General features: G+C 37.4%; 1 protein-coding gene across 1 annotated transcript; it reads right to left on the minus strand.

Annotated features, from left to right (window-relative positions):
• Positions 1-15561: 15561 nt before the first annotated feature.
• LOC141607610 (transmembrane emp24 domain-containing protein p24delta9-like) lies at positions 15562-51609 on the minus strand. Its single transcript, XM_074426975.1, has 4 exons — positions 51290-51609; positions 50157-50366; positions 15803-15879; positions 15562-15706 (listed from the first exon to the last, which is right to left on the minus strand). The coding sequence occupies exons 1-4, from the start codon at positions 51515-51517 to the stop codon at positions 15562-15564; spliced, it is 660 nt and encodes a 219-aa protein (XP_074283076.1). The 5' UTR covers positions 51518-51609.
• Positions 51610-72089: the final 20480 nt, after the last annotated feature.

A 72089-nucleotide genomic window follows, 5' to 3' on the forward strand; every position in this document is an offset into this window, starting at 1 on the left:
AATCAGTGTTGTTATAGTAACATAAGTACTATATTTTTTGTTAACTTAAATCAATGTTGTTATAGTAACATAATTATTGTTCCATTGTTACTTTAATGAGCAAATGATGTTATAGTAACACCGTTACTTTAAATATGTTTAAAATTAATCTTTACCATTACATTTCAGAACTACATTATACACCACCGTCATATAATTTACGAAATAAATAATACTCGCTTCAATAACATTAATGAATCAATATGTTTACAGTAACACTGTTATAGTAATATTGGTGCACCTTTTATGTATTAAATAATGAAACAAGATGTTACAGTAACACTGTATTACTCTGATAAATGATTGATGTTACTCTAACACTATTACTGTAACGTGACAATATAAAGATTGATTGTATCAGAAATAAGAGAAACGCACAAAGTTCTCTAATAAACTAAAGCAATAAAATGGCGTTCACCATTTAAATAAACAACATTTGACTATATGCCATGTTTGAAAAGATGACAATACAATCTTAAAGTAACTAGAAAGGCTATATGGGATTCGAACCCATACCTTTATGCAAACTTTGCACATTGCTCTCCCATTTGAGCTAATAGCCTTTAAACTAACAATTGGATTATAAAGGAACCAAACTAGAATATAATACATACAAAACAAGAATACTTGGAGAAAACATGATAAACATTGACAATACCAACTACATTATGTCATGTAGTAACAATAATACAGTAACATTGTTATAGTAACAATAATACAAGAACAATTATTACAAGAATAACAATATCTGATAACATTATTACAAAACATGTGCCGAGAATTTACAAAAGCTAATTTAATCGTCTCCCGTTTATCCCCAATTTTCATGAAAACAAATCAAGTTATGAATTTCTCAATATCATAACCCTAAATTTTTGACAAATAATATAAATACATAAGATCGACAACGAACAGTATAAAAATGATATTATAACACGATTTAACAACTCATAAAATTGCACTATGAACACCAAAGAACATGCAAATTAAACATAATTTTTTGCCGAAAAATCAATTACTTAGTTTGAGCAAAACATTAACCCTAATTTTTTTGTTGAAAACGAAAACCTAAATTAAACAGAAATTAATTAACAAGAACAACCACAAGAACAAGCGATAACATCAATCACAACTAAAATTAAAAGAAAGACATGAATGCAAAAACTAATTAGGCGCATCAAATCTGAGATTCTCGCATAACAACAACACACACAAAATACTTCAAAAGTATGCGTTAGAAATTGTAAATTAATATCAATTGAGTAAGAAATTCGAAGGACTAGAATTGAATAACAAATGCGAGAAGCAAACGAAAATCACCTGGAAAATCGACAGAAAGTATGCGATGAATTGAATCTGACGAAATTCAAAAATCAACTGAAAATCGACTGAAGGTTAGCGATTAATTGAATAATATGACACGACTTTGATTGAATTGTTCAATTAATTGATTCCTGAATTGTTAGGTTTGTATAATTGCAAAGTGGAATTAGGTTTTGTGACGGGAGGAGAATGAATAGATGTAGCAGAGTGAAATTAATCTAGAGGGAGAGTGATTGAAGAGAGAGAAAGTCAACACAAATTATGAACGTGATTGTGAATGACATAGCTTATATACTTGATTCCACATTTAATCTCAGCCGTGTATCAATCACAAAATCTAATGGTTGAGATTCGCGGGACGGACTCACCTAAGATACCTAGACTCACTTGATGCAATTTCTATATATATATATATATATATATATATATATATATATTGCAGGACGACTTGTCAGACCTGAGTTTGAGGGTTTAAAGGAGTAGGAAGTTGGTAGGGTGTTTGTACGGTAGGAGACTTTTGTGGTGAGGTAGGTGATTATATAATCAAGGATAAAGGTTGGATAGTTGTTGAGGTAAATTTTGTTGATGGATTTAATGTTCGTTATTTGGGGTGATAATCAGGAGAGGAAATAAATTGTTATATTTAGAGGTGATGGTAAGAGAGTAGTGACATGAAAGATGGTGGCGTCGTAGTGTTGTCACTAGTGGTTAAGAGTGATATTAAATAGGGAAGTTAATTGTTCTAAAGAGATTGATTTTGTGGGGGCCTGATTAGTATGTATGGATGTGAGGGAGTATAAGATGTGGGTATAGGAGCTGTTCGCTCGTAGTTGGGTACTGATGATATGGTTACGTTCGTCGGATGGTGATAATTGTGTGTATGGGAGGATATGTTATGAAGGGCGTCTAAGTTATGTTCGGATGAGAGATATTCATTATCAAGTGGTAACTTACGTGATCAAGATTGGCTAGTTAGATTTGTTTATGGGTCCATGATATGTGTAAATGTTTGTGTGAGGTTCTGACCTCACGAATAATGGTATGGTGTGATAGTTATAAGTCGTTATATGTTATTCCGTGTAATATGTTGCGTTGAGATTTAGCAAAGCGGTTTTAAGAAAGTCTTCTGGTCAAGGAAGTTATATTGAGTCGGTGTTATGGGATTGTAAAAGTTGCGATGACTATCGATATGGTTGTTGTGCCTCGAGTTGCGATCTGGGCACGGTTATATAGATTGTTGTTTATTTACTGATGAGACGAACTTTCGAAAGTATATATCAGTTATATAGATTGTTGTTTGTTTACTGCTGTTTGCTGCCAGTGTCGGTCTGGGCATATAAAGTGTTGTTTTGTTTATGAATATTCCTTACCAGTTTCGGATTGGGAGTGAGGGTAGAGTAGGATATGGAAGAAAGTTGTGTATGTTTCCGTTGTTGTCATGGTATAGTGATATTCTGTTATTGGGACATAGTTGTGGCAAGAGTTTTGTGGAATAGATGTGTGCTGAGCTGGAAGCGGCAAGCGGTTCGTTATCTTTATTGGGACAATGAGTATAGGATGTTGGGAACTAGTATTATGTGGAGTTATGGATGAGTTTTACGGCAATAAACAAGAGAACTTGAGGATATAGTGTGAGTGTGTATAACAATCGTAGATCGTGAGTTATGATTGTGGAAATAAGTGCATGTATAAAGAAGTATGTCATTTGGCGGTAATGTTGAAGAGATGGAGTAGTGGTTATACTGAGAATTTTATGATATAGGTTACATGGAGTGCAGAATAATTGGAGGCACGAGAACTGTTAGAGAAAGAGAGCCCTTGATATAGGAATGGTTGTAGGCGTTGAGGTTATATTGAGTTATCGTTGACATGCAGTGGTAATGAGGATTATGGGAGGTATAGCAAAGAACCTAGTATTAGTGAGTTATGAGGACGTAACATTTATCTTAAGAGGAGTCAGATGCGACAAAGAGAGTTTGATGGTCATACAGGTTGCAATTGGAAGTATGAGTGTTAGTTAAGAATAAGGATGGATTTGTGTGATGGTCGATTTTTGTTACAGGTAATGGCAGTGCTTGTAGTAGTATGATGTTTAGGAGTGTGAGTAAACTTCGATAGTGTTAACGGATTGGGTGATGATGTCAATGTTGTGGGGTAATATCCGTATAATACCCTTAAATTATAGGACTATAACGTAAATTTAATATGCAATTTATAGTCATAAACGAAAAACAATGAAAAACGATAAAGCACAAGAATTAACCTTCGGTCCTAGTGCAATTCGGCAATGAGAGATCAAAGTAGATCTCCTCCTAATTGTTGCACCCAAGATCGTCTGAGAATATGCCCTTGTGCTAGAAATGAATTCTCTAATTGCCTTCCAATATTGAGAGAACTTGATGTGAGTTTTCTTTAGATGTGAGATCTGAATTTTGAGAGGAAATTTTCTCAAAACCCTAAATTCTTTTTCACAAATGAATGATTAGGGCAAAAGGAGAGAAAGCTCTCCTTTTGTTGCTTGGTTCGGCCGTGAGCCTCAATAGGGGAGAGTGGGCTTTCCACTTTCTCTTATTTATAACTCGTGGTCCGGTTCATAAAATGCTAAATGTATATGAGACGGTTTTATTATAAATCGTCATCGGTTATCGGCTATTAATATATCGTCTAGCAACAAGGATTAGCCGACATATTAATACATGTCCGACAAAGACAATATTGTATAATTAATTCAATATACATTAATTAAATATAACCGTTTATATTTAATTTACGAATAAACTGATTAATTCGCCTTAGCCCATTTTATTTAATCCGTATTAAATAAAATATCTCAACATCGCATTTTGACTAATTACTAGTCAAATGACTCGGACTAACTGCTTAGTCAATTTTGGCATCTACATGACTGTATTTTCATACCGTCACATCTCTCAAACGTATCCTATAGGTGTGACTTTTAGGGACCAGTTGATCACCGCCATCCGTATGACAATAACGTCAAACTTATCTAGCAAGCCAATCGTTATTGATAAACGTGGACCAACCGATTATAATACAAAAGTATACCCTTTGATCCTTTTAGAGATTTATAAGTCCTTGCACTAATCAAAGGACACCAGCCCCAACAAGCTCCCACTTGTCCGTACAAGTGTATGTGCAATGACGTTATCCGCACTAACTGGAGGACACCAGCTCAACAAACTCCCACTTGTCCGTACAAGTGTATGTGCGATAACCGATTCTCATATTCATTTAAAATTTCTCCCACTCAATGTAAAACAATTTGCGGATCCGGATCCGCAAAGGTCGTATTTTACAATCGATCCAGTATCAAGAGTGGTTTCCCGACTAGAGAGTAACTCAACCGATGAAACGAATCAGTATTCGAGCATGGCCATGCATTTTAGTTCTGACTCCTCGAGTGGCCCCGAGAAATATCGAGTACCTGATAAAGGCTGAATATTTCCTTCAACTCGACTCCTTCCGATCTAAGCACGGCATGAAATGACCCAGAAAAAATCTACTTGGCCCCCTCTTACGGATGACCGTGAGAAAGAAACCAAAGTCACCCAAAATCTGCCTTAGTCTCAAGAGACAATCGATAGTCAAAAGAATCGACTCTTAGGATCACCATGGAGGTCCTATCCACGACCGGCACCGAATGTTATAAAACATTTAGGACTCCACGTCGATGTCACAATTGTGTCCTACGAAATATCCGTATAAATCGCCTCTCGTGATTGGTCACAACCTTTTGACTTATGGCTCGTTGAACCCACCATCAACCAACGTCACAAAATAATTACCTTGAGTTATTAGCTCACGTGGGCAATTAAGGACCAAAAATATAATGTTTGTTCAGTTCACTTTGTGGTGTTCAAAATTTGTCGTACAAATCCACATGAAAAACAAAATATATAAATATTAAAACGATGATGTTGTATAGAGTACAAAAGAGAATGAATCTAATCCATAAAAGAGTACTACAACTTAGGAACACGTTTAATTCCCATGGAATTAACGTGCCCTTCATGCTTATCTTGTCGTAATGGTTTAGTGAGAGGATCTCTATGTTATCATCTCAGCAATCTTTTCTATCACTACTTCCTTTTGCTCCACGTAATCTCGGATTAGATGAACTTTCCGTTGTACATGTCTAGACTTGTTGCTAGACTTAGGCTCCTTAGCTTGGAAGATGGCACCACTATTGTCGCAATAGATGGTTATCGGGTCATTCGAACTAGGCACTACGGATAGTCCATGTAAGAATTGACGCATCCATATCGCTTCCTTTGTAGCTTCCAGACGCGGCATAGTACTCGGACTCGACCGTAGAATCTGCTTTATACTTTGTTTGGAACTCTTCCACCGATCGCAGCGCCATTAAGAGTAAAAACGAATCCAGACTGAGATTTCGAGTCATCTCGATCCGTTTGGAAGCTAGCATCTGCGTAACCGGTTGCGCATAGCTTTTGAGGGCCTCCATAAGTCAATGCCCAATCTTTAGTCCTCCGCAGTACTTAAGAATGTTCTTGACGCCACCAATGTGATTCACCTGGATGCTGTTGGAATCGACTTGTCATACTCAATGCATATGCCACGTCCGGACGTGTGCATATCATGGCATACATGATTGATCCTATAGCCGAGGCATAAGGAATCCGTGTCATGCGCTCTTTCTCTTCCGGTGTCTCTGGTGCCTGAGACTTGCTCAAATGCACCCCTGGAGCCATAGGAAGAAACCCCTTTTTGGAGTTAGTCATGCTGAATCTCTCTAGGATTTTGTCTATGTAAGACTCCTGACTGAGAGATAACATCCGTCGTGATCTATCTCGATAGATACGGATGCCCAGAATTCTTTGTGCCTCACCCACATCTTTCATCTGGAAATGATTTTTCAACCATACTTTCACCGAAGTTAAGAGAGGTATGTCATTCCCAATAAGGAGTATGTCGTCAACATACAATATTAGGAAGACAATCTTGCTCCCACTCGACTTGATATATAGACATGGTTCCTCGACCGATCGAGTAAATCCATTGTCTTTTATCACTTGGTCGAAGCGATGATTCCAACTCCGAGATGCTTGCTTAAGTCCATAAATGGACCGCTTAAGCTTGCATACTTTCTTAGGATGTTCAGGATCGATGAAACCTTCGGGTTGTACCATCTACAACTCTTCCTCCAAATAACCGTTTAAGAAGGCGGTTTTCACATCCATCTGCGAAATTTCATAGTCATGAAAAGCGGCAATCGCTAAGATAATCCGAATGGAACGCAGCATGACTACGGGTGCAAAAATTTCATCGTAGTGCAAACCTGGCACTTGGGTGAAACCTTTAGCAACTAGTCGTGCTTTATAGATATCTTGTTGACCTTCCACAGAATGCTTTATCTTGTAAAGCCATTTGCATTGAAGGGGACGAGCCTTAGCAGGTAAGTCAACAAGATCCCATACGTTGTTCTCATACATGGAGTCCATCTCGGATTGCATGGCCTCAAGCCATAGCTTTGAGTCAGAACTGGTCATGGCACCTTTATAGGTTGCGGGTTCACTACTCGTTAAGAGTAGAATGTCATCTATGTCATGTTCCTCGACCATACCAATGTATCTGTCCGGAGGAATAGAGACTCTACCCGACCTCCTAGGTTCCTCAAGAATATTTACATGGCAGCCGGGATTGAAGGAATAGGTTCCTCCAATAGTTGCTCGGTATTTGGTTCTGGAATCTCCGACAGGTCGAAGGTTCTATCACTCTTTGCATTCTCGAGAAATTCCTTCTCTAAGAATGTCGCACTAGCCGCAACAAAAACACGTTGTTCGGTTGGCGAATAGAAGTAATGACCAAGTGTTCCTTTAGGATAACCTATAAAGTATGTCTTGACCGATCGCGGGCCGAGCTTATCCTCGTGTCTCCACTTGACATAAGCCTCGCAGCCCCAAACCCGTATAAAGGACAAGTTAGGGACCGATCCCTTCCATAGTTCATATGGAGTCTTGTCAACAGCTTTAGACGGACTTCGGTTAAGTATTAGAGCAGCTGACAGAAGAGCATAACCCCACAATGAGTCAGGTAACACGGTGTGACTCATCATGGATCGAACCATATCAAGTAGTGTTCGATTTCTCCGTTCGGACACACCATTCAATTGAGGTGTTCCAGGTGGAGTTAAGCGTAAGGCAATCCCACAATCTTTGAGGTGTTGATCAAACTCGTGAGAAAGATACTCGCCACCACGATCCGAACGTAGTGTTTTAATCTTTCTACCCAAAGAGGTTCTGTACCCTATTCTGGTATTCCTTGAATTTCTCAAAGGATTCACTTTTATGCTTCATTAAGTAGACATAACCATATCTGCTTAAATCGTCCGTGAAAGTGATGAAATACCTATAGCCTTCTCGTGCGGTGATTGACATAGGTCCACATACATCCGTGTGTATGAGTCCTAATAGGTCGGCGCCGCGCATTCCAACACCTTTGAAGGAAATACGAGTCATCTTACCGATGAGACATGATTCACACGTGCCAAATGATTGAAAATCAAAGGCCGAGATAGCTCCATTTTTGATGAGCTGTTTTACGCGTTTCTCATTAATGTGTCCCATACGGCAGTGCCATAGATACGTTTGATCTTTGTCACCAACCTTTAACTTTTTATTCATTACGTGTAATATTTCGGTGGTCTGATCTAAAACATAAATTCCGTTCATGGAGACTGCCTTGCCATAAATCATATCGTGTAATGAGAAAATGCAAGAATTATTCTCTATTACAAATGAAAAACCAAGTTTGTCAAGTGCGAAACCGAAATAATGTTTTTAGAAAGACTGGTACATAATAGCGATTATATAAAGATAACTCAAATCCGCTAGGAAGCTGGATCACATATGTTCCCCTCGAGACGGCAGCCACTCGTGCTCCATTCCCGACACGCAGTCCACCTCACCCTTTACGAGGGGTTCGATGTTTCGAGCCCCGCACATGATTACACAGATGAGAACCACAACCAGTATCTAGTACCCAAGTTCCGTAACTTGCGTGGTTAATCTCAATCATATGAATAAAAGTAGAAGGAGAAGATATACCAACAGGTTTAACGCGACCTGCTTTTATGTCCTCATGATAAACAGGACATGTACGCCTCCAATGCCCAGTCTTGTGGCAATGATGGCATTCCATGTTTTCGGTCTTGCTCTTTGTCGCGCCTGATGAGTTACTTGCCTCACCAGGCCCACTCTTACCTGATCCCGACTTCTTAAACTTCGGTTTACCTACTGCTAGGCCTGGCTGAACTTTGCCCTTACCCTTGCCCTTGTTTGTCACAACGAGAACATCCTGTTTAAGGCTCCCACTAAACTTCATGTCCTTCTCGGTCTGTACGAGAAGGGAGTGTAGTGCGTGAGGACTTTTCTTCAAATCATTCATATAGTAATTGGCTCTAAAGAGCGCAAATCCATCGTGGAGTGAATGAAGCATGCGGACAATCACAATGTTCTCGCTGATTTTACAATCAAGCGTCTCCAGTTTCTCGACATTCTCAATCATGCTGAGAATGTGTGGGCTAACCGGTTGGCCCTTCTGGAGTTTCGCCTCAAAGAAGCGACTGGTAAGCTCATAGGTCACGATTCTCGGTGCTTTCGAGAATTCCTTAGTGAGCGTAGTGAAAATCTTGTTTGCACTTTGGGCTATGAAGCGTTTCTGCAAATTGGATTCCATTGCAAAAATAAGTACGTTCTTTACCGCACCCGCTTCCATGGCGAAATCGTTATACTTGTCGATCTCGTTTATTTCAGCCGTGGGGCCTGGGTTTGGTGGGATGGGCTCAATAAGATATTTGAGCTTCCCATCAGCAATGACAGCATTCCGTAATGCCGCCTCCCAGTCCGTGAAGTTTGATCCATCATTCTTCAGTCGAGTAGACTGATTCATCTGATCCATAAAGATCCGAAGCCAGGACTCACGGTCCAATGTGACACTTGGCATTGGGTCGTCATCACGGCCAGCCATTATGTTATTAGCAGTTTAAATGATCGTGTTCTACACTGAAAAAGGAAGAAAAACAAAAACAAAATAAGCAACTCATCGAGGTGATTTAAGTCTATTTAAAATTCATTTTAACGTGTAGACTCATTGCACTTGCATAATTGATCTCCCTCAAGAATAATACAAGTGATCCCAAGACTCAAATTCCGTAAATTGATAAGCCAACTGTTTAGCTAATTCTTCCGTAAGAACTCTTGGTCGATAGATTTCCGTAAATCCTATCTATAGTCCACCATGATCACAGGATCGTACGAGTGACCATAGCGTTGAGATAAAATAGGTCAATCGGTTCCAACTTACCCGACGTAGAAGGGGTCATATTATGCCTACCGACGAGGAAGGGACTCATTGGAGTTTGACCTATAAAGACTGTTCTCAATTTTTGTTTATACGAGGAAGATCCCATCAACTTAGTTTTAATTCATTTTAAGTGAACGAAAAATCTAGCAACTGCGTGAATGAATTAATTTAGGTGATGGCTTAAAATGATCGTGTGACATAATAATGTCAAATAAAACTAACGCATGACCTCTATATGAGTCAGTTTTCATGCAATTATTAGGTGGTTTGGTTTTTAGGCGGAATATGATGCAATCTATCGTTACGATAAAAAATGAAAGAATGCAAAACGTAAATAAAAATTCCTAGTGTGGCCTATCCTAGTAAAAAGAACAAAATACAACTTTGGAATCCACCGTTGGACCCACGAAGCTTGTCTTGATGTTCCATCTTTGTCCATGTAGCGGGAGTGAGCATCTGATCTCCATCTTTGGTCTTCTCAAAATTACAATTAAAATTTACAAAATATAAACCTATTTACATTCTAAAAAAAACTGTAATTACAATGAAAAACCAAAACGGAGATACAAGATCTCAAAATACAACCAAGACCGTGTTCCATCATTACGGTAACACGTTCTACTAAGGCCACACTAAGTTACAACTGTTTGTAAAAATAAATAAATACGTAATAAAAGCATTCAAAACATACAAAATAACGATAAATAAAATGCATCAACTAAATTAAATTTATTCGTGACATAATTCCGTAATTATGTTAAATTTATCCAAACCACCAAAGATAATTAAAATCATGTGATAAAACCGCTTCTATCAGTTTAATTTTAATTCATCATAATCCGTTACTTTAAATGCTTTAAAATAACTAAATGGTACGTGAGTGAACCGTTTCACTATCAAGCGAATGCACAAAATCCGTATTGTACACATTTTGGCCGAAAAAAAAATTTAGAACAAAAAAAAAAAAAATTCCAGCCGTGGCCAAAAGAAGGAAAAACACGAATTTTTTTTTTTATTTTCCAGCGGGTTTTGCCGAGAGCAAAGAGAGCAAAAAAGAAAAAATTTTCAGCGGCTCAAATTTACATAGCTCGGCCAAAACCAAACAAAATCGATTTGACAAAAAACCCAATTGCAATTTAAACCTAATCCGTATAGAAGTAAATCTACAATTGTCAAAACTTTAACATATTGCAATAATAACCGTTTATAATAAAAATATGCAAAATCAAATCGAAAACAAAGACAATCGATCGAGACACTGCAGTCCTCGATCGACTGAACAGTTCGGCCGACTGTTTACAACAGAAACAGACGAGAAAACACGGGAAAAAAAAGGAAACAGCCGTGTACAGCAGCATGTCACGGTTTTCAAGGAAAAAAAAAGAAAAACAGCCGTGAGCATATCAGTTCGGCCGAACGGTATTCAAGGCAAAAAAATTATCGATTCAAATCGTTTTATGAAAATCACATAGAAAAATTTACGTGGCCTCGCTCTGATACCACTTGTGGGGTAATATCCGTATAATACCCTTAAATTATAGGACTATAACGTAAATTTAATATGCAATTTATAGTCATAAACGAAAAACAATGAAAAACGATAAAGCACAAGAATTAACCTTCGGTCCTAGTGCAATTCGGCAATGAGAGATCAAAGTAGATCTCCTCCTAATTGTTGCACCCAAGATCGTCTGAGAATATGCCCTTGTGCTAGAAATGAATTCTCTAATTGCCTTGCAATATTGAGAGAACTTGATGTGAGTTTTCTTTAGATGTGATATCTGAATTTTGAGAGGAAATTTTCTCAAAACCCTAAATTCTTTTTCACAAATGAATGATTAGGGCAAAAGGAGAGAAAGCTCTCCTTTTGTTGCTTGGTTCGGCCGTGAGCCTCAATAGGGGAGAGTGGGCTTTCCACTTTCTCTTATTTTTAACTCGTGGTCCGGTTCATAAAATGCTAAATGTATATGAGACGGTTTTATTATAAATCGTCATCGGTTATCGGCTATCAATATATCGTCTAGCAACAAGGATTAGCCGACATATTAATACATGTCCGACAAAGACAATATTGTATAATTAATTCAATATACATTAATTAAATATAACCGTTTATATTTAATTTACGAATAAACTGATTAATTCGCCTTAGCCCATTTTATTTAATCCGTATTAAATAAAATATCTCAACATCGCATTTTGACTAATTACTAGTCAAATGACTCGGACTAACTGCTTAGTCAATTTTGGCATCTACATGACTGTATTTTCATACCGTCACATCTCTCAAACGTATCCTATAGGTGTGACTTTTAGGGACCAGTTGATCACCGCCATCCGTATGACAATAACGTCAAACTTATCTAGCAAGCCAATCGTTATTGATAAACGTGGACCAACTGATTATAATACAAAAGTATACCCTTTGATCCTTTTAGAGATTTATAAGTCCTTGCACTAACTGTAAAGGACACCAGCCCCAACAAATGTGTGTGTGAGTAAACTTCGAGGACGAAGTTCGTTTTAAGCTTGGTAGAATGTAACATTCCGTTTTGGGTTCTTGGTAGTCGTACTCGCTCGCTTGACAGATTGTGTTGGTATTAGAATTGTTAGTGAGTTGGTGGCTGTCGTGTGTTGGCATTCGATGGTATTATGAAGTTAGAGAGGCTATTCTACGGTTGATGCTAGTTTGAGTGGCATTGTTGAGGTAGGCCTTGTTGGGTGATTTAGTGTCAAGGTTGGAGGATGAGTGCTGAGTGGTGTTGGTTGGTAAAGTAGTATGTGTGCATGCTTTGTAGGTATGGGTGTGAACTTCGGGGACAAAATTCATTTTTAAGGAGGGAAGACTGTAATACAACAGGTTTCGGAATAGGGGTTACTCGACCGAGTGGGCCTTACTCGGTCGAGTAAGGTGTTGGGTGTTATGAGTTTGGGTTCTGGTGAGTCACTACTCGATCGAGCATGAAGATACTCGGTCGAGTTGGGCGTACTCGATCGAGTACCCCACGATCGAGTACCCGGTCAGTTACGGGTAAATTTCGGAGATTCGATTAAAAGAGTTGAGGGGTATTTATTATATTTCGTCAGTTTCTAAATCATTTTACAATCCCTAAAAGTTTACTACGACTCTCTCTCAACTCTCTTAATCATTATCCAAGCAAAGATCAAGCCTTTGTGATTCCGGATTCATCGAGCGTTGCATCTATCGTTGTTGTAAGTCTCTAGTTCTTCTAGTTTGGATTAGATTGAGTTATGGTAAACCTTAGTTTGGGTTAATTTGGGGGTTTAGGGTTTGGTCATCATATGTGTGTTGATTGTTGATTATCATTGTTGTAAGTGACGATGTGGTATTCGTTATGCATTTGTATGATTGATTGCAGCGTAGCGGATTACGAAAAGGTAGGGTTTCCCTACCCGGTTTACTGTTTAATTATTGTGAGATTATGTGGTAATTGTTGTACGATTGATTATCTGCTGATCGTTGTTGGTGTGTTGGAGTTGGTGTTGGTGTTGTGATGGTTGATGGTGATGTTCGTGAGGTGCGTCATCGGCTGAGTGGAGTCACTTGCGGGAGTGGCTTCACGCCCTAGTTTCGCCCTATGTGGAACCCGCCACGGAAGGGGATTTGCACATTACTGAATAGGGTTATCGCTCGTTGAAGAGCGGGGCTTAGGTGGGGATTGGCTGCGGTCCCCTACTGGCGGTGAGGATTATCTGTTGCGATGGGTAATCTGGCAGGGCTACACACTTTAGTGTGTAGTAAGTTACTATGTGAGATCGGGAGTTGGAGGTGGATGATGATCAGGAGTTTGCCTTTTGTACTCGTCTTATTTTGATTATACAGTAACTGACCCCGTTGTTGTTTTGTAAAATCTGTGGTGATCCATTCGGGGATGGTGAGCAGATTGTGACAGGTGATGATGTTCACTAGCTATGGGGTCGTCGCGGGGAGTCATCACACGAGTCTAGCTTTCGCTATCGAGAGTTTTAGCTTTCAGTCTTAGTTGTTGAACACTAGTAGCAGTACTTTGGTTTTTGGATTTTGGAACATGTAAATTTTAATTAATTATACTTTAATAATTGTGTTTTGGATTGGTAACTTTGATATACTAACCTCGGGCAACCGAGATGGTTACGGTCTCTCATGCTAGGGTGGTCCTGGTAAGGCACCTTGGTATGTAGGGGTGTCACATGTAGTCTTCGATTTTATTTTATTACTACTATTTTTGTTGTTCGTTTTTTGAAAGTTTATAATGGGATTCGCCCGGAATTAAAATAAATAAAAGGTTGGTTTTTATTAAAATCCCCAATTTCTGCATTCAAAATATTTCGTTTTTGTTTTTTGTTGTGTCGGTTGTACTCTCGTGAAGAGTTGCCTATGTATCCTGTTATCAATAGAATCAAACCGAGCTCCTAGTTCCACAAACTTCATTTCTTTTGTTATTTAAAAAATGCGATGCAACTTTCAGTACACAACGCGGCTTAGAGCGCGGTAAATTGTCAACGGCCTAGACTATCTAAACATTAAAAATTCAAAATTTTATGACAATGTGAATGAGTTCTAAAAATAGTTGATGCGGTCATAATTTACGCATTTTTTATCCCATAATCGACCTTATTTTACATGCTATTTGTGACAACTATGGTCATTTTCCTAGTCTTTACTTTCCTATTTGTATTTCTATGCTATTTTATGCCTTTAGTGAAAAGGAAGCAAAAATGGCGGAAATAAAGCATTTAAGGAGTATTTAGGAGCTAAATTGACGATTTCCATGACCAAGCTAAGAATGAAGCGATGGCCAAGCAAGAGGACCCATAGACCAATAAAATAAGATCTTAGGTGATGTAGGATTTAGCCCCCACAACCCAAGGGTAGCCCCCACGGTTTGGAGGTCAGATTTGGCGAAGAAAGAGCTTTTACTAAAGGGCTCGCTCAAGCCTACATGCAGCTCGTTCAAGTTGAGTCCTGGCTCGCCCGAGCCGCGCTACATCTTCCGCATTTCCGCATTCTTCTCTCTTCCCACTTAACCCTAATCTTGTAACCTTTAAAAATACCCAACTTTTTAATAATTTGAAGGCTATGCCTTTTTAGCGGAGTCTACATCTCCCTAGTTTAGATGAAAATCCTTTAGAATAGATTAGTCTTTAATCATTACTCAATTTAGATTAATGTTTCAATAATCAATCTTTCAATGCTTTTTAATTAGTTTAGTCTTAGATCTCTTGGGTTTTTCTTTGAAGATTAGTGACAAGTCTTCATTTTTATTTAAGGATTTCTCTTTATTATTGTTCTTCCTTTTCTTAATTAGATTTTTGAATGATAAAAATGGAAATGGCTCAAGAAGTTAGTTTCACCTCTTACAATTACTAATGGGTAAAATTAATTACTCACTAATTGTAATTCATTAGTATTACTTATTGTCAAAAATTCAAGGTGGTAATTGTATAATGTCAAATTAGTTTATTCCCCGTACAATACATAAGACTAAACCCATGAATAAATGGAAAAACACTGAAATAAGGGACGGAAAAACGGATTTCACCAAAAGGGAGACTATTATTGAATAGAAGCTAGATTTGCATACTATTGGTTGAAAAATAAAATAATTTTGGGGCTTACCATCGATTGATGATCGATGGAAACCCCCATATAATTGATGGAGGCTAGGATTTTTAGAAAGGCGTTAACTTTATTTTTGACTAAAACTAAGGAGGTTAATTACTGCAAATAAAATCTACAAAACTTAATTTCACAAGTCAATGAAGCTAAGAACGTAATCACTACTTTTACTTCATTAACAATAGTATAGAAGATCACTATTTCTAGAATTGTTTATACAATAGAAGTAAAAATTATAAGACTTTTTTCCTTATAAAATACTCTTTGAGATAACAAAGTTGCAATGCAGCTACAAATACGACAATTAAGATTGAAAATAAGCTAAAAATTGCCATATTTGATTTAGTTGAACGATTTAATTTTTGCATCTCTGCTTCCCTGAAATAATTGCAGAAAACAAATTCAAGTCAATATATTTTTAATTATAAAGTTGAAACCTTTAAATTAACGAAGTAATTATCTTTAATATCTCACCTTTCACGTAGGTAGAACATCTCATCATGAATGGATTTCACTTTATCATACAATCTTCTGAGCTCAATGTCCAAGAGCTAGAATGGCAAACAAACAATAAGGCTTACGTTAAAAATGAGAAAATTCATAGCTCTATCCTCTACATTTCTAAGTCTAAAAACAAAAATTTCATATATCATCGTCATAATAATATTTGAAGGCGCATCAATAAATATTATTAAAAAGTTAGACATTAAACGCCACGTAGACAAATGTGACATGACAACAATTAATTGTGACGTGACAAAATATAGTCCACGTGGAAATACTAGCATACTAGTACACATGAAAAAAAAATTATCAATTCCACATTTAAAAGTTACTCTCATAATTAATGGTAAAAAACTAAATTTAGATAATTTTAATTTCATAGGATAATTTTTAAATCACTCTCATGCAAACTGGATTTAATAATAATAATAATCTATAAATATAATTAAAAAGTAAGCCAAACTATCAACCATCAACTATATGTCTTATTTTAGTTTCATAAGATAATTTATAAACCACTCTCATGCAAACCTTTTACCTTACATTTCTCCTTGCTCCATATTTATGTATGTAAAATCAATAATTCTATAATCTAAATACAAAGTCTATATATCTAACGTAAAGGCGTGCTAAATTACCTATCATAATCTACATGTCATATCTATACAATAATATAAAAAAGGCTACCTTAAGCATATGTATAAGACATGCGACAACGTAGAATCACTAAGAAACTTTCATTTGATAATATGTGACTAATTAATAATATTCATTCATAGAATTAAGATAGAATACTTATTATCACGTTTATGACCCCTTATTCATCTCTAACTCTTCATTTTCTCTTTAACTCTTCCTTTTCCTTTTTGATGATTCATTTCTCCCCCTAAAATTTAACTCCTTATTTGATGCTAAGTTAATATAAGTAAAGTCTTTAAAATAAGCACTTTTAGTTTTCACCCTCTTTTTCTAACCTTTTGGCATATTCATATGTTATTGAAACTTTCCATTGCATATAATTTTTATTAATCATTTGCATTTGTGAAAAAAATAAAGTTATATCATACATAAGATTTGTGTTTTATTTGGTATTGTTTAAATAACTTTTATTAATGTCAATTTGTATTTCTCACCTTGATTTATTTTTGCAGATGGAATGGTACAATTTTCTTATTATTGCAAAGTTGGATTGTGCAGTTAATTACGTTATACATAAGGTATGTTCTACGAGTTTTGTTTGTGTAATTTATATAAGCTTATTGTAAATGCACAGTTTTTTGTAATTTATTCACCAATATCGCTTTGTGGTAGATTTATTTTATACTATCTTTATGTAAACCCTCTTATAAGATTAATTGAATTATCGTTAAATGTATGTTTGTTTCTTATTCTATTTTGTAGGTGATGCTTCCTTTGTCTTCTCATAATATTAACATAGTGTGTTAAAAAAAAAAAAAACTACATGGGAAATATGCAGGCAACAGAAGGATTTAGTTGAACAAAAACTTGATATCCGTCCTTGAACCATGTTCTAATGATATTAAAACTTATTTGGTACGTAATTGTCTCACTTGATATAAAAACAAAATATTTTTAGTTTTTAATTCGAATTTAGAGGATCTTAGTAAATTGTTTTTTTTTATAACTCTGTTTTTGTAAAAAAAAAAATACAATATAGTTAAAAGGCTACTTAAAACATCTAATTTTAATTCACTTATCATTTTTATATTGGTTAATATTAAGGCTACATCAGACTTATTTATTAAAATTCTTCATAAGATTTACTAATATTTTTTTATGGAAATCATAATACCGATCATGATTTAAATTATAAAAATTAATTAACAATTTACTCTCATCATTTAAATCGTACAATTTATCCATCTAACTCTTCATTAACCATAGAGATAGTAGTTAAAAGGTCTTATATGTAGTAAATAAAAAGTCTAATAATTTGGATGATAAAGCTACTAATAATATTTTTTAGTGGAAACCATAAGATCATGTACTAAATTACAAAAATAAATTAAGAATTTACTCTCATTATTTAAAATTTAAATCGTAAAATTTATCCATATAATTCCTCATTAGTAATAAAGATAGTAGCTAAAAGGTCTTATATGTGGTAAATGAAAAATCCAATAACTTGGATTATAAAGCTTCTCAATTTCTCATATTGTTAATTTTGATTTATTTTAAAACCATCTTAAATATTGTAATTAGCACACTTGCGAAAAAGTGAAAAATAAGGTGTATATGTGCATGTAATTCAAGCGTTCCCAGTCTTCTTAAAAGTACTCCATATTTCTAACTTTTAAGATTTTAAAATTTTAAACGTTTAATAAGTTGTATAGTTAGTTTTGTAATTAAGATGATGCTTATTTAATTTTAATTTTATTTTAATTTTAACTATCTCAATTTGCAGATTATTGATTGTGAGGAGGCTATTAAAAAGTGGAGATAACATGTTTGGATCTAAATGTGAAAAACGAAAACATATTTTTTACTCTTTTAGTTGGCTTACAAAGCATCACCATTCATCATCAGCGAGATTCTCTATTTTACATGTATATTTTTGATAAAAAATATAGATTTTGAGGAAAAGTTAAATTAATAGTATCTATTTAACTTTCTTAAAAAAACCTATCAGATATGTAACCGCGATCTTGGAGTGCTTTGTTTATCGACCTAACGACGCAACCGTTTTTAGCTTAATTATTTATGACGTACATCATAAATACATAAAAATAACAAATTTGTAAAAAACTTTAAACAAACATTTATAGTTATAAAATTAGCTACATTAAATTGTTGACTACAAAATATTCATGAATAATATTAACATGTATTAAAATATATGGAAATAAAATTCAAATTAAAACTTTTACCTATATTACTATGATCATGAAAAATAATGTAAAAGAAGTAAATATTTACAAATGTTTGGTTTATAGCTTATTCGCGATAAAAAAAATATTTTGTATTTTAGTTAAAGATGGACGTCAACAAAAGCAAATAAATAGGATAAATAGAACAAATCCGCGATTTTCGCGGGTACAAAACTAGTTAAAACTTATAAACATACAATATCTTTCACAATTAATTCCCTACACAGTACACATTTTGTTAAATCACATATTGTTTATATTGAAAACTTACTAAATAACCATTACCGTGCAGTTATCAACACTCAAAAGAATGTCACATATTTGTGGTTTTAAAAGCTACGACCGGAATAACAAAGCGTCTCATTATAGAAGGGAATATCTGTTTATAACTATAAATGGGCTAATTATCCATCCATTTTAAGCAAAACGGGCTCACCACCTTAATGCCAAATATCACAAGTACCATTTCCATGTGATAAACTACCTGTTGTAGCTAGGAAATGACACTGGTAACATTTGGCGTTAAAGTGGTGACATTTTGTCCGTTTTGCTTAAAGTGGGTGGATATTTGACCCGTCTATAACTATAGACGGATATGCACCGTCTATAATGAGAATTTGTACGGGAACAAAGGGAGTATTATTTAAGTTATATACAGTTTTAACACATTATTTTACATAAACAATAGTAATTTATTGGAAAATTCACGTGGTACCCCTGAACTTTGCCATTTTGCACGTGGTACCCAACTTTTCAAGTTTGGCACATGGTACCCTTGAGATTTGATTTTCAAGCACCTGCTCTTTTTATCGTTCTTAAAATTTTCAATTGAGCATAACTCGTAAACCATAAATCAAAATTGGTTATTTTTCTAAAAATTGATTTTAACTTTTCGAGATCTATAATTTGATAAAAATTAAATTGGTCATTTGGAAATTTAAGATCGAAGTTATGTTTGATTTGAGATTTTCGAAGAAAAAAAAACCTTAAAAAACGCGATTCCACAATTTGTTTTTTATCAAATCGTAGATTATGAAGAGATGATTATTTTAAAAAAAATTGGTCGATTCTGATTTCTGGTCTAGGAGTAATGCTCAATAGAATTTTTTTTTAGCGATAAAAATGGCATGTTGTGCATGAAAATACAACATGAAAGGTGTTATGTACACAAACATAAAATATTGGGTACCATATCCAAAGTGGTAAAGTTCATAGATACCAGGTGAATTTTACGATAATTTATTAATTATTATCAAACTTTATTGCATATATGATTTTCAAATGAATAATATCACATATGACTTAATTAGTACAGTCAATCTTAAATTTAATAGTTTCTCTTAACACAATGAACAAGCTTTAGCATTTGTTAAAGCTGTATTTTCCAAAGCAATGTTATTACAGTTGTACTTTTCAATACTTCCTCTAAGTAGCATTTTGGAAATTTTAATAGTGGGATACTAAAAAAAAAGATCTTAATTAATTTAAGAGCGAATTTAATTCAGGACAATTAAGTTGAATTTATTTTAATTGAGTTCTGTATAGACACTTTTAGTCCCAAAAAAACAGAGCCAAAAGTTAACTTAATTTAAATTTAATTAAATTAAATTAACTAATTTTAACTTAATTAAGAATAAATTAAATGAATTAACTTAAACTTTAAACTTAATTAAAATTAACTAAATCTAAATTAACTCAAATTAAATTTCCAACCTCTTATATCGCAATGTTACAATACCGGGTTTTTTCGCTTGTGTTAGATCAAGAGTTTTATCATACCATTTTAGAGAAGGATATTCACCTGCCTCCTCCTGTTGTGGAACATAGTTCCAGTCCGCAACATAATAAGAGGAAAGATTTTGCTAAACCGAAAGATCAGACCAAGATGGTATGCTCTGTTACCATTGGGAGTTCAGACATGGGCTGGCCTCTTCCCCAGCCCAATGATAGCTTTCGGGCGATGGATTTCTCATGGGCTCTATCTGCTTCTCTTAATGTGTGATCTCCTTGGCTCCTTGAGCACGTAAAACTTCAGCAACATCAGGATCACAAGGACTCCGCTCCAACCATAAATGAGGCCCCTTAGGGATGGACACTCCTCTTGTAATACCCGCCATGTTTAGGGATCCCTTGACTGACCTATTGATCAAAGGAGAACCTTAGCAAGGGATACGAGAGAGATTAGTAGTCCAACGTAACTCGTTACTCAACCTAGCTAGAGCCACTCGGCCGAGTAGTTAAGATACTCGACCGAGTGTGGCGTACTCGACCGAGTACCTTGTCAGTCCACGTGTTATTATAAAACGTGGAATCGTAAACCCAATTATTTTTTCGACGGTTCCTTTCTCTTTCTAACCCTAATCTCTCTCTCCCAACCTTCTCTTATCACCTCATTCTTCTCACATGACCTTGATACTAAACCAAGAAGGGAGATGGTTTACGCATGAAGTCATCGAGTCGCGTTGTCGCCGTTGTCAGCATCGGTCTGCATCTCAAGGTGACTTTGTGTTTGGTTGTTATCTTTCAGTAGATCTTGAATAGTCTAGTAATAGGATATGGTCGCTACTTGTAGGATTCATCATGGAGTCCTGCTTGGCTTGTTTGTTGGACGCACTTTCATGGAATAGCGTAAAGGTAGGGTTTCCCTACCCAGTTGCCTGTTTAATTGATTTAAGATGGATTATTGTGGTATTGGCATGATTAGTATCGTTGTTGGCATTGTCTTTCTTGGTTGTTGGAATTGTTGTTGTTTGTCTATGTTTGCGAGGTGCGTCCTCGGCTGAGTGGAGTCATTTTCGGGAATGGCTTCTTGATTCGCCCCTTGTGGTTCCCGTCACAAAGGGGAATGTGCACATTAATGGACATGGGTTATGGCTCGTTGCAATGAGCAGGGCTTAGGTGGGCAAGGCTACGGTCCCACACTAGCGGTGAGGATTATCTGTTGCGATGGGTAATCTGGCAGAGCTACACACTCTGGTGTGTAGTCGGTTAATGGAAACGGATGGAGTTGGGAGAGTGGTTATACAGTTGGTTTGAATTGTGTTAGCTGTGTTTATACCATACTTATCTTAATTACTCAGTTAACTGACCCCGTGTTGTGTTTTCAAAATTGTGGTGATCCATTCGGGGATGGTGAGCAGTTGGTTTAGCAGGTGTTGTTTGTCATGATGCTTGCGGGACATGGAAGGGATCGAGTCATCACGCTATCGAACTAGATGTCGCTGTCACTCATGTGTAGTAGTTCTTCCAGTTGTATATGTTGTAATCTTTCTCACATTGGTTTATGTTGTAAAGGATAGAGTTTATTAATAAATGTTCTGTTATTGTTTATTTGATCTAATTACCTCGGGCAACCGAGATGGTAGCACCTTTATATGCCGGGGTGGTCCTTGGTAAGGCATTTTTGTATGTAGGGATATTACAAAGTGGTATCAGAGCGAAGATTTTGGAACCTGAACCAATTGAATGTAGGGTGTCAAGTTAAAATGAACCTGGTGTATATGTGTTGGGAGCCCTCTTATGTCGGTTTTGGGTGAGAAGGCGACCTCTTCTCAGAATCCCGGCCCCATCATGCTTAAGCCAGCCACAACGAGGGGGTAAACATATAAGGGTATATCTATGCAAGTGTGTGTGTGTGTGTGTGTGTGTGTGTGTGTGTGTGTGTGTGTGTGTGTGTGTGTGTGTGTGTGTGTGTGTGTGTGTGTGTGTGTGTGTGTGTGCGCGCGCGCGCGCATGTGTGCGTGTGTGTGGGGGGTGGAATTTGTGTTTCCCTGAGTGCGTGTCAATGGTTGAAATAGATGGACTGCAAGTATAAGAATGACGTGTGTATGCATGTATGGATGAGCCGAGTAGTGGGTCTAAAATTTTATGACTAGTGGTACATGACGGAAGAGGTGATGAAAGACGGTAATGTTATAGCATGAAAAAAACGACAAGGAGTGTGAATGGTTGGGTCAATGGTGTGTGCTTAGATGGAGTATATGCTTGTAGAGTTAGTGTGTATGTATGCTCGGAGATGGAGTAAAAATAGTGTATGCTTATGTCCTATCGGTAATATAATCAAGTTGAGTGCGATATATGTTCTTGTGACATGAATCGTTCTGCTAAAAGGTTTAAGTGAAGTATAACATGTGTTGTGTAAGTGAATTTTTATGAGTACATAACTGGAAGTTGCCTGGTGTATGTTATAGGTAAGGTCTGAGCGTGTCGAGCTCCGATTAAGTGGGACTCCGAACAATGTTTACTGTTTTACAGGGAAATACTCTTAGAATCTTCAAATTCCGTCACTGTTCAGGTGAACTCCGTCGAGTAAAGAAGATACTCGACCGAGTAAGCCCAATTCGGCCGAGTACTCAGAATGACAATTTAAGCCAGCTACTGATCTCTGAGTACACGACCGAGTAGACCAAATACTCGACCGAGTAGAGACTACTCGGCCGAGTAGTTCCATAACTCGGCCGAGTACCCCAAATTCGCGGTACAACTCGTGCTTTTTCCGGAAACCCTATAATTCTTTTTAACTCCAATTTCCGCCTGCTATACTCACTTATACACAAACACTCATAAAACATTTCTCTCTCAAAAACTAACTTGGGTGATTTGGTTGAACTTATTCTTGGATTTGTTCTTGCCTTGCTCTATCTAATCAATCTCCGACTTAAGGTAATACAATTAATCAACTTTCTTTGCTTTTAATCAAATCAATGGAATACTTGCCCCAAAATCTGAAATTTTACTCTTGTAATTCAAGGAGTTGTACTTCTATGGTGATATTTTGGTAGTAATTACTCTTAATCATCAATTAATTCATGCAAAAGATAAGTTTTATGCTCCAAATCACCGATTTTATGTCGAAAGTTTTTTTAGGGTTTGCTTCCAAGTTTCGATTTTATCAATTAAATTGCTTCTAGGATATTCTTAAGAGGGTAATTTTTGCAGCATGCCGAAACCGAAAGCATCTGCCAACAAGCGGACTCGCGCTAATGCCGCCATGGAGTTTGGCCAACCGAGCCAAGAACCTCTTGTTGCTCCGATAGACGAATATCCATCGGTAATCTTTTCTGATTTTAAGCAGCGGGTTGATTTTGTGCCCTTGATGAGTCGGACTATGAGACCAACTCGTTGTGTGGATCCCGATATTTTGACGACCTTGGGGGTGGAGTCGGATATCTCACACATATTTGAGATATTGGGAATAGAGCGGCTGTATCATCTTCGAAAGAAGTCTTACCCGTTTCTTACCTTGGAGTTTTTGAGTTCTTTTGTCTATGAGGTAGATGAGAAAACCGTTACCTTTCGCCTTATGAACACTGACCATAAGCTGACTCTCGATCAGTTTAATGACCACCTTGGGTTAGAGGCTAAGGATGAGGGATACTTGAGTGATGTTGCGACCAACAGTGAGGCACCCCACTATCTACCCTATATTACCGGTAGACCTGTCCCAAGCTCGAGTGCCATGTTGATTAACGATGTCCAACATGTGTCTCTCCGCATGTTTTTGAGAATGATGACCTGTTTACTATTTGGTAGGGATGATGTGAGTAAGTTGAACACTCATGAGGTGATGCTCCTAGTGTCCTATCTCAACCCTCGTTGGGCAAAGCGCTTTTACTACAGTGCTCCCAGAGTTGTGTGCTCTAGCTTGGCTCTTATGGCACGGTCCAAGAACAGTTACCTTACTTATGGGGCTATAGTGACCCGCTTGGCTCAGAGACTGACTGATTTTGAGGCCCCACCAGCGTCGGGAACTGGGTTGTATGAGATTGCCCCTACTATGGATGAGAGATATTGGTGCCACATTAAGTGGCTTAGGAGGTTAGATGACGGGTCCTTGGCTTGGAGGGTGAAGGGGACTAAGTGGATGGCACTCCCCGATCCTGAGAACCTACCGGTGGTGAACCACCTATAGGAGTATGACCCGGGGAGTGGAGAACTTAGACCAGAGCCTCAGTTTTACCTGATCGATCCCACCATCCTCATAGACTTGCCTGAGCCGATCACTACCTCGGAGAAACAAGCGACCGTTCCCCTACCTCGCGAGCACCGTAGAGGGAGAGTGACTAGAGAGGTCGAGGCCGAGACTGAGCCTTCCTATACCACACCTAGCTTATATCCATCGTAGTACTCGCCCTACCCCACCGTCCACGACCCTAGGATGCAGGTCAGTGAGATGACCAAGCAGATCTCTACTAACTTTGTGTTACGAAACATGCATGAGATGGCTTACAAACAGGGTATAGGGGAAGGAGTTGGCACAACCGGTATGGTGGAGAGGGCCCGGGAATGACACCGGGGTGTTCCATAGTTACGGAGTGGACCCCAACTCTTGGAGAGTACTGACGGAGACCGAGTATGGCTGCCTCGCAGGACCGTGGGGAGCCAACTACGGCAGCCAGTTGGATGCGGCGAGGAGATGGAACAGTGGTGGAGGCTACTCATCTGGAGCTCATTAGGGCGCGGGGACATCCGACACGGGTGGTGGAGAGGATAAGGATGAGGATGCGGGCATCTAAGCTCCTTTATTTTATGGACTTGTAGTTGCATATTTGTTAGACTTTTATCGTACTTTTCTTTTATTTGTTTGGATAATTATAATCGGCCATAAAGCCAACAACCATTTTATTTTGTTCATACTTTGAAGGTCCTTGAGACCGGGATAGTTGTTTGGGTAGTGGACATGAAACGTATTTTACAGGTACACCTTTTTCCATGTTATGAGAAGTGGAGTGTGAAATGTCACATTGTGGTCTACAAAATTCAGCCGAGCAAGCCGATACTCAGCCGAGTCTCGCGTACTCGATCGAGTACTCCTCGATACTCGACCGAGTATCTGGACGTTGCAATCATGGTTGTTTAAGCTTGTTGTACAATAAACTTTTTTATTTGTTTTATTATATATGTATCCTTGGGTGTCCTAGTATCGGTATGAGTCTCGGATGGAATGCATATGGTCTATATGTTGACGGTACGTTGGGTTGGTTTGAATTGAGACGGTAACGATATATGAGTTGGTATAGATGGTGGCATGACAATCTTATCGTACTGGCTAAAGATGTGTGTAGTACACCTCTCTTTGTTAATGTTTCATGTTACTTTAAATTCTAAATAACATGAATATGGTTCTTGTCTTACTTATGTCCCATGCGTGTCTTAATTGTTAAGCAAAGTGATATATGTTCCATGATTGTTGTACTTACGTATATGTAAGTCTCGTTTTCTGGTTAGAGTGAACTTTGTGGACGAAGTTCCTTTTTAGAGGGGTAGATAACATCGCGGCAAAAGGTATGGCAAAGTCAGCAAAAAAATTTCTTTATATTTTACTTTTGAATCTTTAATTCGTCACTTCATAACTTAATTAATTTACGATATCAACTTTGTTCCTAAATAGTTTGACAATTGCATATAGTGATAGTATAGTGACTTCGTGGTTGACAAATCATATCGCGTAATGATAATAACAAAGTCTGGTATGCGTCATATATATTAGGTGAGTCTTTGAGTTGCCTTGTCATGTTGGGTTGGAAAGTGTGGGACGAACTTCGGGGGCGAAATTCCTTTTTAAGGGAGGAAGACGGTAATACCGCCCTGCTTTGTAAGTCCGTACTCGACCGAGTACCTTGTCAGTCCACGTGTTATTATAAAACGTGGAATCGTAAACCCAATTATTTTTTCGACGGTTCTTTTCTCTTTCTAACCCTAATATCTCTCTCTCCTAACCTTCTCTTATCACCTTATTCTTCTCACATGACCTTGACACTAAACCAAGAAGGGAGATGGTTTACGCATGAAGTCATCGAGTCGCGTTGTCGCCGTTGTCGGCATCGGTCTGCATCTCAAGGTGACTTTGTGTTTGGTTGTTATCTTTCAGTAGATCTTGAATAGTCTAGTAATAGGATATGGTCGCTACTTGTAGGATTCATCATGGAGTCCTGCTTGGCTTGTTTGTTGGACGCACTTTCATGGAATAGCGTAAAGGTAGGGTTTCCCTACCCAATTGCCTATTTAATTGATTTAAGATTGATTATTGGGGTATTGGCATGATTAGTATTGTTGTTGGCATTGTCTTTCTTGGTTGTTGGAATTGTTGTTGTTTGTCTATGTTTGCGAGGTGCGTCCTCGGCTGAGTGGAGTCATTTTCGGGAATGGCTTCTTGATTCGCCCCTTGTGGTTCCCGTCACAAAGGGGAATGTGCACATTAATGGACATGGGTTATGGCTCGTTGCAATGAGCGGGGCTTAGGTGGGCAAGGCTGTGGTCCCACACTAGCGGTGAGGATTATCTGTTGCGATGGGTAATCTGGCAGAGCTACACACTCTGGTGTGTAGTCGGTTAATGGAAACGGATGGAGTTGGGAGAGTGGTTATACAGTTGGTTTGAATTATGTTAGCTGTGTTTATACCTTACTTATCTTAAATACTCAGTTAACTGACCCCGTGTTGTGTTTTGAAAATTGTGGTGATCCATTCGGGGATGGTGAGCAAGTTGTTTAGCAGGTGTTGTTTGTCATGATGCTTGCGGGACATGGAAGGGATCGAGTCATCACGCTATCGAACTAGATGTCGCTGTCACTCATGTGTAGTAGTTCTTCCAGTTGTATATGTTGTAATCTTTCTCACGTTGGTTTATGTTGTAAAGGATAGAGTTAATTAATAAATGTTCTGTTATTGTTTATTTGATCTAATTACCTCGGGCAACCGAGATGGTAGCACCTTTATATGCCGGGGTGGTCCTTGGTAAGGCAATTTGGTATGTAGGGGTATTACAAAGTGGTATCAGAGCGAAGATTTTGGAACCTGAACCAATTGAATATAGGGTGTCAAGTTAAAATGAACCTGGTGTATATGTGTTGGGAGCCCTCTTATGTCGGTTTTGGGTGAGAAGGCGACCTCTTCACAGAATCCCGGCCCCATCATGCTTAAGCCAGCCACAATGAGGGGGTAAACATATAAGGGTATATCTATGCAAGTGTGTGTAGGTGTGTGTGTGTGTGTGTGTGCGCGCGCGCGCGCGTGTGTGCGTGTGTGTGTGGGGGGGGGGGGGGGTTGAATTTGTGTTTCCCTGAGTGCGTATCAATGGTTGAAATAGATGGACTGCAAGTATAAGAATGACGTGTGTATGCATGTATGGATGAGCCGAGTAGTGGGTCTAAAATTTTATGACTAGTGGTACATGACGGATGAGGTGATGAAAGACGGTAATGTTATAGCATGAAAAAAACGACAAGGAGTGTGAATGGTTGGGTCAATGGTGTGTGCTTAGATGGAGTATATGCTTGTAGAGTTAGTGTGTATGTATGCTCGGAGATGGAGTAAATAGTGTATGCTTATGTCCTATCGGTAATATAATCAAGTTGAGTGCGATATATGTGCTTGTGACATGAATCGTTCTGCTAAAAGGTTTAAGTGAAGTATAACATGTGTTGTGTAAGTGAATTTTTATGAGTACATAACTGGAAGTTGCCTGGTGTATGTTATAGGCAAGGTCTGAGCGTGTCGAGCTCCGATTAAGTGGGACTCCGAACAATGTTTACTATTTTACAGGGAAATACTCTTAGAATCTTCAAATTCCGTCACTGTTCAGGTGAACTCCGTCGAGTAAAGAAGATACTCGACCGAGTAAGCCCAATTCGGCCGAGTACTCAGAATGACAATTTAAGCCAGCTACTGATCTCTGAGTACACGACCGAGCAGACCAAATACTCGACCGAGTAGAGACTACTCGGCCGAGTAGTTTCATAACTCGGTCGAGTACCCCAAATTCGCGGTACAACTCGTGCTTTTTCCGGAAACCCTTCAATTCTTTTTAACTCCAATTTCCGCCTGCTATACTCACTTATACACAAACACTCATAAAACATTTCTCTCTCAAAAACTAACTTGGGTGATTTGGTTGAACTCATTCTTGGATTTGTTCTTGCCTTGCTCTATCTAATCAATCTCCGACTTAAGGTAATACAATTAGTCAACTTTCTTTGCTTTTAATCAAATCAATGGAATACTTGCCCCAAAATCTGAAATTTTACTCTTGTAATTCAAGGAGTTGTACTTCTATGGTGATATTTTGGTAGTAATTACTCTTAATCATCAATTAATTCATGCAAAAGATAAGTTTTATGCTCAAAATCACCGATTTTATGTCGAAAGTTTTTTTAGGGTTTGCTTCCAAGTTTCGATTTTATCAATTAAATTGCTTCTAGGATATTCTTAAGAGGGTAATTTTTGCAGCATGCCGAAACCGAAAGCATCTGCCAACAAGCGGACTCGCGCTAATGCCGCCATGGAGTTTGGCCAACCGAGCCAAGAACCTCTTGTTGCTCCGATAGACGAATATCCATCGGTAATCTTTTCTGATTTTAAGCAGCGGGTTGCTTTTGTGCCCTTGATGAGTCGGACCATGAGACCAACTCGTTGTGTGGATCCCGATATTTTGACGACCTTGGGGGTGGAGTCGGATATCTCACACATATTTGAGATATTGGGAATAGAGGGGTTGTATCATCTTCGAAAGAAGTCTTACCCGTTTCTTACCTTGGAGTTTTTGAGTTCTTTTGTCTATGAGGTAGATGAGAAAACCGTTACCTTTCGCCTTATGAACACTGACCATAAGCTGACTCTCGAGCAGTTTGCTGACCACCTTGGGTTAGAGTCTAAGGATGAGGGATACTTGAGTGATGTTGCGACCAACAGTGAGGCACCCCACTATCTACCCTATATTACCGGTAGACCTTTCCCAAGCTCGAGTGCCATGTTGATTAACGATGTCCAACATGTGTCTCGCCGCATGTTTTTGAGAATGATGACCTGTTTACTATTTGGTAGGGATGATGTGAGTAAGTTGAACACTCATGAGGTGATGCTCCTAGTGTCCTATCTCAACCCTCGTTGGGCAAAGCGCTTTTACTACAGTGCTCCCGGGGTTGTGTGCTCTAGCTTGGCTCTTATGGCACGGTCCAAGAACAGTTACCTTACTTATGGGGCTATAGTGACCCGCTTGGCTCAGAGACTGACTGATTTTGAGGCCCCACCAGCATCGGGAACTGGGTTGTATGAGATTGCCCCTACTATGGATGAGAGATATTGGTGCCACATTAAGTGGCTTAGGAGGTTAGATGACGGGTCCTTGGCTTGGAGGGTGAAGGGGACTAAGTGGATGGTACTCCCCGATCCTGAGAACCTACCGGTGGTGAACCACCTATAGGAGTATGACCCGGGGAGTGGAGAACTTAGACCAGAGCCTCAGTTTTACCTGATCGATCCCACCATCCTCATAGACTTGCCTGAGCCGATCACTACCTCGGAGAAACAAGCGACCGTTCCCCCACCTCGCGAGCACCGTAGAGGGAGAGTGACTAGAGAGGTCGAGGCCGAGACTGAGCCTTCCTATACCACACCTAGCTTATATCCATTGCAGTACTCGCCCTACCCCACCATCCACGACCTTAGGATGCAGGTCAGTGAGCTGACCAAGCAGATCTCTACTAATTTTGTGTTACGAAACATGCATGAGATGGCTTACAAACAGGGTATAGGGGAAGGAGTTGGCACAACCGGTATGGTGGAGAGGGCCCGGGAATGACACCGGGGTGTTCCATAGTTACCGAGTATGGCTGCCTCGCAGGACCGTGGGGAGCCAACTACGGCAGCCAGTTGGATGCGGTGAGGAGATGGAACAGTGGTGGAGGCTACTCATCTGGAGCTCATTAGGGCGCGGGGACATCCGACACGGGTGGTGGAGAGGATAAGGATGAGGATGCGGGCATCTAAGCTCCTTTTATTTTATGGACTTGTAGTTGCATATTTGTTGGACTTTTATCGTACTTTTCTTTTATTTGTTTGGATAATTATAATCGGCCATAAAGCCAACAACCATTTTATTTTGTTCATACTTTGAAGGTCCTTGAGACCGGGATAGTTGTTTGGGTAGTGGACATGAAACGTATTTTACAGGCCGATACTCAGCCAAGTATCGCGTACTCGACCGAGTACTCCTCGATACTCGACCGAGTATCTGGACGTTGCAATCGTGGTTGTTTAAGCTTGTTGTACAATAAACTTTTGTATTTGTTTTATTATATATGTATCCTTGGGTGTCCTAGTATCGGTATGAGTCTCGGATGGAATGCATATGGTCTATATGTTGACGGTACGTTGGGTTGGTTTGAATTGAGACGGTAACGATATATGAGTTGGTATAGATGGTGGCATGACAATCTTATCGTACTGGCTAAAGATGTGTGTAGTACACCTCTCTTTGTTAATGTTTCATGTTACTTTAAATTCTAAATAACATGAATATGGTTCTTGTCTTACTTATGTCCCATGCGTGTCTTAATTGTTAAGCAAAGTGATATATGTTCCATGATTGTTGTACTTACGTATATGTAAGTCTCGTTTTCTGGTTAGAGTGAACTTTGGGGACGAAGTTCCTTTTTAGAGGGGTAGATAACATCGCGGCAAAAGGTATGGCAAAGTCAGCAAAAAAGTTTCTTTATATTTTACTTTTGAATCTTTAATTCGTCACTTCATAACTTAATTAATTTACGATATCAACTTTGTTCCTAAATAGTTTGACGATTGCATATAGTGATAGTATAGTGACTTCGTGGTTGACAAATCATATCGCGTAATGTTAATAACAAAGTCTGGTATGCGTCATAGATATTAGGTGAGTCTTTGAGTTGCCTCGTCATGTTGGGTTGGAAAGTGTGGGACGAACTTCAGGGGCGAAATTCCTTTTTAAGGGAGGAAGACGGTAATACCGCCCTGCTTTGTAAGTCCGTACTCGACCGAGTACCTTGTCAGTCCACGTGTTATTATAAACCGTGGAATCGTAAACCCAATTATTTTTTCGACGGTTCTTTTCTCTTTCTAACCCTAATCTCTCTCTCTCTCCTAACCTTCTCTTATCACCTTATTCTTCTCACATGACCTTGACACTAAACCAAGAAGGCAGATGGTTTACGCATGAAGTCATCGAGTCGCGTTGTCGCCGTTGTCGGCATCGGTCTGCATCTCAAGGTGACTTTGTGTTTGGTTGTTATCTTTCAGTAGATCTTGAATAGTCTAGTAATAGGATATGGTCGCTACTTGTAGGATTCATCATGGAGTCTTGTTTGGCTTGTTTGTTGGACGCACTTTCATGGAATAGCGAAAAGGTAGGGTTTCCCTACCCAGTTGCCTGTTTAATTGATTTAAGATGGATTATTGTGGTATTAGCATGATTAGTATAGTTGTTGGCATTGTTTTTCTTGGTTGTTGGAATTGTTGTTGTTTGTCTATGTTTGCGACGTGTGTCCTCAGCTGAGTGGAGTCATTTTCGGGAATGGCTTCATGCCCTTGATTCGCCCCTTGTGGTTCCCTTCACAAAGGGGGATGTGCACATTAATGGATATGGGTTATGGCTCGTTGCAATGAGTGGGGCTTAGGTGGGCAAGGCTACGGCCCCCCACTGGCTGTGAGGATTATATATTGCGATGGGTAATCTAGTAGAGCTACACACTCTGGTGTATAGTCGGTTAATGGAAACTGATGGAGTTGGGAGAGTGGTTATACAGTTGGTTTGAATTGTGGTAGCTATGTTTGTAACTTACTTATCTTAATTACTCAGTTAACTGACCCGGTGTTGTGTTTTCAAAACTCTGGTGATCCATTCGGGGATGACGAGCAATTGGTTTAGCAGGTGTTGCTTATCATGATGCTTGCCGGACATGGAAGGGGATCGAGTCATCACGCTGTTGAACTAGATGCCGCTGTCACTCATGTATAGTAGTTCTTCCAGTTGTATATGTTGTAATCTTTCTCAAGTTGGTTTATGTTGTAAAGGATAGAGTTAATTAATAAATGTTCTGTTATTTTTTATTTGATCTACTTACCTCGGGCAACCGAGATTGTAGCACATTTATATGCTGGGGTGGTCCTTGGTAAGACAACTTGGTATGTGGGGGTCTTACACCTCCCCCATCATTATTTCTGGAGATAATGCACTTTCCGGAACCGTTTCCCCCTTGTAAGAGTGCTATTTAAGACCTGCCTCGTTGGATTGATGACTTGGGCTTACAAGTGCAAACTACCCTAGTTTACTTGGAGTATGTGTCCCAGTCCGGTAGGTTTTTCTGTAATGCTTCCTAATATTACACGGAGGTTGTGCACCTGTGCGTGTAAGAAAGTGACTTTTGGGGGGAAAGAGATGTCGAGGGTAAAGTTGTGGCATTAGCATAGAGGTTACAAACTATTGAGTCTACTTCTCAGGAGGCCGAGGGCCAAGCCTCAACCTTGGAGGACAAAGTGTTCCTCTCTAAAGCTGTTCTTAAGAAGGCAGAAAAGAGAGTTGATGCTCCCGATTCCCGAGCGTTTGGTGTAACATTTGATTTTGGTAGTTGTTCTTGCTTGGTGGATTGTACTGGTATTAGATTTGTTGGTGAATGGTATGTTGGTGAAATGAAGCTAGCGGTGCGTTTGGGAATGTGTGTGGAATGTTATATGATGTTAATAAGTTGATATTGTGGGGGTTAAGTATGGATGTTTGTCCTTGACTTGTGAGTTGGGTTGTGAGTAGGCGAGGGAAGTTTGAGTTGTGTAGGGTAGGTTTGTATTTCGAAGACGAAGTTCGTTTTAAGGAGGGAAGACTATAATACCATAGAATTCTGGTCACAGTACACTCGGTCGAGTAGGCGGTACTCGGCCGAGTAAATCATCGAGTGCTTTTAGACAGGCTACTGTTTTTGCTGCCCTAGGCCGAGTTGTGAGTAACTCGGTCGAGTAGGGCGTACTCGGCCGAGTACTTCAGGTACACGATCGAGTACCCGGTCTGACGGGTTAATTTCCGCGATTTGATTAGGATGATAAGGGAGTTATATAATTCGCTAAGCACGTAGTTAATCACTTTTCTGAAACCTAAAAACATTTCTAATCTCCTCCCTAATCATCATAATCATATCCTAACACCTTGTGAGTGGATTCTTATGCTTTTGGAGTCCGTAGTTTCGTGTTCTATCGCATTAGTAAGTACTTGTTGTCTCTAATCAATTTAATCACTTTTGTTTAAGATTAGTTAAACCCTAATCTGAGTAATTAAGGGAATGGTTGAATTAGGGATTTATCTTGATGTTAGAGTTGTTGTGTATGATTGTTAGGTAGAGATTTCGTAGAGGAACAGTTCTAGTCTTGTGTTGTGATTGATTGCAGAGTTGAGAATAAGGTAGGGTTTCCTTACTCCGTTCTTTGTACGATTGTTGTTTATTTGATGTGGTGATTATTTGTTTCCTATTGTGATAGCACTGCAGTGATTTGGTATTGTTTGTTAGTATTGGTATTGATTGTGAAGCCATTGTTGGGAGATGGTCTTCACCCTTATGTTCGCCCCTTGTGGCTCCTATTGTAATACTACGGTTTTATGAGCCTCTGGGTACTCTATCGAGTGGGCCTTACTCTGTTAAGTAAAGGTGTTTTACGATTTAAAACAGTTTCTGACCTGTTGGGTACTCGATCGAGTAGCCTTGATACTCGATCGAGTAGGAGGCACTAGATCGAGTATGTCAGTTACTCGATCGAGTAGCCGGTTTACGGGGGGATGATTTGTCGGGTTTTGTTAATAATGCGATTTAATATATAAACACTTCCGTCACTTTCTTAATACACTTTTACAAACCTAATTACTTTTAAAAGAGAAAACAATCTACGTTCTTCGCATCAATCGCATTATTGGCAAATCCCGGAGCTTGGAAGGTCGGAATTCACCTTTCTTTACACCTTTGTGATCCTTGCGTCGAGGGTAAGATCTACGTACTGTCTTTATGGTATTTCGTTAAAGTTAGTTAAACCCTAATTTGGGGATTTGGGGGTTTTGTTGTGTTTCTTGATTGGTAGTAATTGTATGATTGTATGTTAGGAGGAGGATTCGTAGAAGAGGCCTTTTGATAACAAAATTTGAGATCGTCTGATCGTGTTGCTTTCCGGTAGGGTTTCCTACTCGCATTAGTCCCATAATGTGTTGGTGGTGATTTGTGTTTGTTGATTGTTATCATACGAGTATTGTGACGGTTGTTGGTTTTGATTGCTGTTAGTAGTTGTGATTGTTTGTATCTGTCTGTGTTCTTCGGGGCGCGTCCCTGGCTGAGTGGAGTCACTTGCGGGAGTGGCTTCACGCCCATTATTCGCCTTCTGTGGAACACGCCACAAAAGGGATGTGCACATTAATGGATTTGGGTTTATCGCTCGACGGAGATGAGCGGGGATTAGGTGGGAACGGCTACGGTCCCCCACTGGCGGCGTGGAGTGACCTGTTGCGATGGGCACTCAGCGGGGCTACACACTTTAGTGTGTAGTCAGTATTGTGGAGTTGGTGATGGAGTTCAGAGTATATCTGTGTTGTTTGAGCTGTGTTGATTGTTGTGCTGTTGGATTATATAAATTGTGTGATTAGTACTGACCCCGTTTATTGTTTTAAAAACTGTGGTGATCCATTCGGGGATGGTGAGCAGTTGTTGAGCAGGTATGAGTCGAGTTACATGGGATAGTTGGGATGTGCCACTTTCAGATGATAGAGTCTTCCGCTGTAGCCTGAGTAGTTTATCAGACATTTCATTTAGTTGAGTAGACAGTTGATTTTGAGAACATGTAACCGTATTTTGGTATTTGGTTTTGGATTGTATCTTATTCACTAAACTTATACTATTTAAATGTTGTTTCGTTATTGTCTTATGATTATCATTGCCTCGGGGAGCCGAGATGGTAACATTTTTATACCTGGGTGGTCCTGGTAAGGCACTTGGTGTATGGGGGTGTTACACCCATCACAAGAGGGATATGCACATTAATGATCTCAGATCGCTCGTTGCGATGAGCGGGGCTTAGGTGGCAAGGTTGCGGTCTCCCATTGGCGGTGTGGATAACCCGTTATGATGGGTTACCTGGCAGATCTGGGCTATGGCTCAGATAACGATACTTGGAGGTTGGAATTTGTATTGTTACAGAATTTGAGATTGGATGGTTATTATTGTTGTTGTAGTGTGCTTTATTGTGCTGTTGACTGACCTATTTTCTGTTGTTGCAAAACCCGCGGTGATCCATTGGGGGATGGTGAGCAGATATCTAGCAGGTATTGATGTTTGAGCTTGTTACGAGATTGGACGGGGCATCTACGAGACTATCACATTTTAGGTTCCGTTGTTGTTTAGACTTTCACTTGTTTAGTTGAGTTGTATTTTATTTTGGTTTTGGAACTTGTAACCTTGTTAAACTTTATTTTATATTCGTAAACATTTCGTTATAGTATCTTTGATATGTTCTACCTCGGACAACCGAGATGATAGCCCTTCCATTTGCTAAGGAAGGCCTTGGTAAGGCTCTTTGGTAGATGGGGGTGTTACATTTGCCTTTAAGGCTGTTGCTTCCGTCTTGCGTGACCAACTGGCTCATGCTGAGAAGAAAAATGAAGAGGCCTTGGCAAAGCTGGCTAGGGTAAGTCTTGTCAAAAATGAAGTGGCATCTTATCTGGCAAAGGTTAATGAAGAAACGGGGTCACTCCTTGCCAGTCCCGATGCTTTGAAGGCGGAGATGAAAATCAAGGTGGCTGAACTGGAGAAGCGTGTTGCTGATACGACTACAATGTGGGTTGATGTTTCTACTGAATCTAACCTTCGGAGTTTTAAGCAGTGCTTCACGGAGAAAAGGGGTTGTGTCCGCCGTGTCGATTCTAACTTTGATTGGGCTCGTTTCTTCTTTTTAATGGCCATAATAATACAAGAGTTGCTACTGAAGCCACGGATGTAGAGCTCCATGTGAAATTCGTCCAAGCCGTAGATGTTAATGTCGATCTGGAGAATGTTAAGTCACCCCCCAAATATGAAGTTGGGTTGTCGTCCTACGGGGCGTCTTACTCTCTCAACATCCCTGGGCTGAGTCTTCTTGACACGGGTGTGTCGTCTCCTCGGGGGACTTGATTGGTCCTTGTTTCTTCCTACTTTTATCATTTTTTTGCTTTATTTAGGACTTTTGCATAATGCAGGTAGAGTTAGGACCTTTTTTACAACCGGTTTTGGGGTTGACACCCTTTTCTTCTTATTTTTTAGCCTCATTGGTCTGTAACATCTTGAACATTTTTTTACTATCTTTAGTCTTGTTTTATTCAACTTCTTAATGTAGCACTCTTTCATGTTCGTTTTAATTTTTAGCCATTTGAGTTCCTCTAGTGAGTACTCGTCCTGAACACTGCCGACCTTCTTTTGGGTTTAATGTGCCACCCGTCAGTGTGTTTGTTAGTCTCAACTGTGTCCCTATTTCGGGTGAGCCGTTGGCTCAGCCTCGGGTAGGTTACATTTAATGGCATTGAACGAGTCTTCCTCATTGGGAGAGTTAAACCATGCATGGCTATCTCGCCCATTATGCCTGGTCGCTCTTTTGGCATGCCCGATGAGAGTTTTTCCTTCTACCTTTTTGTTAGGGATGTCCCTCTTTTAGCATAGCCAATAGGAGTATCCCCATAATGCCTCTGCGTATTAGTTATGAAAGTATAGAACAACTAATAGATATATGAGACGTCTTACACATTTCATGGCTTCAAAAGAAGTATTACTACAACTTTGCACGGATTCATCGACATGCTTGACCATCATCCGACTTGTTTGAAAACGAAAGAAAAACTAATTTTACCCCCGGGAGCCGACTTACACTAAAATAGTTCATCTTAATAGTAGCGGCATTCCAATGTGCCCCTAGCTCATCTCCTTTCGGTGTGGCCAGGGTGTTGTACACAACCTTAGGGTTCTGGTTATCTAGTATAGGCCTTTCCAGTTGGCGGGTAGTTGCGGTGTAGCTTGCCTTAACCGACTAATGCACTTTTCTGAGGTCGTAGTCTCTGATCTAAAACTGTCGATGTTGTACTCCTTGATTATATTGCTTTTTCATTCGTTTTTGGTAAGCCGTGATGTTCGGACGGGCTGGTCTCTTCTACCAAGTCGAGAGCGTCCCTCATGGCCTCTTCATTATTGGTGTAGTCGATATACCTGCAACGAAGGGTGGGTATTTCACCTTGATTGGGAGCACAGCCTGACTCTGTACACCAAATTAAAAAGCGGGTAGCCGGTAGACTTTTTGATGGTATTCCAGATTGACCATAACACACTATTTAGCTCATCTGCCCATGCCCCTTTTAGCTTGTCAAGCCTTTTCCTCAGTCCGACCACTACTTGCTTATTGGCTGCTTCGACTTGGCCGTTGCTTAGAAGGTGGCAGGCGATGGAGTAGGCGTGCTTTAGTTCGAATATCTCCAACCATTCTCTTAGCTTGTGGTTGTTAAATTTGCGTCTGTGGTCAAAGACCATTACCATTAGCACCCCGAACTAGGTTATCACATTTTGCAAAATTACCTTCCAAAGAGTTGCCTCGGAGATCTTAACCACTTTCTCTGCTTCAATGCATTTTGAGAAGTAATCGATGGTCGCGATTACAAAATTCCTTCCCCCGCTGGCGGTGATGAAAGGTCCTTTTATGTCTATCCCTCATTGGGCAAAGGGTATCGGGCTCAAGGCTGGCTGAAGATCTCTTGCTGGTCTGAGTATCACGGGTGGGTCGATATGTGAGATAAGACCACTGCCAATTCCATTGGGATCAAGCACCTCATGAGCGGGATCGAGAATCTTCTTTTGTATTGGGCTTCCTTTGATTACTAGGAAACATCTGGTAATCATGGTCATCTTCCCTTCTATTTTGAAGTTGACTATGTTCATCAGTCAGGATGGTTTGCCTGGTTCAACAAATCGTTCGGGTGCTATCTCCTTCTCGACAATCTTTGCATGTCGTACATCCACCCATAATAGGCATACATCCTGTAGGCTCAAGCTGGCAAGTTTTGATAGTGGGTAAACTCGGTTGTTCTGTGACCAGAACATTTGCACAATCTAGTATGATTTGTGTCCGGCTAGCCTTTTGTTTAATTGTTCGAGGTATTTTGCCATGGAAGGTTCCCTCAATACTTCTGTCCTGGAACATGCTACCACGGATAATCCGTCCGTGTACACCACCTAGATTTTCTTGGGCTCTTTATTCTCATCAGAATGAGAGCAATCTACCAGGAAGTTGACCACGGCTTGGGCTTTGATTGTTGTCCGCGATTGGTACTTACCTTTGTTTCCTAACAGCTCAACTGCCCACTTTAGTAATCGGCCTGACTCCTTGAAATTCCCCAGTGCTTTCTCGAGTGACTGATCTTTCACTACTATGACCGGATGAGCATCAAAGTACTGGCGGATTTTTCTAGATGCCACCACCACAACATAAGCGACCTTCTCGATAAGTAGATAGTTCTTCCCCGCAGGTCCTAGCACATGACTAACAAAGTAGATTGGCTGCTGATTCTTATTCTCCTACCTGAAGATCATGATACTGATGGTGACCTCGGTGACGTAGAGAAATAGTGTCTCTTTTATTACCGGTTTTGCCAGGGTAGGTCGTTCCTTCAAATGGTTCTTTTTGGTATTAGAGGTCTGCTTGAGTTATTCTTCCACCAAAATTGTTGTTCCGCTTTAGGATGCTGGAGAATATTTATCTTTGTCTTCTAACATGGATATGAACCGCGAAAGTGCGACCATTCATCTGGTGAGCCTCTGGATATCCCTTATGCTTCTTGTGACACCCGCTATTTTTCTAATTTAGAATTCGTATTCTAATTCTATTTTGATTTAATTCGTAAAGATTTCGGAATTTATTCCAATTAAATTCCTTTTCTTTCTTAATAAATTTTAAGCTCATTTATCTCATTTTAATTCATGCGATTTATTTTAATTCTATTATATTTCGGTTTTGATTTAATTTTATAATTAATCCCATTCTATAGTGTTTTCGCCACTGTATTGCGTTAGATTTTATAGGAAATTACAGCTAGTATCAGAGCATGCTGCTCCTAACGTTTACACTTTGATCTCTAGGAAAATTACTAATAAATGGTTGAATAATTAAAATATGTTAGTGAGAGATGGGTAGAAGCAAATAAGGACTTTTTTTGTTAGCCTATATGTTTATGTAACTCACTGATTAACATTGACTCTAGGATTCATTTTCTTTACCAAGATGAACGGAAGAGGACGTGGATTTGGTGTTGCCGCTAATCAGAATACAATCAACCATGCGATATTGAACTCGGTCATAAACTTCATGGATCGTATGGAGAACATGATGCGCATAGTAGAGGCAATGGTGAATATCAACCCGTGTTCAACTTTGCTCAAGCTACTGGTCAGATGGCCTAGAGTCGACTGAAGTTCTATAGTGTAGATGTAGATCCAGAGGCAATGACACTTTGGACCACACAGATGAAAAGACAATTCGAGATCAATGTTGTTCATGAGCAACATAAGATGTTACTTTGTTGTACACTATTTGGAGTCAGAGGCTGATCATTGGTGGAGGATTGTATGCGCTACTGCCATTCTTGTTCTTGGATCCAGATGACCCAGTTTCTTGCATAGCTAGGGAGGTTCTATCCTACTGAGCTTTGACACAGAAAGCTTGGGGAATTCATGGCCTGTAAACAAAAGAATATGTCGGTCCAGGAATATCCTGTTCAATTCCATCAGCTTCCTCATTATGCTACTGAGATGTTGCCTATGGAGGCTTAGAGGGTGTTCTTCTATCGAGGTGGATTACGAGCCTAGATTTCGCATTTCGTGCCTCGTAAAGCTAACATCATGGATAAAGTCAGCAATGCTGCTATATGGGCCGATAAATCGTTGGAGCGCATCAAAGAGGAGTCTACTCCTTCTGCTACTACTGCTCATAAGAGATCTTATCCCTCTTCTTCTTCTTCTCCTTCTGGTCATGCCAAGAAGTTCCAGTTTATGAAGGTCTAAATAACTAGCTGCTCTTGATTCTACCTTTCTTCCTTTCAATGTTTGGTGTTAGAGTCGTTCTACTAACACACTCTTTTCAGATGTTAGTTTTAAGAAACCTTATACTACTCAATGATGAAAAGAGCAAGTGTTTTTCTACAGTTGTCGCAAGCCGATCCATCCAGGAAAGACTTGTGAAGGAGTTGTTGTCACCTTCTTTTATTGCAAGGAGTCTAGTCACAAATAAATCCTATAAGTGCCCAAAGAAGAAGACCGATGTGGTTGTTACTGCTGCTAAGACTAGCACTTCTCCTCAACCTAAAAGTCGTGTTTTCTTGCTGAGTCGTGTCGAGGCTCAGGCCGACCCTGATGTGGTTATTGGTATATACTTGGTTTATGATCATCGTGCTTTTGTTCTTTTTGACACTTGTGCATTTATATCTGACATCTCTTCTAGTTTTTCTTCGCAGGCTTACCTTTTTTCTTGTCAAGCCGTGCCTATTCCTGTATCCTTGCCATTTAGAGAAATTTTATCTTGTGCCAAAGAAAATGTTAATGTTCTTACTCTGTTGGCCAATGTAGTGTTTCCTTCCTCTTCTTCTCTCGAGCATCTGATTGCTCCAACTGCTGGCAACTTCCTTGACCCTCACTTAAGTTTTAAAAACTTTGTTTTGATTAGTCGTTAACCTTTTTCCTTGAATATTTCCCTTTTATACAAGAGTTTTGACTACAATAAAATTTTGGTTATCTTGGAAATTCAAACATTTTTTAGTTACGATTTCAAAACTTCACTTTTTGTTTTACTCTTAGTTAGTGTTTAAATATGGTTTTGTTTCAAAATGTCTTAAAACTTGTTTTGAAATATTTCGGAATCGTTTCGAATGAAAACTTTTTGTTTTGCGTGAACTATAAGGGTAACCCCCGAGTTTTATTAAAAATATTAGTTTTTATAAATCGTTATTTTAAAAAATAACTTTAACATGTGATTTTTTTAAAAAGACATTACGATTCGGGTAGCTTAACCCAATTAACTTTTGTAGTATATACATTTACGATTAATTTTATTTCTTGCTTGGTGTCCTGAGAAATTTTTAAACTGAATCCTCAATCCGAGGTACTCTCGTTTTCCTTTCTGCCTTTGTGCTCCTATAAGTTTCAGGGACAAAACTTTTTTTTAGTGGTAAAAGTTGCAACATCCGCTATTTTTCTATTTTAGAATTTGTATTCTAATTATATTTTTGTTTAATTTGTAAAGACTTCAGAAGTTATTGCAATTGCTTTTCCTTCTTAATAAATTTTAAATTCATTTTTTTCATTTTAATTCATGAAATTTATTTCAATTCTAATATATTCGGTTTTGATTTAATTTTCTAATTAATTTCATTATACAGTGTTTCCACCATTGTATTGCGTTAAATATTATAGGGCATTACACTTTTGGGCTCGAGGAGTTCTAAGATGGCCCAAAACTTCACCGGGCTGGCGTCAATCCCTCCGTGCTAACTAGGAAGTCGAGGAATTTTCCCGATCGGACACTGAAGGTGCACTTCTTCGGGTTCAGTTTCATTTGGTATTTTCAAAGGGACCTTAATGTTTCTTCTTTGTCATACGGGTGCTCATCTCCGCTTTTTCTTTTTATGATTGCGTCATGGACATATACTTCCACGCTCCTTCCTTTTTGGTCGGAGAAGATCTGGTCGAGCAGCCTTTGGCAGGTGGCTCATCCGTTCTTCAACCCGAATGGCATCATCTTGTATTCTTGTACATGAATATACCGTCACATGTTATGAACGCACATGTGACCTTGTCTGGTTTCTAGAGGTGCACCTGGTAATACCCTAAAAAGGCATCAAGGAAGTTTAACATGGAGTGGCCGCTGGTGGTATCGACCATGTGGTCTATTCTCGCCAGGTGATGTCAATCTTTGAGTAATGCCTTTTTTAGGTTTGTGAAGTCAACGCACATTGTTCAGGCTCTGGAGGCCTTTTTCACCATAACAACATTGGGAAGCCACACAAGATCATCGTATTTTTCATTGAACCTTTCGTTTAAGAGTTTATCCACCTCCTCCTTTATGGCTCATCCTTCTTAGCCGACATGTTTCTCTTCTTCTGTTTAGCCATTTTATACGTCGGGTCCACGTTCAGCTTGTAAGCGATGACGTTTTTATCCACTCTAGGTATCTCATCAGCAGAGTAGGCGAAGACGTCTTTGTTTTTTTCTATCACTCCTAACATTTGGTCCTTCAACGTTGTCATTTTTCCTCTATGATTACGGGACATCTAGAGCCAAACTTTATCGTAGTAGTACCTGCACCGGCGCTGGACCATATGAATCGGTTTGTATTCCTTTGCTAGAGCTCGCGCCTGCCCTTGGTGTTGGGCGCTTGGGTTCGCTTTGATTTCTTTTGCTAGAGCAACCCTAGGCCGTTCTGGGCTCCGACTCGTTTCTATCCCTTGTCACAGAGTTTTGCTTAAATGCCATCACGTTACAGGACCTCGAGGAGATCTGGTTGCTGTGTAGCTTTTCTGCTTTTTCGACGTCCGATATATATACTAGGGTTAGATCTCTGGCCGACATCACAACGTTGATCTCTCCCGACGTTTCCCTTCCAATAGGATGTTGTATGCTAATTCGGCCTTTACGACCATGAAAGTAGCTTGCACCTTTCTCATTCTCGCCCCTTTCCGAACAGGAGGGATAGCAGTATACTTCCCATGGGGGTCAGACCTTCTCCCGAGAAACCATAAAAAGAGCCGCTGGCTGGCTTTAGTTGGCAAGGATAGAGGTCGAGTTACTCAAAGGCTTCCTCACACAATAGGTTAGTGTAACCTCATATGTCTTCCGTACACCCTTTAATCGTGTGGGTGCTGATTTTCGTGTCAAGGACGAGTGCGTTCTTGGTGAGAGTTTACTATTCACCTGACATCAGAGGTGCCTATCGTCTTCTTGAAGGTGTTGACAACTGGCCTTTCCTCCAGGACACTATCATCTCTGGCTATTAGGTTTCGGAGGTTCTCTTTGTGTCCATTGTGTGTACTCCCATTCTCGTCTCAATTGGTAACCATGTGGATGATGGGGACGCCATCCTGTCGATCGTCCTCTTTCTTATATTATGACTACTCCGGGGTTTTGTACTTTCCTAGGTATCCTCGATACGCGAGGTCTTCTATCGCCTCTTTCAGGTGCTCGCACTCATCCGTGGTGTGCCCATTTCCTTTGTGATGATCGCAATACCTCTTATTATCTCCTTCCATCTTCATTCTCGTATGTTTTCTCCATTTTTTATTATTCTTTTCCAACTCGTATACCTCCGACATCTTTTTGTACAGAGGGGTGTGATGGTGAAATTGAGGGAAAGGGTCTCTCTCACATTTCCTTGGTCTTGACCAGTCCTTCGCGTCTTTATTACATGGAGAAGACGCATATCTTCTACCTCTCCAAGGAGGTGATTCTTTGGTCTACTTCCTACCTCTGAGAGGGGTGCTGTCGGCCGCTGCAAATCTTCTCGGATTCTTCTTCTCTTATGTATTAGTTTGCCACATCCTGGGCCTTGACAAGACTCTTTGGTGGTACTCTCAACATGTCACTTGTCAGGGCCCCGTCCGCTGGACAATGGGTGAGGGCGAACAGTGCGATTTTTTTATCTTATCCTCATATTTATCTGTTGGCTCTCTAGGTCGAAGCGGCGAATGTAATTCTTTAGCGTCAGCAATTCTATAATTTTCCTTTCTCGCCTTCTGTTGCCAGCGTATTAGCTCTTAAAGTGGCAGTGCAAGCTCTCGTAGGCTATTATTAACTTATCGGGTAGACCTCTAAACCAGGATTGCACCAATTTCTCGAGGGTGATCGGGAAACCTTACATTAGACGACATCATCCATGTCCCGCATCTCCATATGGCTTTCATACGCGGCCAAAATGATTGTGTTGGTGGCATCTTTATTTTTGGGAACTGTCTAACGGATTGGGCGTGAGAGGATGCCTTTCTTCATTCAGCCGCTCTTGGGGCTTCCAGCTTGCCATCCTCTTCTTCAACATTTTGCTCTTTTCAGTCAGGCGCGCGAATGATGATGGCTTGGGCTTCTCGGGCGACCTATTCATTTTTGAAAGGATTTTAACTGAGGTGCGCTTGTCGTTGGCTAAGGCGGTTGACTCTTGTATAATTTCAACGTGAGTCAAGTTATAACGGTCACTCCCCTCTGTTTTCCTATGACCTTGCTAACTGAACAGCTGGCAAGGTGTGATATGAGTTGCACCCTTCTCGTCATTCTCGATGTCTTGTTTGTTAGCCAAGATGTTGTCCCGCACGCGCTGCGGAATTTTGATGGTTTTATCGGGCTAGGCGCTTTGTGGGGCACAACATTATTGTTCGGTGGTGCCGGCGTGTTGGTCTCAAATAAGATTCCTTTAAGCCGGGAATATTTGGTTTGACGTGGCCGCGTCGCGTTTGATATACCACTACTTGAACAAACGGCTAGCCCGATGACTGGATTATTGGGGACTCCAATCGCGCATGGTTTTATTGGTGCCTTACAAGATGGGATTGTCCCTCTCCAGCATCTTACCAATCAGGCATTTTGAAGGTAGTATTTTTGAGAGCATTTATTCAAGCTTTGCCAGAGACAGTGCCAAATTGTTTCGGGTGAAAACAATCAAGTCAGCGTTGCTTGAATTCGGGTAGGGTCACCACGCTCCTTTCAGATGATACCTTAGATTCGTGATTGCTCTCTTCGGAAGGTTCCTACACATGTAATAAACAGGGCTTTGAGGGTTTCCAAAATGGGTCCATCTCTTATGCCTAAGTCATTACAGTACTGGTGGATGGCCGGGACCTCTCTTGAGGCTAAGGTCTCGGTGGCCTCTCTTAGTAGCTTGAGTAGTCTTACTTATAGAGAGGGAGAGTTGTTAGTTAGACGTCTCTTATCATTGATTTATGAATAGTGAAGTATTTATTGGACCCTATGTGAACCTCAATGGATGACTTAGCAATTACGTGGACCCGTATGACATGTATTAGGGCGTAGGCCAGGTTGCTTGAGCGTACCCCATCAGATGTTATGCTGTTGAAATTACTTTTAAGAGAAATAATTATATGATGTTCAAATAAAAGAACAATTTAATATATTTTGGCGTTGTACATAATATAATACTTCCTCCATTTCATTCAATTTCATACATTTGCTTTATACACGTATATCAATGCTCGTTTTCTTTTGTTCATATCTTTAGTTACATATTATTAGAAATTATAAAAAAAACTCGGTAAGACAATTAAAACAAGATCTCACATGACTATATTTTATGCTATATATTAGAAGTTGTATCGAAAATTCTCCATGCTTGTGAATAGTGTTCAAAAAGGCAAATGTATGGAATTGAATGAAATGGAGGAAGTAGTATTTTATCATAATGATAGGGCGACACCATGTGGTACTGATTTTCAGTACCGCCTTCACTTAAAAAAATAGCAAAAAATTTGATTTTGCGCCGTAGTCCCGGGGAGTAAGTAAGTAATTCGTAATTTATTAGATTCATAAAATTCCATCTAGCATTACACGAAAATTTATAAGAAGTAAATCTATTTGATATTAACCTAAAGTATACATAATAATTTCCATTATTGTAATATGTTCATCACTTGTTTTTGAGAAATTATATTTCTATTGTCTGGGAAAGAATTACTTGCAACTTTTTTTTTTTTTTTTTTTTTGCAAGAAACGTATTTCTCATATATTTCCTAGGATTACATGAGTTTCTTACAAAGAACATATCCTCTATACAATGTCGTATACTCACCCCTATACAATGTATCTATACGCCGCTCTATCTATCTATGCAATCCAAAAAAAGAATTAGTTGTAACTTTAACAAACATCAAATTTGTTAAAATCAAATACGCAGTGTACCAATGTTTTTGATGCAGAATCATGCAAATCTATTAAATATAGAGCACATTTTAAAAAGGAGAATTGTTGTAACTAATAATATGTTCTAAATCTTACCAACTAATTTTTAACTTCAGTTTATTTAAAACTTAAAAAGTTAACAAGGAAAATGAAAAGACTTAATAAATTTATCATAACATCCGGGATGGTACTCAAATTGGATTCCGCTTGATGTTATCTCATTTTCCTCTTTATTATATTTAATTTTAAATTTAGTTTGAATTACAAAATTATAAAAATTAGATGAGTCATAACTTTAATTTTCAATTTATCATTGCACAATTTCTAAATTTTGATTTTTTTTTTCCATAAATCGTACAATTTATAATCATTTGTTTTCAAACATGTCACCAAAGCTCAATTCAAGTATTAACCAAGACTGATATTTCTCTCGTGCCAAAAGTAGTTATAAACAAAAGTATTTTCCCAGAAAGAATCAACCTTAAGCTTATAAGTAACCTTCACTAGAAGGTTAAAAGATATAGATAATGTAGCTATTTTAGTTATTTTTTTGTAGAAAAAGGCAGCAATTTCGAATGTATGATAAAAAAAAACATAAAAAGTTACAAATGAACTCTACTGGGTAGTATCCCGTGTTTCGCGTTGTCTGTTTGAATATTTTATTATTGTACTTGAAGAAAAATACTATACTCCGTAATTGATATATGACATTTAATATTTTTAGTTATAAATAGAAATAGATTAATTGTTTTCAAATGTTATTTTTTTAGGTTCAAATTTAAAGGTTTCAAATAAATACATACAATTTTAATTATAAGTAATAGGTCATAGTTAGATATGCATGATTAATGTTTTATAAATAAGTATACACTAATTATTTTAGAATAGTAATTAAAAAAAGTAAACATCTTTTCTCATATTTTATAACGCAAATGTCTAAAATCATTTTTTTTGCAGTGAATATTCATATGGATGTCATGTCACATGGTACATATATATTCTCATTACTATTTTATCTATACCCACTTGTACTCGTAATGTGCACTTTAATTTAGTGTGTACAAAATCTTTTTCGACAAAATTTGTTATTGTTAAAAACATACATGTCACATGAAATTTTTTCAATGTTTTTTCGTTATGTCGAGTTTCTTTTATTCTTTATCGTATACATGCTATAGATGTAATATTCAATATCATATTAATTAAAATAAAATGTATTCGACAATGCAACAATCAACATTAAGTTCTTAAATTAGATCATTTCACGATACGTTATTTTCAAACCAATTAATAGGTGTTCAAAAGGATGTGAAAATAATTTTATACATTTTTTTTTATGTATGACATAGGATGCTTATGTATAAAATATATAAACTCCATACTCAACTGATTTGAATGTTTTAGTTGTGTCTTACATAATAATATGTGTTGTCTGTCAAACATATTTATAAGAAACTTTCAAGTTTTATTTTTTTGACACAACTATATATAATGATGTTTAAGATTTTACTTATAAATAAAATAGATTGAACTTTTTCAAGTATACTTTTTAGAGGTTTAACATCAAAGTATTTTAAATACAGTATATAAAATATTTAATTAAAATGCACTCTATGTCACTGTGTACGTACATGCTCGTTATCACACTTTTTAAACCCTCATCAAATCTTATATGTATATAATTCGCCGCAATATTATTTGTTCATTCACACATTATAAAAAATTATCTCTTAGTAGTTATCTTTGTTTTTTTTGTAAATACAATGACTCTTATGAATATATTCGGCTTGTCTGCTCGATGGATCTAATTGTCTACGTTTTATAACTTACTCAAAATGTTTATTATACTTAAAACTTATAACATTGTGAGATACTCACTTGAAGCACCAATACATATCAAAATATTCCACATAATATAACGGAAATTATACTTAATTGGAAGCAATTTTCGCAATATACTTATCAAGTCTTTTTTTAAATAAAGTTAGAATCAAATAATTCCGTACTTATATAATGTAATTAATAATTACCGGAATATTTATTAAACTATAATTAATACTTTGCTGAGATTTATAACGTATTTATTATGTTCATACTTAATGATTAGTTTTAATTAATAGTTGTAATTAAGGTTGAAACGTCACATGGCGCATCCACAACATATACATATATATATATATATATATATATATATATATATATATATATATATATATATATATATATATATAAGATAACATTTGAAATATGTTATTCGATCAGTTCTTATGCAACTATTTTAGATTCCGTGTAATAAATGAATGGTATATAGAGTTTTCTATTCTTAATAAACTACTTATATAATAGTGGTATCTCATTAATTGTTCATATTTCTAGTCATTGAATTTTTCTTTGAGAAAAAAATTTTTAACTTACAATTAATCAAAAGAAATGAGTAATGTGCTGAAATATATTTTAAACAAAATATTTTTTATATCACAAAGCTAATTATTTTAATTTTTAAGTTCTTTTAATTTTTTTTGTCACGAAACTAATAATATAGTGATTTCTAGTTTTGTTTTGCATGTAGTATGAGTCAAGTCATTCTAAAATAATAGCATCAATAAAATATTTAGCAATTTATAGTTTTATTTATATTTTAATTAAGATATTATAGTTTAGAGTTTAATGAAATTATTATAATTTGATGAAAATATTAATTTTAATAAAAAGATAATAATTTAATGAAATGATATATAATTATTAGTTTATTTATTTAGTGAATGCGCTTATTGTAATTAGCTTCTTTATTTAATAAGATGCTTTTTGGAGGAAAAATTATAAGGTCATATATTCTTTTAGCAGATAGGGAAAGGGGATTGAAAAGCGACATATTTAGTTTAGTTTTAGGCGTTCCAATTTTACTCTCTCCAAATTTTGTGAATACCAAACAAAACTTCAAAGATTTGGATAGATAATCAAAGTGATATTGGGTATAAAAAAATAGTATATATCAAATAAATAAATAAAAGTCTCTTTCACTTCTTTTGTCGTCCACCACCAAATTTTCACTCTCTGTTCACCTTAAAAGGCTAAAAAAAGATTCAGGGTTCTTCTAATTAATAAGAATATCAATACTCCCACCATTTCCAAATCTGTCTTCTATCGTTCACGCAAGATTGTATTCTGAATTTTGTTGTTATCTATGACGCTGAATTTTGATTTTTCGGACCACGCCAATTGGAAAAAAAGTGTGGGTCTGAAAGGATATGGTATACTTGTGAAATTTACAATTTCTTCTTATCGATTTTATTATACCATTTGAACTTTTGTTTCATTTATTCCATGTTTTAAAATTTTCGTTGTTAAGTGATAACTTCATTTCATATTAAAAAAATTCAACCATTTTTAGGCGCATTAGTCGTTTTTCATACCTATATCTCATATGGAGTAATAGTTTCAAATTATATGATTTACCTTTACCTGTGATAATGCCCCTCCCCCGAGATCTCAGGATATTTAGTACCTTAATTCCATCAACTCTATCTTCTCAGGTCTCAACTAAATTGTTCTCTTGCATTTTAAGCTGCAAAGCTATACTATTATTTATGCATGTATATTTTGCACTATTTCAAAATGAGATAAATAATTTTAATACTAAATATATTACATACTTCTATATGCGTCGACTACATATTTACATGAAAAAGGGAAATGAGAAACTCACATCAACTTGGCCTTTACGTGCAACGTTATGCCAATTTTTAGCATCAATTCCAACTTTCCACTCAAATTCAATTGAAACCTTAAATGGTGGATTATAATATGGCGCCCAAAAACATGTCAAGTAATCCCCGGTATTGGCTGTTGTGAAAGCAAATGTTCCGGTATCTGCCGCAACCTTGTAATGATAATTATGACCTAGTGGTGATGTTACCTAAGGACATCAATTTGTTTCAAGTTACTCATGCTAAAGTTGTAATTTTTGCGGAGTCTAAACTTCAATGAATTCAACTATATTAGGTAATCACTTATTCCTACATTCCACTTTAACTAAAAACTACTCCTTCATCTTAGAAATACTTTCCATTTTTCACTATTACCTTAGTTCAAAAACACTTTTTATTTTTTTGTTCTTTTCATCATTTTTATTATCGTCCCCGTGTATTTGTTATTAGTACATAAATATCCCTACTTGTCTCATTATGTCTTATTTTACCTTGAAAAAAAATATTTTATTATAGATGTGTAGTCATGTCATAAATGAAACTTTTGTTAAATATTGAAAAGTAATTGGAAGACATAAAGAGTAGATTATTTAGCAAGGGATAAAAAAACATGTTTATCCTTTGACTATAAGTAAATGAGACGATGTGATTGTGATCAAATAATACTACACTAGTTCATTATGAACAATATTAAATGTGAATAAAATATAAATAAGATGAAAGGAGTGTATTTACTTTCCAAAGGCAATTTCTAGGACAACCCTACAGTTCCGGGTAGCACTCTTGGAAGTATCAACCTATCATGTAAGTTTATGTACCAATCCAAGTATCACACACATTATTAAAAATAGGATACAAAGGCTTTATTATCTATTTCCTATGATCCATTATTCTATAGTAGTGTAAATGATGAGAGACTCACGAAACTCAGTTAACTGTAAGCCAATTGATCCACCAAGTTGTGAAGTCGGTATATTGTGTCTTAACCAATTCAGACCACTTATGTGAAAACATTATGAAACACGGATCATGCATATATCTCAAGTGTGACATACAATCGTTTATGAAAAAAATCCATCAAATCTTCTCAAATAAAAAAGTTACAATAACAAGAGCAAGTTGGGTAACATACTCTCACACTAATGTGATACGAGTCGGGAAGAGGCCGACCTTCGATAGGGTTAACAATGGTGTACTTTCCGACGGTCATAGAGTTACGTTTGATATCTTCTGTAATGCATTTCTTTGATCCTGAGGGGAGGTCAAATCGCACTGAGTCACATACAAGGGGGTAAAAACAAATGCATGAGATAAATATTATTTTGCTGATTTTGAAGTTAAGGTAGATTAACTTAAGCATGTTAATAATGGATTTTCATGTTTTGAAGGAAATGCGTAGGATTTACTATGAGATTCAAAGTTTGTGTTTCTTCCGAAATATTTGGAAGTATAACAAACTTGGTAAACATAAGGGGTGAGAATTAACGTACAATGGCAATTGATTTATATTTCAATACAATAGCCATTTGTACCAATGATAATTTGACACATTGAAATTTTTAATTAAATAACGTTATACAACATAATAACTTTAAATCAAAACCAATATACTATATAAAATTACACCTAGTGTCTTCTACGATATAAGATGTGAACATCTTTTTTTATTAATATAATTATTCTACGTATAACTCGTATACTTTTGATTTCAAATTTACATTGTAATCATAATAGGATGAGACGTAGATAGATATGTAATATTTTTAACACCTTTTAGTTACGTGAGTGACTTACTTTATGTATATATTGTTGTCATTTTGACTGTGACAATTTTATGGAATATATGTGGCCAGTTAGATCATAGCAGGAACTTCATAATTATATATGTGTATCTTATTGTTATATTTGTAGCTTGATTTTTGTATAAATGTAAATACTTTAGACATTATAATTATTAGGATCATCATTAGAGTATTTCAGATATAATGTGCTCATTTTAAGATTACGCGTGGGTAGCAATGTCTAAATAGTGGCCTTCTATTTTGTTTGAGTTACCTACTTTATGTATGTATATGAATATCTTTTTATTATGACCATTTTATGCTTATGTATGAGTAGTTATATTTTAATTATAACTTCTTGTTTTATGTATGTGGTTTTACCATTATATTTTATGTATTGTATTTTTTTTTGTACACATAGCCATTATGGACTCAATTTAGGTAGTTAAATAATGTAGCTTTTGTACGTTGAATTTGATACCATTTTATGTGAAAGTTGTTCGAGTTTAAGTTTCAAAGTTTATTATTAACTTAAACTCTTAAATTCTTGTAACATTATACTCACTTAAAATGTGACTAAAGGTGAAACTTCCACATTTCTTCATTATTTTAACTGGATGAATATTGTTCTTTTCGGTTAAGATGTGATAAAGATATCTCAATACTATCATTTACTTCTCTTAATACATCAAAGAAGTTTCCATCCGTTTTTACTAATTAAGACACTAATGAAGCAATTAAGACTCACTAATTATAAATATAGACCAACTATGGTATTCACAATGAAAAACAATTAGGTGAGATAAAAGAAGAAAAGTTTTGGGTTTGAAAATAAAACATGTGAAATAAATAAATAAATAAATAATGTCTTTTTAACAGCTTTAAGCAAGTAAAACTCTCTTTTCCCCTTAATTGTTCTTAGGTTCTGTTTGGCAAGGCATTTCAGGTACCTGATTTGGTCAAAGTAGCTTACTTGACCAAAATTTCTGGTACCTTATTTTTTGTAACCGTTTGGCAAGTAGCTTATTTAATCAAATAAGGTACCTGAAATGAAATGCTACCTAGAGTGGCATTTGAGATTTCAGGTACTTGATTTGAATTGAATTTCCGTTTTAGCCCTTAAATCTATACTATTAAATAATTATCATATCATTTTACGTAATTTCATCAAAATCAGTTAGCTTTTCAGTTAGTTTACCAAAAAAAAATTCATATAATCAGCCACCTTATCAGTTACTAATTTTCAACTACCTTATCAGTTACCTTTTTCAGTTTCAGTTAGCTTTTCAGTTTTCAGCTACCATTTCAGTTAATTTTACCAAACAGAGCCTTACCCGCTACAATTACTCGTAAGATAATGATACCCAACATTAAACTATGTTTGAATATCCTTCTTAGGATAAACTAACAAGTGTTGACCCACAAATGAGGATCAAACTAGAGCAATTAAAACTGAACCAAGTGAGTAAAATTAGAATAAATCACAAACTAGATTAAATCATGATAGTTATGAGATACATGCATTTTTCTACTCATAAAGATGTCAACTTTAAACCAAAATCACACAACGACAAGCTTGCTTTAAGCAATTCTATAAAGATTAAATCAACTCTCTAAGATTTGCAGTAGTTAGACAAATTAAATGAAAGGTTGATCAATCCTATCATAAATCCCTCCAACATAAACAATAATCACAAGGAAAGTGTAATAAATAGAACAGATGGGGTTCAGAGACTCATATTATGCTTAAAGATGGAAACTTGAACGAATTACACCCAGTAGAAGGAGTTTAGCCTTCCATAATTTGATTACAAACATTAATTGAAAAAAGACTACACTCATTAATGAAAGATTAGAGTTTTAATTAAGCTACTATCTATAGATGAGAAAATGATTGATAGATGGTAAATGGATGGAGAGTTTTAGATCTTAAAACATGCGAGTATTTATACTCATGACTCCTCTTATTAGGCTAAGCATAGGACTCGACTTCCAAATTAGAAAACAAGAAGTTGTTGTCGTGGTTTTCCCGAGGTAGGCACACACTGCAGGAGGTTGCATGCTGCGCGTTTCATCCCGATGACAATATTTTAAGAAGGTAATATCTCTCCCGTTTCTTAGCCAATAAAAGCTTGCACCCTACCGTTTGAAAGCTAAGATCATAAGATTTTCTCTCCAAGTGTCCTTGCGTCGATAAGAGCTCTAGAATGCAATATATATTCCTTTGAAGTTGACCCTTATAAAACAAAGAATTCAAATCTTCGTTGCTTGTTTTTTTTAACTTTGGACTTGTTCCCTTGCCTTAACTTTGTCTTTCCATCTTTTCCTCGGCGTAGGAATGACTGAAACCGAGTTCCCATTTACAAAATCTATCCCCCTCTAGGTAGCACGAACACTCCTCTCAATCGGTCTTCCCGTGTCGGACACGACACTCGTCAAAATGTATCGGACACTTGTAAAGTCGTGTCTAACTTTCATCTTTTATTTGGAGTCGTGTCCGACATGTGTCCGTGGTATTTTGAGTTGTGTCCATGGTATTTGGACACACCTTCAAACGGAATTAAGTTGAATTTAAGGTAAATGGTGTGAATTGTTATATCGTTGAATTTGGTGGGGAAATAAGTTAAATTGGGGACAAATGATGTTCTTTAGACTAGTAATGAGATGTCGAAATAGATTGATTATAAGTTGGTTTTTGGTATTGGAAATGAGAATAAGTTATAATTAACGTAAGTTTTACCTTTACTTATTTAAATTTAGTATTCAATACTTTTTCAAAAATAAAATCACACATATATAACTATAAAATATATATTTTATTAAATTTAAATGACGTGTCCCGTGTCCTAAATTTCATGGGATGCCATGTCACGTGTCTGTGTCGTGTCAGTGTCCGTGTCCGTATCCGTTTTGGTGCAACCTAGATTCCCCTTACTAAAATATGGGTAAGCCTGGTTACTGTTCAAAATGAACAGTAATAAAACGACGGCGTCTGATTGTTTCAACTTTTAGGTCAATATCTATCCATCACCTCTCTTTCCACTTCCCTACTTCCCTGCCTCTCATTCTCTAATCTCTTCTCTCCTCTCCTCTCTTTCTAAGCTACTTTATCCATTCATTTTCTACCTTCACTCCTTTGTTTTTGTAGTGTTTTTCGTTAACGAGGTTTTAGCTTTGATAAGGGATTCTCGGTATATTTTGGGCGCGCGATTCATCGATTTTTTGTCGATTTTTCTGGGGGTACTCTCCGTTTTCCGAATCAGGTGTTATTTTTGTTTGCTACTGGTTTAACTAAGTTTATGGGCCTTACTTTGTTTTTCTCCTTTTCAGATTCCACTCGTCACTCACCAGGCTGTGGCGGCGTCTCCTCCGGTTTGGTCTCCCTTACTACTTGGTACCCAGGTACTCTATTTATTGATTAAAGCTTCTGGAGATAAGAAAGTTGTCGTCTTCTCCTCTATAGATCTTATAATCAGGGTAAATCGTGGGTAATGTTTAGGGCTTTGATTGAATTATTTATGGGTATGTTTGATTTTGCTTGAAGCAGTGATTTCATCGGCCTTCTTTTTAATTTTTTGCCCTTTGTCGGTCAGGGTGGACAAGTGAAGGTTCCTTGAGATTATATTTGCAAAACTGGTAAACTTGAAGGTGTGAAATACACATGCACATACTGTAATGAGTGTTATACATCAAAGGTAAGTTATGTATATGTTGTTCAGTCTGAATTCGTTTTAGCATACAATGAAGGTGACGTAGAAACAAACAATGGCTTGATCTTTTTCTTTTCCTGATTATAGTAACGGCCATTCTTCATTTGTTAAAATGTCAAATTACTTTTGGAGCCATTAGCGTGACACCCAACGGAGTCAAAAGCAGTGCTTTACAAATTTTTTGTTGTGGGGATCTTGCATGTAGTCATAACAATATCGCTTAATGCAAGGGTTTATTGGTTGTTCCGTACCTAATTGAATTAGTACTTAACTAGGGATTATATGAGAAATTCAAGTTTTAAATTGATTAGATATAGTGGTTCTAAGCGGAAAAGTACATAAGAGGCTCGTATTTCAATTCACGCTCAAAATGGTGTGAACCCATACCCTTCTTTGAAAGACTCCTTATACCCCTGTGTAGGTTAGCAAGAGCCTAATAACAGCTGCTCCGCAGAGGCATTACATACAAGAATGCATTTCATGCTCTTTCCGAGATCATCTCAGATGAGGGTTTTTTGGCAATGTGGAAAGGTACGGGTCCTTCAGCTATGTGAGGCTGAGAGAAATGACATTGAACATAGGCATGTTTGCTTCTTATGATCAGTCCGTAGAGTTTTTCAGGGCATGAGTGAAGCCTCCACTGTTGCAGGTAAGGTGCATCTTTTGGTTCTGTTACTTTTCTTTGATGATCTCTCCATGTCCTTTTCACTTCAAAACTGATTTTTGTGGGCTTAATTTTTAAGCTATTGCTCTTGTAAACTTAGTTCCAAATTGGCGTCGTTGTGAACAAGCATTCCTTGATTTATTTACGCTTTGTATGGATACACATTGAGGAGGGAAGGCCAGGAGAGGGAGATGGATGGATCCATTTTCTCTCCCTTCCAAATCCTTATAAATCAACTGGCTAACCAAATAAGGGATCTCAAACAAATTCTATTATCTCAAACAAATTTACAATATAAAGACATTTTCATATGTTATATTAAAAATGGTATTTGGTTTTCGTTGCTAACCTCGATAAACCCAATATCAGACCCCATAGAACATCCTAAACATGACCCATAACACGATTTATCTTAAATACACCCAATCCAGGAAAAACACGATTTATCGATTTTGGTGATGTAAAGAATTTCATAGCAGATAATGAAATAAGTATACGAGTCAGTATTGTTCTTTTTTACAACATGATTCGTGGATTGCAACTTGTGAGATAATTTGTATTTTCAGCATTGCTGCTGCAGTAGCATATTTTGGAAGGATCTAGGGGTTACTAGGTTTCTAATAATTTGTTGAGTCACATTTAATATGTCCTAGGAAATCTAAGTTGTGAATTGTATTTCTAGTTCCTAGGGTAGCTCTAGAATTCTCTATGAGGACTATTTAAAGGCAAACTACAATCTGATTGTGGCAACCAAAAAAAATTTCAGATTCATAATAAATAAAAGAGTAGCAGCTCAAACCTTAAAAATCAATTTCTCACCAACAAATTTGGCATCAGAGCCAGAAATGGCTTCCGCAACTTCTACTACTGTTTTCTCCTATTCACCAAACCAAATCCCCATCTTTGAAGGCATGCATTATGATTATTGGCACAGCCAAATGAAGCTTTTCTTCATATCAGAAGGCTTGTGGGAATTAGTTGAAATAGGCTATGAGGACCCACCGCGACAGACGACACGGACAAAGCCAGACCCAAAGAATATAAAGAAAATGTGAAGAATGATGCTAAAGCATTACGCTATATTCATCAAGGTGTGAGTAGGACAATCTACCCCCGAATATATGGCATTTCTAAAGCCAAGGAAGCATGGGAAGTTCTCCAAAAAGAATTTCAGGGAAATCAAAGGGTAATTTCCATCAAACTTCAAACTGCATGGAAGAATTTTGATAATTTATCAATGAAAGATGATGAGACAATTCCAGATTTTTGCTCCCGCGTAACGACGATAGTAAATCAAATTAAAAGTTGTGGTGATAGCATTCCCGAGAAAAGATTGTTGAAAAAGTTCTAAGGAGTTTAAATTCAAAATTCGATTATATTGTTCCCGCCATCGAAGAATCGAAAGATCTCTCACAATTCTCAATGTTTGAGCTAATGGGCTCACTTGAAGCACACGAAGAAAGAATGCGAAAGCCTCCAAATCAGCCCTTGGAGCAAGCATTTCAGTCGCAACTAAATCTGTCCAAGACAGATTCTTATATGAAGAAAGGAAGTGAATTTCAAAAGAAGGAGCAACATGGAAGAGGCAATCGCGAGAATAATTCCTACCGTGGCAGAGGCAGAGGAAAGAGAGGATACCGACAACAAAGGCAAGGAAATTCCAGCCCCTACTGCATTATTTGCAAAAGGTCCGGTCATGAGTCGGTCTTGAGTAAGTCGAGTGTCGTTATAAGTGCAAAAGATGCAAAATTCCCAACCATTCTCAAGGGATTGTTTGCATCAAAATAAGGAGAAAAATGAGGCAAACTTCCTTCAAGAAGGAGAAGGAGATCAAGTGTTCTACACTTGTTTGAATGTGGAAGAGAAGTCGGATAAGGTGTGGTTTCTAGACAAAATGTTGTAGTAACCACATGACAGGAGATAAGGAAATCTTTAAAGAGCTTGATACAACTTACAAGAGTCAGGTCACTCTTGGAGATGGCAAAGCAGAAAGTGACGAAGGCAAAGGAACTATTTCGGTGGCATCAAATTCTGGAAATCAGAAGTACTTTAATGACGTTCTCTATGTACCACGTCTTGCTCATAATCTTCTGTTGGGCAGCTGGTGCAGAAAGGCTACAAAGTGGTGTTTGATGGTGGTCAATGTGAAATCATTGACAAAAAGACAAAGGTTGTTATTACAAAAGTTGGTATGGCTCGAAATAAAGTCTTTCCTCTTGTCATGCCAAGTTGTAAGAAAGTTGCTTTAAGTAGTGAAGTCGTCGACGAATCGCACCTTTGGCATTTAAGATATGGTCATTTGCATGAGAGAGGGTTGCAATTACTTAAGCAGAAGGGAATGGTGGCTGGACTTCCGGAGATCAAGGGACAAGAAGGAGTATGTGAAGGTTGTATATATGGCAAGATGCATCGCTTACCTTTTCCAAAGACATCTTGGAGGGCAAAAGTACCATTGGAGCTTGTTCATGCTGACATTTTCGGCCCCACAAGAACTCCCTCTCTAGGTAACAAAAGATATTTTCTTTTGTTTGTGGATGATTACACTCGCATGATGTGGATCTATTTTCTTGATAAAAAGTCAGATGCTTTTAGTGTCTTTTTGCAATTTAAATCCCTTGTTGAAAGACAAAGTGGCTTCCTAATCAAGACACTAAGAACTGACCATGGTGGAGAATTTATCTACAAACCCTTCATGGAGTATTGCAAAAGGGAAGGCATTATGAGGCAACTGACAGTTCGTTACAGCCCCCAGCAAAATGGTGTTGCCGAGAGGAGAAACCGAACAATTGTTGAAATGGCTAGAAGCATGCTAAAGGGTAAAAAACTACCAAATAGTCTATGGGCAGAATCTGTCCACACAGCTGTATACATCTTGAATAGCTCCCCAACAAAATCAGTTCGCAACAAGACTCCATTTGAAGCTTGGAGTGGGAGAAAACCAACGGTTGACCATCTTAAAATGTTTGGCAGCATTGCATACGCTCTAAATCAATCTCCAAACAAGGACAAATTTGATGAGAAAGGTGAGAAGATGCTTTTTGTTGGTTATAGTGATGAATCTAAAGGCTACAGGCTGCTAAATCCGGAAAACAAGAAGATTCTTGTTTCTAGAGATGTCCTTTTTGATGAAACAAGAACTTGGGAATGGGCAGCGAATGAAGATTCACCACCAGCAGCACCTAATGTCTTTCAGGCGGATAGTGGCCGCAATGACCAGCAAAACAGAAACAGTAACAATGAAGCTGCTGCCACAAACACTGAAGAGCAGAATAGCACTTCTCCTATGAGGTCAGGCTCTTCTAGTTCACCATCAAGTCCTTCCAGCAACACTTCCAGTTCTAGTTCTAGTTCTTCCTCCAGTGCACAGTCAAATTCTCCATCACCACCTCCGGTTCGACGCACCGAAAGAGTAAGCAAGCCACCTGGCCGCTTTGGCCAATGGACATCTCATGTAGTATTAACTGATGAAGTAAGTGACTTTTCTCTCTTTACATGTGAGCCACATACTTTTGATGAAGCAACGAAAGAAGATGTGTGGAGAAAAGCAATGGATGATGAGATTGCCATGATCGAAAAGAACAAGACTTGGCAGCTTGTAGATCTTCCAAAAGGCAAAGAAGTGATTGGTTTGAAGTGGGTGTACAAAACAAAATATAATGAAGATGGAAGCATTCAAAAATTCAAAGCAAGATTAGTTGTCAAGGGGTATGCCCAACAACCTGGAATTGATTTTAATGAAACCTTCGCTTCGGTCGCTCGTATAGAAACAATCAGATTGGTATTGGCTTTGGCGGCTCAATTGGAGTTAGAAGTATTTCAACTTGATGTAAAGTCTGCTTTTCTTAATGGCGAGCTAGAAGAAGAGGTGTACGTGGAGCAACCACAAGGCTATGAGGTAAAGGGAAAAGAGGATAAAGTGTACAAATTGAAGAAAGCTCTATATGGGCTTAAACAAGCTCCAAGAGCGTGGAATAGTAAGATTGATAGCTACTTCTTGAATAATGGCTTTACTAAAAGCCCAAATGAGCCCTCACTTTACATGAAGAAAAATGGGCAGAAGTTCCTCATTATTTGCCTCTATGTAGATGACTTGATATTCACCGGAAATGATTACTCTCTCATAGCCGAATTCAAGAAAAGCATGATGAAGGAATTTGAGATGACAGATTTGGGGCTTATGAAGTATTTTTTGGGCATTCAAGTCAAGCAAATAAAGGGGGAGATATTTATCTCTCAAGAAAAATATGCCCAAGACTTGTTGAAAAAGTTTAACATGAAGGACTCCAAACCAGTAGCAACACCTATGGCAGCAAATGAGAAGTTAAAGCAAGAAGACGGTGGAGCTAAGGTTGATGCAAGCATGTATCGAAGCCTTGTTGGGTCACTATTGTACCTCACTCATACAAGGCCAGACCTAACACAAGCTGTAAGTATGGTGTCTAGGTTCTTGAATAATCCTAGTAAGCTTCATTTTGCAGCAGCAAAACGGATATTGAGATACTTAAAAGGCACCGTATCACATGGCATTAAGTATACTAAGGAAGAAGATCATATTCTAGTGGGCTATACTGATAGTGATTGGGCAGGTTCACTAGACGATAGGAAAAGCACTTCAGCATATGTTATGTGCCTTGGTTCGAAGGTGATTTCGTGGAGTTTAAGGAAGCAGCAAACTGTGGCATTGTCATCCACATAAGCTGAGTATGCAGCAGCTACAGAGGCTGCTTGTGAAGTGGTTTGGTTAAGAAGAATGTTGGCAGATTTGGGGCAAGAGCAAAGTGGTCCTACAACAATCTTTTGTGATAATATGTCAACTATTGCCCTTGCTAAGAATCCTGTATTTCATGCAAGGACAAAGCACATCGAAATTCGCCATCATTTCATCCGTGACTTGGTCAACAAAAGGGCGATCCAATTGAAGTTTATTAACACCAATGATCAGCCAGCAGACATGCTTACTAAGCCGGTCACAACAGAAAAGTTTCTGAAGTTTAAGGGGCAGCTGAAAATTACAAATTAAAGGGGGAATTTGTGAGATAATTTGTATTTTCAGCATTGCTGCTGCAGTAGCATATTTTGGAAGGATCTAGGGGTTACTAGGTTTCTAATAATCTGTTGAGTCACATTTAATATGTCCTAGGAAATCTAAGTTGTGAGTTGTATTTCTAGTTCCTAGGGTAGCTCTAGAATTCTTTATGAGGACTATTTAAAGGCAAACTACAATCTGATTGTGGCAACCAAAAAAAAATTCAGATTCATAATAAATAAAAGAGCAGCAGCTCAAACCTTAAAAATCAATTTCTCACCAACACAACTTGCAAGCTAATCTCCGCCCTTTTTAAAAATTAACATCATTTAGGATTATTTAGTGATTTTTGTCATTTTCCTCCATTTCACAGTTTACTATGCATACTTTTCCTAAGGTGCATGAGGGATACTTGCATATAAGAAGAGCGTATGCTGAGAGAGTTCTAAGAAGGTTGTATGCACTTGGTCATTTGTATCATATTGTTGAAAGGAGACTATTCAGGTAATTTCAGATGTTCCTTGGAGATTTCTCACATATCGTTAAAAACAGTGTCTTCGGTGAAGCAAGGTACCATTCAACGTGGATTGCATAAAAAAATTAAGGTTTATCTTTGCACTTGTTTGGTTGTGACTGGAGTGTTTTGGACCTTTTGGTGTATGGTAAAGCACAATTTTTTGTTTTAGTTGGTTACTTTAAAAGATCGCGTACGCACAAATGCTATGTAAGTATCTGCTTTCATGCCTGTCTGCCAATTTTTGGTGAACTATAAACTACTTTAAGCCCGAGTAATAAATATATCAAATAAACAACCTTGCTTGTACGTACTGAACCATAAACCAACAAGAGCAGTTTCAGGGTAATCCAGGGTCCTTTTACTGCCGTTGTGACACCCTGGTCTCACTTTTATGCCATCACGACTCCAATCACCATGATGTTGTGTCTTTTTAGGTATTTAGTTACCCGACTCCAAAAGTTGATGGTGGCATATTGTTGAAGGTAGAAGTAGATTAGATGTTTACTATATGACGGTTTAGTGGTACATGGGCAGCATTACGCTTGATCGGAAAGCGGGCTATAGGTTCAGCAATTGGAAAAAAAAAAAGTACCCCATTAGCCCTGTACTATTTTCTTTTTCTCCTAGGCCATTGTTGTTGGATGGAAAAGGTTGTAAGAAATTCATTACAGAGTTTTTCTCTTGCCCCTTGTTACAGGTGCTATGAGTGAATTACACTCTCAATCTCAGACTTAACGCGGGTATGCTTGGCTGCTGGCTTTGTACTCTAAATTTAAGGTCTTTATTACTTTAGAGGAAAATTAATGTTAACTTTTTTCCTAGTCTTGTAACATTTAGTTCTTTTTCTTTGAGAATTGTCAAATTAGAGGAAGGAGAAGAAGAGGTAGAGCAAAAATAACCAGCAAGATGTCAGACCTTGTGCTCTGATCAGCCTTGATATAGTGGTTTGCCGTACATATCTACTCTCTTCATTTCTTTATTTTCTTTCCAATTTAAGTTTTTTATTTATGTTAGTATTATGCGCCATGTACTATTTCAGTTAATTTAATATTACTTGAAAGTTTTTGCTCATCTACACGATGTTGCAAGCTCATTCTCGTGATATGAAGAGGAATGCTTACCTTTCAGAATATATAGTAAATTGCCTTCTTATGGACTTGGGTATGTAAGAGTCTAAGCTGCATAATGCTTACTGATAGATCGTCCAATTCAACTTACGTTTCAGGATAATTGAATGTTTTAAGCCTAACTTAGTTTCTCATAAATTTACGCCACATTTTATATTTTGCCTCCTCGACAAATAAAATATATATATATATATATATATATATATCAAACATAAATTTTTTTTTTAAAACAGTCGTGCTTGACACTCTGTTTGTTCCCACACGTATTAGTCGAGACAAAGTGAGCCATAATAGAGTTGGTATATGCTACTCCTGGCAAAGTTGGTATTTTTGCAGCTCAAAGCGCTTATCATGAGATTGGATGTAAGCGAAAGGGACCACAATTTGTAAACCGGACCTCAAACCAGCAAAAAATGTTTCCAGATCCCAATTTACCCTAAATTATCTTAGTTAGAGAATTACATTATATACCAATTTTGGGTGATGTTGTAGGCTTCTAGCAATGATACGTGACTGTTTTTAACGGAATTGTCAAGGTAAGTGTTTGTAATTTTAAGTTTTATTTCTTCCATATTGATAACATTGGAAATTCATCTCTCTTAAATCATATTAGATCACGTAAGTAGTTGTTTAGTGATAAGTCTATATGAGAGTGGGGAGTGGGGGGAGATGGGAAAAGAGAGGCATATGGGAGTGGAGGGGGAGTGGAGGGGGGATGGAGGGAAGGAGGTAAACAAGGTGTCTCAGTGGGAGTGGGAGAGAGACTGTTTGTTTGGTTTGTCTAGATTCAAAATAAAGGAAGGATAAGGGGGATAGGGGAGGGATGAGGGAGTACATGATTTTGCTTAGTTCAGGGGGTAAGTGGGAAAAGGGAGAAGGATAGCGGGAGAAAGACTCTTTGTGAGAGATGGAGGTATGAAAAGCATTAGGTTTTGTTGAGATAGATTAAGTGGGGAGTGGGGGGAGATGGGAAAAGAGAGGCATATGGGAGTGGAGGGGGAGTGGAGGGGGGATGGAGGGAAGGAGGTAAACAAGGTGTCTCAGTGGGAGTGGGAGTGGGAGAGAGACTGTTTGTTTGGTTTGTCTAGATCAAGGATACCAGGTTCGGGGTTCGCCCCCACGAGCCACGACCCAGTTCAGTCGAACCGAATCTGGGTTCGTTCGCGAACGGTCCGGCGGAATTCGTGGACCAGGTCGGTCTTTCCGGTGAACCCTTGTCGGAAGAAGAAACAAGCCCAAGCGAAGCAAAGTGGGATAAAAGGCAAACAAAAATGAAAAAGGCAAACAAAAATGAAAACTGGAACTTACTGGTCGAGACGGGGATTACGGTATAGACTTCAATGTTAATTCATCAAGAAAGATGAAGGCCGGCCGTGCCGGCGCCGGAGAGGGTTCATCAGTGGATTTTTGGCTTGGGTTAGTGGATTTAGTGACGGAAACTTGAAGGAGATCTGGGTTATAGTAAAGAAGAAGAAGAAGGCCGAGTGAGCCGTGCTTGCGGAGAGAAATTCAAAGGTGGTGGATTTTGGCCTTGGGTTTGGATTTAATGACGAAGGAAGGTGAAAGTTTGGAAAAAGAAGAAGACGAATGAAGGTGAAGAAGAAGAAGCGGCGTTGCATATCATGGAAAACTGTAAAGTTAGGATAAGTTATGACCTAGTCAAAGTGTTTTTATTGTTTATTTATTTTGTTAACAAGTCCCAATACAACTCTTTCATTCCCCATTTGCAAGTTTACTAAACAATAATAAATAGATTACTCCGTATTATTTTGTACTCCGTATAATAAAACTGTTTCACACGATAAGACGATCTTATATAATAACGACTGACTCATTAATATTCCGTATCATTTTCTTAAATGGATAAATTTAGGTTTGCATTTTTTTCCAAAACTTTAGTCAACAACTCAACACTAACATCTATATAAATTTATCTGAAAAACATGGAATATGAGCAAGACAAGTTTACTATAAATATGTGTTTTTGTAAAACATTTCATATAAACATTTCATATAAATTTATATTTTCTCTTAATAAGTTCTCATATATTGTACTAAAAATATTAACATAAAAAATGGCTACCCGCTTTCCACTCTACGATGAAGTAATCCGAGGAGAAGGACGGTATTGGACATGCAAACATTGCAACAAAAATTTTTGTTGCTCGTATACAATAATTCATCAACATTTTTTCGGCGCTCCAACAGAAAAGAGGGCTAATATATTACGTTGTACGGAAATGATGGCTAATAGACAGGAATTTGAAAGGATAAGAGCAAAAGTTGAAGAGCAATATCAGCAAATATAACATCATATTGTATCAATAAAACAGTGATGGCTTAGTATAAAATTACTAATCAATAAATGAATTGTTACAATTATAAATATTGTTGTGATAATGTTTATGTTATTTTATTTAAATTATTTGTCATTACTTTATTGTGTAAGATATAAATAATCAACGAGTGATCGTATTTATAATCCGATGTATAAGTTGATTATACTCCACGTCTCCACCTCTTTACGACTCGACCTATTAAATATTTACGCCGATAAAGATTTTTGTAATGACAAAGTATAGTGCAATAGTTATATAAAAATAATGTCAAAGTGACTTAGTTGATAAATAAGTTGTTTAATTGATCAATACCATAAGCAATTGACTTAATTAATGATCAATGATCAATGATCACATATATGTATATATGTTAATACGAAGTATTATTCTTAGATTGATCAAAAGCCAAAGTGCCAAACAATAAGATTCGAATTCGGTTCGATTCGAATTTGGAATTTGAGTAATACAATAATTAGATTGATTGGTCAATCAATAACAAACAATAAACATTGCGAGTTACACTCAAGATGAACTTATGAGTTATCAATGTATATTCAGAGATGAACTTATGAGTTATAACAGCATATAACTTGTACGAGTTAAACTATAACTCGATAATCATACTCAATTTAACATTGCGGGTTACACTCAAGATGAACTTAAGAGTTATCAATGTATATGATTACAAGAGTTACACTAATAATAACTGATATAATAACTCGTAACTTATATAATTCACTCATTGATCATCTTTATAGATCAATAATAGTAGTATTGATCTATAAAGATGATCAACAAGTGAATTATATAAGTTAAGAGTTATTATATCAGTTCACTAATAGTAGTATTGATCTATAAAGATGATCAAGTTACGAGTTATTATATCAGTTCACTAATAGTAGTATTGATCTATAAAGATGATCAACGAGTGAATTATATAAGTTACGAGTTATTATATCAGTTCACTAATAGTAGTATTGATCTATACAGATGATCAACGAGTGAATTATATAAGTTACGCGTTATTATATCAGTTCACTAATAGTGCTTATAGTAGTATTGATCTATAAAGATGATCAACGAGTGAATTATATAAGTTACGAGTTATTATATCAGTTCACTAATAGTAGTATTGATCTATAAAGATGATCAACGAGTGAATGGTATAAGTTACAAGTTACGTCGATTCACTAATACCATTATTAGAATACCATTTTATTTTTAATTAAATAAGACATCAAAAATTTAAAAGGAGATTTTTTTAGTTTTTAATTAATTAAATAATTAATAATAAATTGAAAGAAGATTATTCTAGAATATGAATACGAAGCATCAAAAGTTTACACATAGAATAAGGCCCAACAACAACATTGAATACTAAGCCTATCAAATATTATATAGCCGTCAATTGCACCGCACTAAACACACACTCACAACCATCTCCCTCATCTTAGTCTTCTACACAATTAAAAATTCAATAAAAATAAATGGCTTTTGGAAGAAGAGGAACCAAACGACGGTTGGATGCAGAAGAAAATCCAACTGAAGTAGAACATGAAGATCACAATGAAATTATTGTGATAAATGAAGATGATATGAAAACTGAACCCACACAACCTCAAACAACAACAAACCACCGAAATCCATTACCTTTGTATTCGGAAATCACCAAAATCGGTAAGAAAAAATGGGCCTGCAATCATTGTAAAAGAAGTTTCACGAGTTCCTATACAAGAGTTCATCATCATTTTTTTGGTCCTCAACCAGGCGAAAAATCAAAATCATTCGTTGTAGCGTTACGCTCGCAAACAGTCGAATTTCAAAGAATCCGAGCAATGGTTGAGCAAGCAGAGTCTAGTGGTGGTTCCCAATCATTAACCAAATCAACCATTAAAAACGATGAACGTGGGAAAATCAGGAACTCAAAAGAATCCTATTGCGGAATCATTCCGTACAGTTGAGCGACAACAACTCGATGTTCTTATTGTTCGAGCATGCGCCAATGGCATTCCTTTCAATGTGCTAAGGAATCCAGATTTTACTAACATGATAAAAGCATTATCTAATGCTCCTTTTGATTACAAACCACCTTCTTTTGATAGAGCAAGAACAAGCGTATTAGATGAAGTATACCGTCAAGTGGACAACGAGTTGGCTGTTGTGAAAGAAACGTGGGGTCCTTATGGAACGTCTATAGTGTCGGACGGTTGGACTAACGTCAAAGGGGAGCCACTCATCAATGTTATCGCTTCAAACAACCGAGGCTCCATGTTCATGTACGCCGATGATTTTTCGGGACAGGAGAAGACGGGGAAAAATATTGCGAATTACCTACTGAAATCAATTGATGAAATCGGGCCATCCAATGTGTTACAGGTAGTTACGGATAATGCTGCAAATTGCAAGGCCGCAGGAAAGGAGATTGAAAAGGTACACAAACACATTTTTTGGTCTCCTTGTGTTGTGCATACAACAAATTTAATATTTAAAGATTTCGATTCATCCTTTGGGTGGATGAGTGAAACATACAAAAAAGGAAAGGAGATAGTTAAGTACTTCAAACATCATCAAAATGCTAGTTCTGTTTTTCGCGCCCATTCCGATTTGGAACTGTTAAAAGTGGCAAAGACTCGTTTTGGGTCTCATCATTTGCTACTGGAAAGGCTTTTAAAGTGTCGTGACGCTCTTGCTATCACTGTTGTTCAAAGGGGTTGGAAAGATTGGATCAAAGGGGATGAAGAATTAGGGAGAAGAGTCGCAGCTAACATAAATGATAGTGACTTTTGGGATGAGGTAGAGAACGTCCTAAAAATAACAAAACCTCTTTATATGATGATAAAATTTTCTGATGGGGAAGGGCAAAAAATGGGTGAAGTGTATGAAAAAATGGATTGCATGATTGGTGAGATGAAGGATATAGTGAACAATAACACACATGCAGAGGATTGGAATAAAATGGAAGACATACTTGTTAGTCGATGGGAGAAAATGAATATACCTCTACATTGCCTTGGGTTTGCACTTAACCCACACTTTTACGATGCCAATTATTTGAAAACCCCTGCACCCGGTGGTCTTCCGAGGCGCCCACCAAATGCGGACCGAGAAGTCGTTAACTGAGTCTTAAAGGCATTTGACAAAATTGGTGAAGACGCGGCTGAAAAAACACTTATACGCCAACAATTATCAGCCTTTCAATCTAGAGAAGGGATTTTCGGGACGCGTGAAGCTATTGCCGATGCTATTATTATGAATCCCATTTCTTGGTGGAATGCGTATGGATCCGAGACTCCGGAGTTGGCTGATATTGCGGTGAGAGTTTTATCACAGCCCATTAGTAGTTCGTCCGCTGAGAGAGTGTGGAGCACATACTCCTTTATCCACAATACGAAGAGAAACCGTCTAAATGGAGCACGTGCGGATAAACTCGTGTTCATTCATTCAAATATCTGGCTTCTATCTCGCTACACTACAAGCTATAATCAAGGACCGTCGAAGAAATGGGATATAAATCCCGAGAGTGATTATTTAGATGATTCATTAGTTAGATTAGAAGAGTTACGTTGTGGGTAGGAATGTAGGATTTTAGCTAGTTATTGAAAACAATGTTTCTTTTTGCTTTGCTAAAATGTTTAATCTTTGTTGCTGAAACTTTATTTTACATTGTTTTGGAATTTGGAATTTATTTTATGTTATTTAAAGAAAGTTATTTTTTGGAAAGCGAACCCAATTCTGAGCTTTAATACACTCTTCCGAACCGAGTTCACCATAAGTAGCGAACTCCGAACTCGAACTACGAACTCGAACCGGACCGAATCCCGAACCATGTAACCTTGGTCTAGATTCAAAAGGAAGGAAGGATAAGGGGGATAGGGGAGGGATGAGGGAGTACATGGTTTTGGTTAGTTCAGGGGGTAAGTGGGAAAAGGGAGAAGGATAGCGGGAGAAAGACTCTTTGTGAGAGATGGAGGTATGAAAAGCATTAGGTTTTGTTGAGATAGATTATTCGTAGCTTGTTTAGTATGTTTGGTTTTGTTTAAATTCCCTTCACATTTTGTAGTTATTGAATGACCTTTTTTTACCGAAAAAATGGCGCTAATGATTATGCAGATTACGACTAAAACGATGAAAATAATGATGTTGAGATAGATTATTCGTATCTTGTTTAGTAGCTATGCCAGTGGTGAACCACCTTAGGTTAGATCATGGACCATCTTTTTTGTTTTTGTTGGTTAGTTTTAGTGATGTGTGGTTGTTAAATGTATTTTTGTGTATCGCACATGATCGTAGCTTAGTCAAGATTTGGGGCTATAAATTTATTTTTTGACTATTAGGAATGTATATTTTATTGATTTTGTTTGTTATATATGTTATGATCTAGACAGTGGATTAGGGCTCGCCAACATTTGCTATAAATGAATTGGACCACCAATTATGAAGTCATTGGTGAGCCGCCCAAAGTACCACTGACGGGAGTTGTAATTTTTAGAAGTAGGGGAGTTGTTTTAGTGAAAATTATCCAGTACCGTTTGTTGAAAAAATATGCAAGGTCTCATGGAAGGTGGTTATGGACCGGTGATGAGGAGTTTATTGGTAAGCTGGAGATGAAGGGGTTTGGTGGTAGGCTGGAGTTATAATTTGTGATTGTCATGTTGATTACTTTTTCATTTTGAAATGTAATTTGTGATTTACATGATGACAGAAACAATCATGTAACTATGTGAGTCCCTTTGGTGTTGCTTGGTTCTTTTTGCTTTTAAATGTGCCCCCTTTTGTCGAATAAGAATGTTGTACTATAAACCTACTTAACATAGAATTGATCTTTGAGATTATTGAAAGGTAATAAACTCTTGTTGGCATGTTTGTTTAAGTGCTTTTGAAAGTTCCACATCAATTGTGTTAATCCCAAGGTATGTTGCAGGTTACCCGTAGCACGTAAGAGAGATGAGATTGATGAAGTTGATGTTGAAGCCATGAAGAAAATGAGAGAAAGAGATTTAGGAATGGAGGCAGCAAAATTGTGGTTACTCGTGGCACGTAAGAGGGAAGAGATTTAGGAATGGAGGCGGCAAAATTACGGTTAATTAATTCACGTCTTTCAGTTAGGATGTTTAATTGGTTTGTAATGTAACTATAGCATGTGAACTACAACTTTGATGTAATTCAAACTCAATTTTGGTCTGTACAAAAGCATGGGTGTTGTTATCCTCTCTAATGTGATTGTAAAACAAGTGTGTTATACGCAATATGATGTGTGTGTTTGTGGCCTCACTTCACCTCTACTTGAATTCATGGTATTGCCTCTGACAACTTGCTATAACACCCTCGACTGTTTTCAAAGATTGAAAATAAAGAATGTTGCAGGGATAAGCTACGATGCAACAAATTAAAAGTTTAAGCGCTTCAAGGTGCATGTCTAATTAAATTTGTAGTCTTGAACTGTTCCGCTGGTAACATGACATGCAAGAGTTCTCAAGTGACTATCATACGACCAAAGTTATCTATATGCGAAGGTCAAAGGCAGATGTCAAGTGAAATATCGCTTTACAGAAAGAATTGTATAGTGTGCCTAGAAAAAAAACACATCGAACAATGATCATCGTCTCAAGCAACAGAGATGACTAGAGCTACAAAACTACTCTTTTATGATTTAACAAGCAACCGCACTCCGTGCTTGAATCAATACTAATCCAACTAAACGAGTCACAATATCTTAGGGTGTCGCGCGCGAATACAACAACTAGTACAACCAAAAGCCATAATTACAAGAGTTTAAATGGTTACAAGTGTAAAACAAATTAAAAACCCTAAATTACAAGAAAAAGTGTAAATCGGAAAATGACATTAAACATGCACTAAAACCCAATAATCAACAATATTATTTTGCTAATTAGACCCAATTTATTGGACACAAATTGACGTTATCATGAATCTCTAGAAGATATTCAAATAAAATGATCATTTTGTTAATATGCTCATTTTAGAAGCACAAATTCTCATTATAAACGGACACTATCCGTCTATAATGAAAAACGGGCCAAATACAATACCACTTTCCTAATAGGACAAACAACAACTGGAGTGATGGGGGAAAAAAATGTCACCACTTTCATTGTATTTGACTCGTCTATAGAAATAGACGGATATACCCGTCTATAGCAAGACTAATTGTTTTAGAAGATGCTGATAGTACATATAATGAGGTGGTGGTATTTATTGATATTTTATTATGAAAGGAAGTTACGAAAAATAATTAGTTTTGATTCTTCACAACCAAACACGGTAATTGATTAATGAACTGACAGAGTGAAGACCTCTCTGTAAATCGGATGGATGATAAAGGTGCTATCTTGAATGGTTGTATAAATAAGTAAGTTTGAATGGATCTGAAGGACATTATATTGCTAGTCAAGAGCAAATTATTAAATTAGTAATTTGTTAAACCATGAAACAATGAAATGAGACATTTAATAAACACTGGCTGAGTTAGGGTATCACCAAGTGATTCATGTGTGCTCCAAATATTGTGAATATGGTTGTGTTGTTTTATTTTTGTACTTGTTGCGATTTTAGGTGTCAAGATATTGAAATACTAAATTGTCTTATCGTAGATACACGATATCTTTTTAATTCCGAAAAACGCCCGACAATAATGATCGGACTACAATATGTCTTTGATATGGTTGCGTTGAGTCGATAATTAACAGAACGGTTCTTTACGAAACTCGAAACATATATTAAATACATGAATTTTTTTCTGCATGTCGC

This window comes from Silene latifolia, chromosome 1, assembly GCF_048544455.1.
Source record: "Silene latifolia isolate original U9 population chromosome 1, ASM4854445v1, whole genome shotgun sequence".
Classification (NCBI taxonomy): domain Eukaryota; kingdom Viridiplantae; phylum Streptophyta; class Magnoliopsida; order Caryophyllales; family Caryophyllaceae; genus Silene; species Silene latifolia.

Excerpts from the sequence above, each read along its gene's own strand:
- LOC141607610 (XM_074426975.1), bottom strand. The coding sequence starts at position 51,517 with ATGCTTAAGTTAATCTACCTTAACTTCAAAATCAGCAAAATAATATTT. Across the intron at positions 50,367-51,289 it reads CGTATCACATTAGTGTGAGA|GTAACATCACCACTAGGTCA; the intron begins GTATGTTACCCA and ends TGATGTCCTTAG. Across the intron at positions 15,880-50,156 it reads CACGTAAAGGCCAAGTTGAT|CTCTTGGACATTGAGCTCAG; the intron begins GTGAGTTTCTCA and ends TTGCCATTCTAG.